At 37.5% G+C, this 67,852-nt stretch overlaps 5 protein-coding genes and 1 pseudogene across 11 annotated transcripts in view; 3 read left to right on the plus strand and 3 right to left on the minus strand.

Annotated features, from left to right (window-relative positions):
- The window catches only part of LOC122081999 (callose synthase 10-like), a 107,927-nt gene extending 100,168 nt beyond the window's left edge, over window positions 1-7,759 (minus strand). Inside the window, exons 1-6 of one of the 2 annotated variants that reach the window (XM_042649466.1) lie at window positions 7,217-7,759; window positions 2,666-2,763; window positions 2,338-2,501; window positions 1,344-1,467; window positions 498-602; window positions 165-290 (exon numbers count right to left, since the gene is read on the minus strand). In XM_042649466.1, coding sequence (XP_042505400.1) covers window positions 165-290; window positions 498-602; window positions 1,344-1,467; window positions 2,338-2,501; window positions 2,666-2,763; window positions 7,217-7,424 — 825 coding nt within the window. In that variant the 5' untranslated portion in view covers window positions 7,425-7,759. The remainder of the gene's footprint in view (window positions 1-164; window positions 291-497; window positions 603-1,343; window positions 1,468-2,337; window positions 2,502-2,665; window positions 2,764-7,216) is intronic. The other variant, XM_042649464.1, reaches the window with a different exon arrangement.
- Window positions 7,760-13,061: 5,302 nt separating this feature from the next.
- On the plus strand, window positions 13,062-17,472 carry LOC122081271 (annotated as a pseudogene).
- Window positions 17,473-23,116: 5,644 nt separating this feature from the next.
- LOC122081166 (putative leucine-rich repeat-containing protein DDB_G0290503) lies at window positions 23,117-40,212 on the minus strand. Of its 3 annotated transcripts, none has more exons than XM_042648164.1 (9): window positions 40,126-40,212; window positions 39,425-39,841; window positions 38,904-39,263; window positions 35,458-38,832; window positions 33,886-34,735; window positions 33,133-33,785; window positions 27,754-27,901; window positions 27,594-27,675; window positions 23,117-23,597 (listed from the first exon to the last, which is right to left on the minus strand). In XM_042648164.1, the coding sequence occupies exons 2-9, from the start codon at window positions 39,818-39,820 to the stop codon at window positions 23,495-23,497; spliced, it is 5,967 nt and encodes a 1,988-aa protein (XP_042504098.1). In that variant the 5' UTR covers window positions 39,821-39,841; window positions 40,126-40,212; the 3' UTR covers window positions 23,117-23,494. The 3 variants fall into 3 exon arrangements, with proteins under 3 accessions (XP_042504098.1, XP_042504099.1, XP_042504097.1); XM_042648165.1 differs by having other exon boundaries at window positions 39,425-39,846; window positions 40,126-40,203; XM_042648163.1 differs by having other exon boundaries at window positions 39,425-40,175.
- Window positions 40,213-42,909: 2,697 nt separating this feature from the next.
- LOC122081041 (cystinosin homolog) lies at window positions 42,910-49,372 on the plus strand. 4 transcript variants are annotated; one of them, XM_042647984.1, is made up of 11 exons: window positions 42,910-43,125; window positions 43,222-43,354; window positions 44,306-44,395; window positions 44,500-44,624; window positions 45,110-45,152; window positions 45,902-46,019; window positions 46,110-46,159; window positions 46,617-47,114; window positions 47,580-47,766; window positions 48,918-48,960; window positions 49,048-49,372. In XM_042647984.1, exons 1-8 carry the CDS (start codon window positions 42,995-42,997, stop codon window positions 46,761-46,763), a joined length of 837 nt encoding a protein of 278 aa, XP_042503918.1. In that variant the 5' UTR covers window positions 42,910-42,994; the 3' UTR covers window positions 46,764-47,114; window positions 47,580-47,766; window positions 48,918-48,960; window positions 49,048-49,372. The 4 variants fall into 4 exon arrangements, with proteins under 4 accessions (XP_042503918.1, XP_042503916.1, XP_042503917.1 ...); XM_042647982.1 differs by having other exon boundaries at window positions 47,580-47,759; XM_042647983.1 differs by having other exon boundaries at window positions 48,918-49,372.
- A 7,602-nt stretch (window positions 49,373-56,974) lies between these two features.
- On the plus strand, window positions 56,975-59,487 carry LOC122081905 (GDSL esterase/lipase At3g48460). Its single transcript, XM_042649305.1, has 2 exons — window positions 56,975-57,688; window positions 58,812-59,487. Exons 1-2 carry the CDS (start codon window positions 57,035-57,037, stop codon window positions 59,319-59,321), a joined length of 1,164 nt encoding a protein of 387 aa, XP_042505239.1. The 5' UTR covers window positions 56,975-57,034; the 3' UTR covers window positions 59,322-59,487.
- Window positions 59,488-63,106: 3,619 nt separating this feature from the next.
- Window positions 63,107-65,713, minus strand: LOC122081906 (E3 ubiquitin-protein ligase AIRP2-like). Its single transcript, XM_042649306.1, has 5 exons — window positions 65,129-65,713; window positions 64,223-64,385; window positions 63,975-64,041; window positions 63,647-63,863; window positions 63,107-63,532 (listed from the first exon to the last, which is right to left on the minus strand). Exons 1-5 carry the CDS (start codon window positions 65,254-65,256, stop codon window positions 63,322-63,324), a joined length of 786 nt encoding a protein of 261 aa, XP_042505240.1. The 5' UTR covers window positions 65,257-65,713; the 3' UTR covers window positions 63,107-63,321.
- Between the last annotated feature and the right edge of the window lie 2,139 nt (window positions 65,714-67,852).

Here is a 67,852-nt window from a genome sequence, read left to right on the forward strand (position 1 = left end):
AAAAAGAAGATAGTAAAGTACAAATAGCCTTAATATATCAGCAGACCAAAATTATTGATAAGGCAGTTGCATCAGCCAATTTTTATATTCATGACTTCATGGTGTGTGAGACAAAAACCAAACCAATGACAGATTAGGCAGTCAAATGGAATATCAACATATACCTGGAAACCAAAAGCATACTCCAGGAGATCAAGCATATCTGGATCTCTATGTCCTGAAACCTTAAAATCAGCAGGAAGCTTGGGCAACTGTTCTGTATATCTTATGGAAGATATTGCAGCTCTAACCTGGAGTTCAATACAAGCAGATATTGCTTTTATATAGGTATAAACATTCTGGAGAGGGCAAACAAAACGTAGCATTGAAACTACAAGCTCAGGCAGGGTACAGAATATTATATAGACATGAGAATGCCCATGCAGAAGTATAATAGGATTGGCCCAAAAGGGCACTAAATTAAAATATAAAGAACATTAAATGGAGCTCCAACTTACTTCAGGGAATACTCCAATAGCATTGGTTAAGGATGGTACACCTAGAGGTACGATATTGTATGGCTCTCCCGTCAAAGCTGCATCTGATCTCTTCATTCTTCCTAACTGAAATATACCATCAGAAAATGGTTGTTGCAAATCAATCATCAAACAAAAAAAAAAAACACCATAACATAATCATCCAATGACCAGTTTTCCCTACTGACAACTAATAGTGTCCTAAGACATGGCATCAAAATGTTAGAGATGAGACTTCTCAGTGAATTTAGGAATACAATTGCCCCTCCCTCTCAGCCCACTCCCGGCCCTCTCACACAAGCAACAGGGCCTCATTTTCAACCATGTGAATCAGTTTTGTTCTCTTTTGTTTTGGGGAGAGGGGAGATCAGAGAACTTTCTGACATGTTGATGCTTTTGGAAAGGGAGAACCAAAATATTCTTCGACAATAAGTGGACCTTTTTAACAACCCACTGATCCATAAGGAAGGAGTTGTGGCCTGTGGGAATGGAGATTAACATTAGTACTCTATGGGGACTTATTCCAGCTTTTCTAGCCTTCTTCAATTTTTTATGTACAATCACTTGTATATGGGATCTGCACTTCGTGGAGCTTACCATTGAAACATCTCTTTACACCAGTGCAAAAACAAATAGACTAAAATTACAGGTCTCAGATCAAAAAAAATCAAAAAACAAAGGTGAATCCCAAAGTTCACATATGGAAGGATATTGACTTCTTGCACGAAGTAAGTTAAACCCAATCCCCATTTCAAAACAAGTAATGGCATAATATGAATAAAGTGTATCCTCAAGCCCCAACTCCAAAGAGAAGAACAAGAATACTACCTCCTCCGTAATAAGCCTTCCCACCCCATCAGGAGGTGCGTCTTTGCTAAGAGCTTCCATCACCTCAACTAAAGCCCTCAAGGTAGCAAAAACCTTCTTCATTTCCATAGCTCTTAGCTCCAACCTAAAGCATGTTCACAAAGATCATGGAAAATGGATGACTGAGTAACAACAGTTTGAATATTTAAGTTGTATACCTCACCAATCTTATCAATGGCATGGTTCAAAATTTTCAGTTGGTCAAAATTTCACAAAATATTTCGGTTTCGACCGAAGTCGAAACGAAATGACTATCAAAATTGCAGTATCGAAATGGATCAAAATTTCACTGAAATATTTTGGTTTTGACAGAAATCAAAATAGAGTTGAAATCTGAAATTTCAGACCTTGATAAATGGAAGAGCTTTAAAACAATTTTTTGAAGACAGAGAAAGCTAGAAAGAAGGGGGACGAAATTCCATGTAGCACAGCACATTGGTGAGAAAAGCTAAAGCAAGGATGCATGGAAGCTAAATTTATTTGAATTTAAGGTCAAAAACACACAAGACCTGTAACCAATAGAAAACGGTCTATCAACTCTTTCTAGCACCTGTTTTTGCTTAGTGTCCACCTAAAACCTAGACAGAGCCCGATAGTTGAGCGAAAAAACTAAAAACACATGAAATGCAACACAGACATAGAGGAAGAAAGAACTTTCTTAAAGTGAACAATGACAAGACCAAAACATAAGACAATCAACCTAACCCCTAAAAAACACCCCAAGTAACGGAAAGCACTGAAGTTTTTTTTTTTTTTTTTTCTCTCTTTTTTGAATGAATAAAGCACTGAAATATTGAACCACCAACCATAAGAAATCCAATAAGCAAACACACCTCCCTGATGAACAAAGACAATCCTTCCTTCAAAGACCATACTATGACAGAAAATCTGTTGCATACTAGCATAAGGCCACAAACTTGATTTAAGGAAACTAACTATATGAAGCTGAACATACTCTCCCAACTTGGCACTGAATGTTCCAGATTCCCTCCATTTCTGCTCCTCCCTTTGAATATCATCAACTCTATGTCGTCTCTTATACAGTTGGTAGAAATCCCACAAGCGCTCAATATCCCTATTACGGTCAACTCTTGTTCCATCCTTCTGAGAGAGTTTTTGCTGCACAATATTCACAACTAGTTTAGCCCCATAGCTAACCCGTCCAACACATGAAATGAAAAGTGCATCCAGAAGAAGAGACATAGTATCGGTTTGGATAATACTATGTATCAACTAACACACAAGTTGAATGTGCCAGCTGGAGGTCAAACTTGTCATAGTACCTTAATTACAGACATTAGACCAGTCTTGAACTGGAGCACACCTCTTCCATCACTGTTGGGGTCCAGGTCGTGCGCCATTGAATATGCTTGCTCACACACTAAACACCAAACAAAAGAACTCATTTGAAATATATCCATGCAGCATCTATAAACCTACAACTAGAATCATTTGATCATTTCACATTAGGGGTAAATTTTGTTTGGCACATTACATCAAGGCAAAACAAAGAAAGTCACAGGTTATTGGCAAACTAGTCCATTCCAAATAACAATAATGAATAAACTTAACTTGTCACCGGTATTCCTAGAAACTTGAGGAACAGTCTTCATTGATAACAAGTGTGCGTTCAACCTACTCATCCTTTAAGACATAAATCATACCAACACTAATATAACAGCCGTAAACTCCATTCCATTTGGTTGTATTCAAGTTTATGGCATTGGGACTCCCAAGAGTTAGCACACCAAATTAACAAATCACGAGTACATTGTTTCTTCGGCAAATTACACTGATAGTTTGAATAGGACGAGGCAAACCCTGCTATGACTATGACTTTAAACTCCACAGGTTTATGGAGTTCAGTAATAAATCTTGTGGTAGTGGGAGTTGAGCAGATCCAATAAAGCAAGTTATTCCCATGATGGCATGATATGAAAAAAACCATCTGATCCATTGTAAATCATTTGCTACATGGTAGTTTGGACTCTAAAGATCCAAGGACAGGCTTACTAGTGACTAGGAAAAAAAAAATCTTTTTTGAAGTAAAAAACCTAAGTGAATTGGAATTGTAATCAGACGCCTTTAACATTTTTGAGAACCATTTGAATCGCTACTTGATTCAAATGGTTCTCAGAAATGTAGACAGTTTCATTATAAACGTTCTTCCTATGTATTGGATTCATCAGATCCTTTCTTCAATTAGATGTTAATATAACAAGGGATCTGTAGGTTTTTGTGTGAATGTGAGAGGGAGGAAATCCCGACCATACAAGAAAACAGCAACAAGCAAGTTGCCTACAGAAGTTGTTGGCCCACTCACTCATGTCCTTAGAGGCATCTGAGCACCACTGTTTTGAAAATATGGACTGGCTCCCTGAGTTTTGAAACCTTTTTCTAGGCACACTGTGTCTCAACAAGGAGTTGGCCAAGTCTTCATGATCAAGGAAATAGATAAGGTCCAACTCTTTTGTCATAAAAGAGACAACTTCAAAATTACTTCTATTGTCCCCTATCTCCAAATGTATACCATTAAAGAGACAACTTTACAGTACTTCTATTGCCCCTATCTCCAAAGGTATACCATTGTGGGTCTTTCAGCCATACAATTAAAGATCCCAAGCTTTAAATAATTGAGAAGAAACACAAACCACAATGAATCCATATTATATCCCTATTCTAGCATGGTTGTCCACAACTTATTGCGTAATCGTGTTTATGTCAGTTCACTTCCTGCTGCCCTGCACTTGCAATATGGTGAAAGAATTCATGTTTTTATCCTCAATTAACACACAAACACACACACACACACACATCCATCCATCCATCTAAGAAAAGCTATACAGATCAATCTTATAAGCCATGGTATAAAACTTAAAGAGGGAAGTTCAGAACATCTAGGAAAGGATCCTAAAATACCCACAACAAAGAAAAAGATTTGGAAAAATGCTACAGAAAAAATAATTAGATCTACTCTCTTATTTAAGCACCTGATTGAAAAGCGTCTATAGATAAGAAACAAGACTTTGGTGGTATTTATCGAATTGTAGAGAGCATGTGGTAAGGTACCTACAGAAATCATCTGACGGACCTTGAAAATATAATGATCCAAGGAGATGTACTGACCTAAAGATTGGAATACTGAACAGTGACAACAGAATGAACAACTGAGAGAGACATGGAATTCAGGTATCCATTTAAAAAGAATGATGCATGTCTTCGCATTAACTATGGGTATCAGATAAATTGAGACAAGGCATATAGGGATATGTCCCAGGATTTGCAGTCATATTAATGTTAAATCTAGTTGACTATCTTCAATATTAATGCCCCTTTGTTGATGATATATGGAGGCACCATGTTATGTTAAACAGCAGTTATCTGGGTTCAGCTAAGGGACTTATTCTCCTAATTCAGAATTTGACAGGTTTAGAGTATGCAAGCTGAAGAAAAAAGATTACAGATCCTAATTCAAGTTTGAAAAGCCAAAAATATAAGGGCCTTTAAACAATTATGCAGCCCCATCCTGCATAATCATAAATAGAACCAGAAATGAAGTTTTATTGGGCTTCCATTCCTAAATAATTTAGAGCCTTGGACATCCCGGATATTCAGATTCGATGGAATCATGGAATCCTTTTGAACAGAAGTCAGCTGATGTCTTTCTTATCTTTCTTTTGTAAGACTTTTCATAACCAGGCCGTTGCAGCATACATGATATATAAATTATTTTTTATTTATTGACAAAAAAAAGTTTATACTTCACTCAAATAAAATTTATTGTTGAGGAAGAATAGATTTAATGTTGCCAAAGCAACCAGGTGGATCAGGTGGTCCAACATGAAACTCTTTGTGAACACCGATTTCCTTCCAAATCACAGCAACAAAGAACCTCTCTTCCGAAGGGTTACACAGACTTCTTCAAGCCATTGCACCACCTTGATTGTTCACATCAAAAATGCCTGGAGTTAAGATCAATGAGAGGCTAAAAGAAACAATAGTATCAACTGAAGGGGTGAAGCCTTTGGCCAATTTTCAGTTTCTGAGGGATTAGATTGGGTTTATTAAGATCTCAGTAGCCCATCAACTTGCAGAACAGAGCAGTTTTTGTATACCAAACAAAGTACAACTGTTACAGATATGCAGAAACAAATTGGTTTCAATCGCCCTTGAAGAATAGGCCTTTCAGAGTTGGTGGCTAAGAGCTAAAAAACAGTGCTAGATTGATAAATAAGAGACATGTGGATTTGTTTAAAACCCTAAGGACAAGAGGATATTTCAGCCTTTCAGGCCTCAATGGAACTCTACAGAGGATTAATCAAGATTAATCTGAATTTGTTCAGCCTCACAGATATATGTTATGATCCAATCAGGTTGTGTCAGTGGGGTTATTTCCGGATTTCACACCTGGTGAATGTCCTTGACTGAAGGACTCTGCTCCTCACAGAGGTTCAGGTAGAAGACCGTACTGAGTTAGGAATCAGACCTTAAAATCCACAAGATAGGTTTGTTCTAATGGATCCGAGTACTTAAACAGAAACATTTGTTTCCGTACAATCCAATCCTGGTGATCTGATGCCACTGAAGGTAATGCAGGCACCAGATAGACCACATTGTGGAAATGATCAAATTAAGACAGTGTGAATAGATTGACACGCATTAACAAAACAGAAGGCAGAGCTCACATGGCTATTAATGTAAGTTTATAAATTCAAATGGGGAATTAAAGAGAGACAGAAGACAGAAGGATACACTCCAGATTGATTTCAAGTGGCCCAACCAGACCATTATGGTAACAGGACAAACTACAAATTCTTTGCCAATCTATTTTAAGGGTTCAAAGTCAAAGACTGAATGACAGGAGGTTTCTCCATGCCAATATGAAAAAGATAACTATGTCATGCCTGAGTTACCATCAAGGTTCTTGAATCAAGACAGGGCAACTAGGATGCAATCTCTGGCAATGCACAATATATTACCATCTATCCAGTCTCTCGAGAGGACAAGGTGAATCAAAGCAACATCATTCCTTCTCAGGATTACAAAAAAAAAAAATGAGAAACCAAGGTAAAAGAAGACAAGGAGATCAACCAAACCATCCAATAATCAGCTAAGTAAGTTTCATGGGGTGTCTTTCGAAATGAGACGATGTGAACTTTCTAGTACCTGCACCATTAGGAAAATGGAGACACGAAAAAAAAGTTAAGACTAAAGCCAATATTACTTCGGGATGTTCATGGCATGCATTGGGTGGGTGGATTTCCTTTGCCCCCCCCCCCTTTTTTGGTGGGGAGGGGTTGGGGGAGGATTGCCATGTTATGATGTTAATCTGTGATCTTCCCAAACACAAAGCTGGTCGCTAACCCATGAAAATAAACCTCCAAAACAAACTGGCCAAATGCTCTTTACCGATGAGAAGGTACTAACATTTAAATCAAAGCACTGTAACTATTGACAGTCTGGAATACTTGAGTTATGACTATAGTGTAGACTAGTTCCAAATGCAGATATCATACAGATTAACTTCGTTTTATTTATGGGTTCGGAATAGAATATAGCCTACACATTGAACTACTTTCTTGAAACGTAGATACATTATGTAGTATACTTTACAATCATCATAACACCACTGACACTAATGTTAATTATTCTTGGGGAAAAAAATTTCTCGTGAAGAAACTCTGGATTTTACTAAACTTATAACTGACATGTTGAAGTTGAACGACTGGCTCTACTAAAGAGGGCGATAATTCAACGTCCATAAAGGGGAAAAATTAACTAGTATAGCCACAACTCATTATTCATTGACGAAAATAGAGAAAATAAAAACTCACGGATCCGGGCAACATTGGGATCCTCATCTTCAATCTCATCGGCAGCTTGTAAGATCGCGTCAATGTTCGTGGTCCTGCGGAGCGATGGAGGAACATCACCAGAAAGCCCACCGGAGACTCTGTCCTGCCCTTTACCTGCGTTACGAAGCTGCTCTCTCCGTAAGGTGGCACGAACCAGTCGATCCCAATTATCGTAAATTCTTGCCATTCTTGAAGAACCTCGGACCACTAAAATTTCAACGAAGATGGAATTACGGGCGAGTATAAACCCGAAACATGAAAAAAGTAGAAACCCCAGAACCCCTGATTCGCCTGGAATTGGGGCTCTGAAGCTGCTCCGGAAACAGATCTGAGCCGAAGATGAGCGTTTCTGTTCTTTTGAGAAGGTTTAAATGATATCGAAATGTGAAAACAGTTCGAGATGAACAAGTCCACGGCTACTCTCAGAGAAGCGTCGCAGAAATTTAGCAGAAGCACACGGCGAGAGAAGATCGCGGAGAAAGGGAAAGGAGGAGCAACCGACCGATGGAAAGAGAAACAAGAAACCGACCTTCTCTCTAGATTTTATATCGTCTAAGCTGAGTCATACGGGACTCCATTGGAGAGCATCTTTTTTAAAATTGTTTTGGCATGACCACTTGGAGGATGAAAAAGCCATCCTTCCGTTTATTTAAATAATAGATTTTCTTTATTTTATTTTATTTTTTAATATGACGATGGTTCTTGAGCCGCGAGGGCCCCAATGCCCTCTCAGTATCTCAAATGAAATTGCTTTTTTTTTTTTTTAGGAACAAATATAATTAAAACAAAAATTATGTCAGAGAGTGTAGGGTACCCCTGCTTAGATAATATTTTTCTAATAAATAATCGATGGTTTCACTTGTTTAGTTTAGGCTCTGTTGGGTAGCCAAGTGAAGAAAATAAAATAAAAAATAAAATAGAAGAAAATAAAAGAAATGAAATGAAATGGTGAGAAAATAAAAATATTATGTATGTTTGTTTACTGAGATAACAAAATTTTAAAATTTAAAAAAAAAATAATAATAATTTTAGGAGAGAGATAGACAAATAGGAAATCATCGTGTAATCATTCATCTTTTGTCTTATTATGTTTTCATATTTTCTCATGTTTTCTTATGTTTTTCGTAATAATCTTTTTTTTTTAGCAAAATAAAATTTCACAATTCCCAATAATAATTTTGAATTTTAAAAACTGAATTTTCTTTTGGGTACATACCAAGTGTAAAGAGAAATTCTTCACCCAATAAAAAAAGTATAAAAAGTGTACTTTTTTCTTTTCTTTTATTTTCTTCTCTTCTCTTGGCTATCAAACACAGCCTTAGGGTGTCTTGTTTGAAATAAGACGTTTTATTTAATATATATATATATATATATATATTAGTTACCCCTTGTCTTCTTCTAAAATTATTCCAGTTAAGGATTATAAAAAGATTTTTCAAAATAATTTGAAGATAGATTTTTCACTTTCCATTATGTTGTTCTCAAGAAGTTTCGATATCTTATACAATTTTTAAATACATATAAATTATATAAATTTATTTCCATTGAAACAATAAACATGTAATGCTAATAGGGCAAAAAAATAAATTGAGTGCTTGATATACCCGTATTTCAAATATCTTGTACATTTTCCGAATGTTGCATATTTGGACATGTTATTTTTATGGATACAAATAATTATCAAGGGGTGCAAGGTTTAATGAATAGGATTGAAAGAAAATTAGCTGATTGAAAACTTTCTATGCTCTCTCAAACTGGTAGATCTGTTCTTATTAAGTCAATATTGAGTTATATTCCAACATATTGGATTTTTTGCTTCTTAATTCCTAATATATTATGTTCCAAACTTGATTCGATTAACTGAAGGTTTTGAAAAGGTGTCAAAAGATCATAAGCAAAGATGGTGTCATGTTAATTGGTCTAAAGCTTGCAAACCCTAATCCTCTTAATGGTTAGGGTTTACACTTCTTCCTGTCCATAATAAGATATTATTATTTAAATTAAATGGCAAATTTTGGCCCAACATAATCATCATTGGGTAAATGTACTTAAAAATAAACACTTTAAACATACTCCTTTTTTAATCAGACTGTGGAGTTTAAGAAAGGATTAATGATGTGGAATATTATTACCAAGATTTTAACTTTTAAAAAATTTTGATTTGAAGAAAAATAGGAAAAAATTAACTATTAAATGGTTAACTCTTCAGTGTCACCAAACATATAGTGGATGATCTTTAAGTAGTTCTGGACTATTATTTAGCATCTAGAGATTTATCTCAATTTTTTTGCTTTTATATGAAAAGTATTAGTAGGTGTTTTAGTTCTCAAGAGTATGTTGGTGTCATTCAGGAATGTTTGAAAACTAGTGTTGTTTTTAGAAAAAATAAAAAAGAAGAACAAGAACAGATTGTATGGCATCTTTTTCCTCTAGTATGGCTATTACAAAGGGTTTCATGTTTAATCGTCTGTAAAGGTAGTTTCAATCCAAATGCTGATGTTGCAAGATGGCCTCTATTTTGATACCTAATACACAGTTTTTCGGTCGCTCACATCAACAATGGTTTTGTTGTAAATTAACTATCAACAATCAAATTTGCAGGCTTGTAGTAGGCTTTGTAGGAAGCGTAAAGACAAGGGTGGACACATATAGAGATTTAAAACTCTAAATGGATCCATAAGAGGTGGTGGATCATTTGATGCAATGAAGTGATGAACTACCAAAGGATGGCTTTGAGTTAGCTATAACTTATTTTTTGATAATTTCAAACTCATGAATACCTATGTATGTACGTACAAGAAGAAATACATGAAGATACTAGCAATATCATACAGATGAACTAGGCAAGATAGGCTTGATTGATTTTAATGTGTGATTAGGAGCGAGGCGAAAACATTTTGTTTAGTTAAGTTATTTGTTTCCTCATAATAAAAAAATAAAAAAAAATAGAGGTATATTACAATTCCTTTTGGAGAGAGACTTTGTGCACAACCATGCATACAACCATTTGATGGGGGAAAGGAGGGTGCACCATACTACCATAGATCCTCATATCCTGTGCAAAAGTTGTGTACATGGCCGTATATGATGCATGTCTCTGCACAAGACCTTTTGCCATTTATTTTTAACCAACTTTGATTAAAACATTGTTTTTCATTTAGTATTTATTGTACATGCTACAAGAGTAATGCAATACCCCCTTCCTCACATTGAAGAAGACATTTTATGAATTGTTTTAACAAAGCCTGTATGAAAAAACACCTTTTTCCATTTTATTAAAAGATATACATATTTTTTTAATCCTCACTATTGAGCAATTCAAAATTTGACAATTTATAAGATTATAATAAAAAATAGGGGACAGTTCTCCTTAATGCCCATAAAGAGAAGCATTAATAATCCTAGGCGAGTATACACCATGTTGTTGGAAAACTCTCTCCTAAAAAATTAACTAAAAATTATGGCTTTTGTACAAAAATATTTTTATATTATTATTGTAACAACAAAATTATGCAGCTTCACGTCATAGATTTAATGTGCAAATCAACCATGTTTTTGCCATGCAACATGCCAATTGGATGAATTTAAATAAAAAAATAAATGTATTTATTATATTTTAGTTTGAGATCTTAACTTAATCGAATGGTTCAAAATGTATTGCTAAATTTTCCCAATATTTTTAATACAATAGATTGGTTGAAATTTGTTATTTGTTATTTTATTTTTTATTTTTGGGTTAGATTCATTGCAATGTTAGGACTTAGGACTGTAATGTTCCTTGTATAAAGCATCATGCTTAAAATCAATTTTTTTTTTATGAACAGTATCCTTTTCCTTTGAATGAATAATTCGTACCTATATCTTCTTTAAAAAAAAATTACAAAATTTAAAAAAAAATTTAAAAAATTAAAATTTGTTACCTATATCCACCTCTACCAGGGCCAATAGATATAGCCGCATCCTCCACCGCCACCATCTTTGAAAACTTCGACCAAGACTCGCATCACATACACGATTGTTTATCTTCAAGCCACACTATAAATAAAAAGAAAAAAAAAAAAAAAAAAAAAAAAGCCAAGCCGCATGGATCGGGATTGGAACAGCGTATCTTATTCGTAGATACCGATCCACCGACCCTCTATCCCGATTTATCGGTCCATGGCCCAACTTACATAGAGAAGTGATAACCGCCAGAACAGGCAAAAGATACAAGACTCTCTCTAGCCGCTGAGGCGCCCAATATGGATCCGATGGTTAAGGGGATCTTGAGGTGTGCGTCTATGTTAGGGAGGTTGTAATCCTCTTCAATGCTAGAGGAGAGCACAATCATATTCACCAATTAGGAGCACTTTTAATTACTGGGGCTTCCAACCGCGAGATACATGTTGGGTTCCCTCCAACGTCATAGAAGATTTAAGTCCATTTTTTGGGGTGTATACAGTGTACCCAATACCCAAATCCTCTTCTCTGCACCAGCCCCCCAACACACATCGAATGGCTGCTAGCACTAGGGGCATGCACCCCAAGTGCCTCCCATCCATCCGATGTGTGATGGGAGGAGTGATACTCTTTAGAGGATCTTGTTCCTTGAGTCCGGATCTTCTTTGCCGTCAAATGCATATTAGGCATACAATGCGGTTGGCAAGGATTCGAATTTACAAATATACAAAGTCAATACGTACAACTACGGATAATGATATGTCCATTGGAGTCCGGATCCTCAAAGTAAACGATGAGTGACAGTGAATAGATGCCTCAGTGCCGTTCATCGCAGATGATATCAACACGGGTCAGTGTGACATTTTTCATCATTCTTCCGTAAATGACAAGGATCTAACTGAGTGATGCGCGAGCTGACCACGTTCCCAAGTGAACCAAGGGTGTATAATTTGCCACGTTAGCAACCTCACAACAATATAAGAGCGGTGAACATACAGTAGCAAATGGAACCAACGGAACCAAAAATTGGCATCTCATTGCATCTTCGCTACCGATAATGCCCTCACAAATTTTAGCACACAGTTATTGAACCCCTCGCCTTCCCCAGTAAAGGGGTTAATTTAAAGTTCGAACCGAAATCCTAAACCAAAAGTAAACCCAACTGAATTGAACCGACAAATTAGGTTAGGTTTTGAAAAATAAAATTGATTCGCTTTGTTTTAAATTTTAGATAAAAAATCATTGGTTTGAGTCAAACATTATCCGAATAAAAATAAATCGAACCGATCTAAATTATATTAAACTCTATACTCATGTGTTTTCTATTTAGTCGTCTGAAACTATAAACTACGGGTTTCTCCATTGAGTTGTGTGAAAAAGCTTCAAAGACTATATTTGATATTGTGGGACTCTATCTTTATGGTATTGAAATATATTTCTCAACTTTATTTATTTTAGTATGTTATTTTCATTTAAACTGAATCACAAAGGTTTTGTACAGATCAAATAGGAGCCAAATAAAGCTGAATTGATTCAATTTAGTTTCAATTTTAATGTTAATGAAAATTATTCAATATATAAAGGGATTGCTGCTAGACTGCTATAGCATAGGGCCAATGGGAATGTACATGATAAACAAAAAAAAAAAAAAAAAAAAATCAAACCTAATATCAAACTGACAACAAATCGAAAGTAAAAAACGAATAATCAAAATGAACAGAACCAAACCAAAGCAAACCGACTGAATTCTTTATTAGGGTAGAACCGAACCGTCTGCTTACTTTTATTGTTGGGTGAAAGGAACCGATTAATCTTACCAAAAAAAAAAAAGAAAGGAACCGATTAATAAAATACAAGGTTGATTTTGTCATTTCACAAAACCTGAAATGCAGACAGCCTCCTCCATTATCTATTTCTTTCCCGTCAGTAACGCCGCTGACATCTCCGAATCTCTTCACCAATCTTCCTCTTCTAAGTACTCTCCCTTTCTCTCTCTTGCTCTTTATTTCTCCTCCTTCCGTTGTGTGTGATTTTGCAGAGGCAGCAGCCATGGCGACCGGTCTGTTCCGCAGAGCGGTTTCAAGAGTTTCAGCTCCGGCCTCGACGCTGTTACGCGCTCGAGCTCACGCCACCGAAGCTGAAGCCCAGCATGTTAAGGCCAAGGTACAAGACACCTCTAAGCTCAAGACATTCTCCATCTATCGATGGAACCCTGAAAATCCTTCCAAGCCTGAACTCAAAGATTACTAGATTGATCTCAAGGACTGCGGTCCCATGGTCCTCGACGCTCTCATCAAGATCAAGAACGAAATCGATCCATCCCTCGATTTCCGCCGATCTTGCCGTGAAGGCATTTGTGGTTCCTGCGCCATGAATACCGATGGATGTAATGGCCTCGCCTGCCTCACTAAGATCGCCACTGAGTCTACTAGCACTGTCACCCCGCTGCCTCATATGTTCGTTATCAAGGATCTCGTCGTCGACATGACAAACTTCTACAATCAGTATAAGAGCATCGAGCCCTGGCTGAAGAGGAAAACCTCGCCGCCGGTGCTGGGGAAGGAGATTCCGCAGAGCAAAAAGGATCGGTCGAAGCTTGATGGGATGTACGAATGTATATTGTGCGCTTGTTGCAGTACATCCTGCCCCAGTTATTGGTGGAACCCTGAATCCTATCTCGGCCCCGCCGCTCTTCTTCACGCCCATCGGTAACTAACTCTCTCTCTCTCTCTTAAAGCGAATTAAGTCTAATTTTGAATGAAAACCTTAAATGTCATTTCTAGGAACTTTTGGCATTAATTAAGTAATCCTCGTCGTTTCAAAATATTTAATGTTTTGGTTGAGAATGATATTGTGGTTCCATGTTATAATTGTTTTGGTATCCTCGAAATGTGACACTCGAGGGGATTTGCCTTCTTTCGGACACTGTTGTGATTGTTTCATCTGATACGGTTGATGTTGTTGTTTGCGTTATACTTCTTTGAGGTGTGGGAGTAGTGTGTTTGGTGGAACATATGGTTTTATTGGGTTTCATCCTACATTATCTTTATGGTATCTTTTTATTATTTTATGCATTGACCTGTGTTGTGTAGTTGGTATTCAAGCAAGTAGCTTGCCAAGGCAAGGCTTAGAGGACATTGAATTAACATTAGTTTTGCTGTCCAAACAAACTACACAGAAAGCTCTATAGAGGCAATACTATAAAGCTAAGCTAGATCATCCTGGGTCTGCTTTTTTCAGGAGGACGTGCCTGAGGAAATTTGAAAAGGAGAAAGAATGAATGAATGAATTCAAGTGAAAAAATCATTTGAAATATTGCTTTTACCAAGAAAGAGAACCAAAATTTTGTTTTACTAGCTGACAATCATATTGGTTTTCCTTTGAAGTTAATGGCAGGATATATTATATCATCTCCTACCACACCTAAACCAAATGCTGCATATAGATAATGAAATGGTCAAGTGTCACCTTTGCTTGGATACTTCCTCTTTCCATTCCACATCAGCCCTCACTTACTCTTGGTGTGACTGGTTTCTTTACCCCTTACTATGTTATATAAATTTTGTTTCTCCATTGCATATTTATCTTCCACCCAAGACATTCTTGACATTCAGAAACTTTTCTCTTCTTGTTGATTGGTGAGGAAGCATATATTTCGGAGACACTAAATTGAATTAAGCGTAAGAATCTGACAGGTGTGGGGAGAGGGAGGAGTAGGGACGGAATGCTTACCACTTGCTAGGTGTGATGGTGTATATTAGCAAACAAGGGCAGCTGTTTATTATTTTCTTTCCTTTTCCCTCTTTCATCAATGTGAACAAAGTCTGTATTTAACTCTTGACTGAATCTATTTTCATGTTATTTCTCCCTTCTCCATCAAATGGTAAAAAAAGAAAAGGAAGAGGAGTTTCCTTTCCTCCCGGAAGGTCCCATGGGTTTCATTAGGTTATCGGCCATCAGACATTTTGGCTGTTGGAAAAGCTGAGTAACCATATTATAGAGTAACATATTTGATGAAACATTTTACCTTTTTCTATTTTGTTTCTTGCCAGTGGTGCCCCAAGCTAGCTCAAGTCTGGAGTTGTTTATATTGTTATGGTGCTTCCTCAGTCTGCCCTTTGTGCCACCCAGACTTGCCTGAGTGCCTCTGTGCTGCAAATTTGTCACTGCAATCGATTAGGGATCATAATGCATCCTGGGGTAGAGTCCCTAGATTTAGCTAACTGAGATGGGTATCATGAATGGATCAAACAAGATACGTAGGCAGAGGGCTTTCCAGTTATTTCCATTTTAAGTTCCTTTTTGATCTTCCTTTGTACCAAACAAAAGCTTAATCTGTACATTGTGCTAGAAATAAGGATGGTAGATAGCAGTCCATAAGGGGGGGCTAGGACCTAGGAATAAGAAGACTAAGAAAGAGGACTAATGTTGTGACTTTGTGAACAGTAACCTTAGAAAAAGAAGGAAAGTACATAGAAGGAGGAAGTAAGAGAGAGAGAGAGAGGGGGGGATGTAGGTAGGCACAGCCTGGGGAATCAGCTAATGGCATATACATTATATGCTCAAATGTTTAAGCAAGTTCAATTACATGAACAGATGTCTTCCTCTTTACATAATCTTCACTGCACATGATTCAATTAGTGCCTTCAATTTGAAATATAGCTGACACTAGAAAACCGAAAACCTCTGTTTAATGACATATGTTGATCAAACATATAATTTCTGAATTAGGTTAACTCTGGAAGGATGTCAATAGTAACTCTCATCAACGTTGGTGGTGAAAAGACATTTAATACCTACTTTCGAAGCAGGTCATTGTATGGAGCGGCATTATTAGCTTTACCATATAAAATCTCTATATTCACACTAACTGTAAATTCAAATTTGTGGTGCATGTGTTTTTGATAACTTTTCACCTCTGCAAAGTTCCCTGGACTACTTATCCAATGTCCAAAGCCAATTAAATTCTCAACAGTCGAGTTTAAAGGAAGTTATGGACTGGGTTTTTGTTCTGCTTTTCGACTTAGGCTATGTTTTTTTCTAGATTTGATCATTGATTATGTGACTTGGGCTGGAATGCAGGCTCATCTTATTGTCATCCACTCTGGAACTTTTAAGACTTCTTTGTATGTCGGTTCCAAATTTGTCAGTATCTGCTTTTACTCCTTGGTCTGAGGGAGCATCAATATTTGGTGTTTTCCCCACCATGCAAGTGTCTTGGATCAGTGTCATTGGTACTAGGTTGGAAAACACATTTGTGATCGTTGCATCATATTGCTTGTGTTTTGAACTTCTAAATTTGTGTATTCTATTAGAAGTAGGTTAGTAGTCTTGCAGAAAAAAAGAAATTATTGCATCATATTGTTTGTGTTTTGAACTTCAAGAATGAGATAATACGCATGTATTACTTTGGCTGCTCTCCAGCTATGGTTCTTCTATTCTAAAAAAAATCATCATTTGAACCATTCTTGGTTTCATTGTGTTCTCTTAATGGGCTGGGCTATTTTTCTTGCTTTCCTTTATTTATTATTTTTTGTGCTAATGCTGGGTTATCTGTTTGTGGAAAATTTTACATTTCTTCTCAACCATTTCTGTGATGACATCTTCATTAACAGAAATCACTTTGGAAACAACCTATAGTCATTTGTTCAATGTTCCTGGGAATGACCATTAGAAATGAAATTTTACCATGTTTTTTATATATCACCTGCTTTTGCTGGGAGTGACTATAAGAAATATTTGCATCATATTGGTGCTTGTAGGCGGATACAAGATAGCCGTGATGACTACACAAAAGAGCGCTTGGAATGAATATGTGATGAGTTCAAGCTGTATCGCTGCCATACGATAATGAACTGTGCACGGGCCTGCCTCAAGGGATTAAATCCTGCACAGCAGATTACTAGCATCAAGCAGCTCCAGCTCTCCAATGGGATTTAAGGTTTCCAAGGCAAGTCCATGTTGAAAGTAATGCTTGAGCAGGGGTGATTTTGAGCATTCATGTGACTGAAGAAGTGAAAATATTAATTGGAGTTAAATAACGTTGGCACTGGGTCTGTCCAATTTCACAAGTTATTGTTTTTCTGATATGTACTGGATTGTAAACCTCTTTGTTTCCCAAATGTGTATAGAACTGTTCCTGGTCTGGAAGTTTGTTGTCATTTTAATAACATTAATTGGCACTGGGTCATTTTTTCCCAATTTAACATATTATTGTACTTTTGATATGGGCTGGAAGCTGGATTCTCCGCCTCTTTGATTTTTCATAATAAATGTCCCTAGAATTGTTCTTGGTCTGGGAGTTATTTAATGAATGTATATATTAGTGCAAAGTATTTTGCATTATAGCCCCAATGCCTTGGATGGATGCCTTTCTTAGGCTGGCGAGTCTTTCAGCTGAGTAGCCCTCCTTCGCATTAAAAATAATAAATAAAAGAGTAGGCCTCTTAGTTACAAGCGATGTTTTTTATTTAGTAGTGCTCCAGTCCACCAATATGACATTTGGTGGTTCTAGCATCTGTGACACTCTAGAAACTTGCATTTAATTTGGTGCAACCATAACTTATATTTGGATGGAGTGAAGTCTTGCATTTGGTGCAACAATAACCCATATTTAGTTAGAGTGAAATCTTCTAAGATGGATTTTCAACTTCTGCACTTTTGGCATGATTTGTAATGCTATCTACTTACATGTTAACTCCAAACTTGATTTTGATATTAGCTTCAAATTTGGCTGCCTAAGTCATCGTCTCGTCTGTTATTCTCTGAGGAACAAGTTCCTTCTTGTTTCCTTGGGATCTTTCCCCTCCATTATCCCCTCCTTCCCTTGATGTCCTCCTTTCGTTTTTTATGTTAACCCCATTATCATAGGATATAACGAAAGTATTTTTTTGGCTGAAGCGGATCCTTTTGCCGATTCTGCTTTACTTGAACATGGGTGGGATTGAACACCCACACGGCCCCACCTCCCACCCAACTACTTGAGAGTAGCAACTGCGATGTCAAGGATTTGAAACTGAATTTCTTATTTGTCAATCTCCATGCCCAGTGAATTAAAGCCTCCCCAACATTAAAAACGAGGGTGGAATGCAAGTTTCTGAGACAGAAAAGCTCTGTGCAGAAAGCTCCGTATTAATCCAGAAATTCTAAAAGAGAGAAAGGACCAAAAATGAAGAACGGGGAAGGTGGTAGTAGATGGTTGGTGCAGAAACCAAAAAAGTTATATTTAACGCCGTTGCCGGGGATCGAACCCGGGTCACCCCCGGGTGACAGGCGGGAATACTTACCACTATATACTACAATGACCGAGTTGTTGATGGTTACTTTGTGAATAATTAAGAAGTTAATTTTTAATTATGCTAATCCATTGGGACCTGCTGGTCAAGGGTTCGAATTAGGAATTTTTCTGCAAAGCTAGAGTAAGGATATGTGCCTCGTGCATTAAATACATCAGTCAAAATTACTACATCATCCCTCCACAGGACACAATAAGTAGGCGAGCCAACCAAGAAGGAATCATGGTTAATCATCAAGGAAATTCTTTACCTTAAATTATATTTCACTCAAAAGAAATATATATATATATATATATATCCAAAAGGTCTCCATCTTCTTCTCCTCTCTGATCCTTCAACCTAAAACTCTCCAACTACGGCCATAAACCATATAAGCACAATTTGAATTTTATTCTATCAAATGTTTAAGGTAACATCACCATTGTGAGTTAGATGGGTTTGTAATAGTTCCTTATTTTGTTAAGATCAAATTATTAACACTACTCTAGATATAAATGTGGGAGGTTTAAGATCCCTTATTGCCAGTGACCCACTTGTTGGGACTTTGTGATTATAGATTTCTACTATAATTGCCTAAGTATTCTCCCATGAAGAAGTTGTGTACAGTTCTTATATCACCTCCTTTACTAGATTTGGTGTTCTAAGCATTAAAGAAGCTCACTCATATGAGTTAGGTTCTACTCGTTCCACTTGTTGGGACATTGTGAATATAGATTTCTACTGTAATTTCCAAAGACTATTCCCTCATGAAGAAGTTGTGTACAGTTCTTATATCACCTCCTTTACTGGATTTGGTGTTCTAAGAATTAAAGAAGCTCAATCATGAGTTAGGTTCTACTCTTTCCACTTGTTGGGACATTGTGAATATAGATTTCTACTGTGATTGCCAAAGACTATCTCTCATGAAGAAGTTGTGTACAGTTCTTATTTAGATTTGGTGTTCTAAGTATTAAAGAAGCTCAATCATATGAGTTAGGTAACTCTACTCTTTTCTGCTAAGCTCAAACTGTAGAGAAGCCTATATAAATAGATGGGTAAGGAGTTAAATTCCAACCAGAAAGAAGCAACACCACATTGGCTTATGCTGTTACAGAGCCATGGCTAAGTTGTTGGCCTTGGTTTGTACATTGCTTTTCTTGGGTTTTATCCAGGCCAGAACCAATGTAGTCGAAGCTGGCATTCGGCGTCCGTTTCTTATCGACCCCCGAATCATTGAACCATCTCAATATATAACTGTGACAGGTGATGAAACCAAACTCCCTTCTTCCCTTCCCAAGCTCTGTTAATTTGCCTTAAAACTTTTGCTAGTTTCAGTTGTATACTAGGGTTGTATTTGGTATGCATTCTCCGAATAGATTATGGGTTTAAAATGCATTCTGGTGAGTGATAAAACAAACCTTCCTTCAGTCCCCAAGTTTTCTGTTTCTCATCAACCCACAAAACCTTGAACTATCCCAATATATAACTGTGACAGGTGATACATGAAACCAAACTCCCTCCTTCACTTCCCAAGCTTTCTGTTAATTCTCCTAACAGCTTTTGCTAGTTTCACAGTTGTAGACTAGGGTTGTATTGGTAATGCATTATTGGAATAGATTATGCCTAGGTCAGCTAGTTTCAGTTGTAACTAGAGCTGTGTTTGGCATGCATTCTTGGAATAGATTCTAAGTTGTTTCGAACACATTCTGACTAGCTAGAACAAAATTATCAAAGAATCAATATTCAAAATGTGTTCTAAACCCAACATCTATTATGAGAATGCATACCAAACACCCCCTGATTCCAATACTTGGACCTTAGTACTAGAGTACCAATGAGAACACATGTGGAAGCATCGATAGTGGTGGGATTTCTGTTTTTAATTTTTTAATTTTTAATTTTTTGTATGGGGGTAGGGCGGTCATTTCACTCCTTCTTGTATGTGGGTGTAGAAGCCACACTGTCTTCTAGGCTTCTTTTTCCTATTTTTTAATATGATATTATACTTCCTCCCATTAAAGTTTTAAAAATTGAAATCGGATTGATCAAAATCGGTCAATTCATATTGAAACTGACATTAACCGATCCAGCCGATTCTAACCGATTCAAATCAAGGCATTACCGATTCTGAATTTTGAAACCCTAATTATAGTCCTTTTTGAGAAAGCTATTGAAGAGTAATGATGAATTTCATTGTTGTAGGGTGTACAAGCCACTGTGAGTACGCTTGTTGCTACTGTGACATCGAGAAACAGCCACCCATTTGCCTGAAATGCTGTTTGGAGATGCCTTAACTAAACAATAAAATAGAACAAACCACTGTGAAGAAATTTTTTAAAGAAGTTAGAGAGAGAAAGAAAGGAACATAATTTTCGTTCAAATTGTTTCTTTCTTGCGTTATCTTTGCTGGTTGATTCATGCAGCTTTCAAAATTTACAAACCGCATAGAAAATGGGACCTGATCGTGCGCTTTGGCTTACAACTGGCTTTGAAATTTTGTAATAAACCAGAGGGAAAAAGTTCCCCATGATGTGTTTTTTTAAGAAAGTTCTTATTGAACATCTTTCATATGTGTGTGTATATATATATATTTTGGATTTTTTTTTCCCAATCTTAACCTGTGGGTTTCATGTGGCTTATATTATTTTTTATACTATCATTGGTATAGCGTGAGAGATTAATTTTATCATGATTTTAAAAAGTGGGATCGGATCGATTCTGATTTTGATTCTTACCAATCTGGCTCATCCAATCCTTAGGTACAAAAATCCAAAAAACTATTCAAACATTGATTGCAGTGTCGATATAAACCGATTCCAAAACTAATCCTTTCAGATTCTATTAGTCCAATCATCAGGACAACCCACTACAAGTAGCTACCCTTTATCTGAAGTCACATCCTAAGTAGTAGCACTTATGGTTGACTTTAAAAAAAATATGAGGCATAAATAAATGGGATTAATTTTCCTTCAACCATGGACAACGGAGAACAAGGCCTTCGAATGATGTTAAGAGGGTATTATGTAAGAATTGCAGTTTATGGGTAAAGAAAAACTTTCACCTATATACTATTTTGTTAAAAGGAACTGATTATCTTCAGCAAGGCTAGTAACAATTGCAGTTTCACAAATCGCCCATTAACAAGCACTTAGTGGACATTTGGATGGGACAATGTTCTAAAATACCACTTTGATCACATTAGCGAATTTTTAATCCAGAATGAGCATATTACACTGGTCAAAATTGCGTCCATGCAATTGTTAACTGTCACCAACTTATCAATAAACCTGGGAACCGGAATACTTTAAGTGTTCAACACAAATACATAATAAATAAAAAGGAAAAAAATTCTATGTTCCTTCCTCAACATTGTTGGACCCTCTCCCTCTCCCTAATTATAAATAATATTTTCATCTGAGATCCTTAAATTTAGTTTTTGTTCGGTTCTAAATCCACCTACTGTAACCCACTATGGCTGTTGTATTCACTTTACGAGACTGGTCATCCATCAGGTCACCCAACCTTATGGAGTAACGAGATTGGGTGGGTGATCTTAAGTAAGGTCCTTTTGTGGGACGCAACTGTTCTCCGCTTGCACTAATGTTCTTGGCTGCTTCAATGTTCAAAATCTTATATTGGACTTTGAGAACCAGGGATCAAGTATTGGTACTTCAAAGACCTAAAAAAAAAAAAAAAAAAACTGTTCTCTGCTTGCTGAATCTCCCAATGGAACTCTTCACAATTGAAAATTTGGAAAATTCAACACTTTCCAATAAGGCAAACATAGGCAAAATGGACAGATATTCCAATTAGACCCCACAGATGGTGAGTTGTCTGTAACATTACCCTCTACTGATCTGTTCTTTAAGATACCATTGAATACTTCTACCTCTCTCCTTTCCTGATCTGCAGCCCAAAGTTCAGACACCAAAAAGTATTGAGTCAACCCATGGTTCACGTAAGTGAAATCGGCGATGGAATTGGCTTCAATGGATTCAAACTTTGATTCAATCAAAAAAGGATAGATCGACCTGAACCCTAAAAATCAAGTACAAATTGGCCGGATATTTCAATCTGACTCAGCCGGAATCGACAATCTGAATCTGATTCCTCAAGCCAAGGTGCATGCAGCAACAACAACAGACATTAGCCTTTCTTGGCTCGGTTTCTTTTCCATTACCCCCTCCACCCCAATGCCCAAAGAGAAATAAACCTCTTGGCCGATAGCCTCATCATTGTTCATGAGTAGAAAGGCAATTGGGTAGCAGATATAAAATCAAACCATTACAATGGAACTGTTCAGAATGAATCAATCATCAGTTCAAAGGAAGTTTTCACAGATTTAGTATCCATTACTAAAGGCAGTCTGGAACGGGAATGTTTAATATTGCAACACAGCCTGAAACTGTCTAATGATCGCAGCAGCTATGCACTATGCACCTACAGGAAGGTCCAGAGTCCAGACCATTAGAATCATAATTTGTATTCAAAATCATCAAAGAAGGAATTAGTTCGAAAGAAAATTTCTGAACCAAATTATACCACTTTTTAGTGACAGCTAGAATAATTCAATCAGGCATCTTTTGCTATCCATGACTAAAAATCATATACCTTGTTATGAAACATTGGAGTACGTATGTTGATGAGAAATAACAACCTGACAAAATTACTCATCAAACCTGAGATTGATTAAAAGGAATAGTACTATTCTGTCTTGGCTGATGGCTCAGAGCTATAAAAGAATCAAATCTCCAGTAGTACAGATATCTTCATGTATCACATAAATTCCCTCTTATCTTTATATTTCATGGGGGAAATTAAACAAATGTGATACAGTACTCTCCACTTGCATGGGTGGCTTGATTCCTCCGAATCCCTAAAAATGTGGTTGCGGAGAAATGGAGAATCAAGAAACAAGGACATGTATAAGGATACATCATCTAGAACAAGTAGCAAATATAAGAATGACTAAACCAACATCAACTACAATACACAGCTTGCCAAATGGATGGCGTGAGGCAGGGAACCTGGATCAGAGACATTGTTACAAAATGGTACCCAAAAACCATATCTGCAATAAAATCCAATAAGCTATGAGCCCTAGCCTTGCTCTAGGCCGGCTCATTAGAACCCGACCGCCAGAAACCCTGCAATACAAAACCAACAAATTAGTTCTTAATGAGTATTGGATCAATAATTATAGTCAAACCTTGAACCTAAATCTAGATTCTGCATAGAAGCTTCTACTATTATTAGGAAATAAAGGGGTAATCTGGAATCATTTGTTTAACAAGAAGCTTCTATAGAAGGTGTTCCAGGTTGTTGGTGGGTAAACTAGCACAATGCACATTCTACAAGTAATACCACAGTGGGTTTCCAGAAGGGACAGACAGAATAACTCTACCCATCTTACCAACTTTCTCCCCCCTCTGCAACCATCAAAGGATTCAAATAAAAAGAAGGCCCAAAGAACAAGTTAAGGTGTGAGTGATTGGAAGAAACTAAAAGGAAAAAAGAGGTTCCGGAAGTGAAGTTTGCGGCACAAAAACTTATGAGAGTTTTGACTGGAAAAAAATACAATTCATCAGTCAGGAGACTAAAAGCCTATCAGGAACATAAGCGGGGAAAACTAATCAAGGAGGGAACAGGAATGAGAGGAAGGACAGCAGAAGGAACGCAGGGAAAAGGTACTGACAGCTCAAGTCATAAATCACTTGCACAATGATATAAGGCACCACAAGACCATGAGCAGGTCTACTGAAGGTGACCTGAATAAATCAGCATGGCCCAAAATGGGAAAATGGGGCATTTGGAGCCATTGATGGGTCAGGATTTGAACATATGGCTTCAAATCATCATTCTGGATTGTATATTGAAACATTGTGTCATGGCCTTGTATTCCTGAATCTAGACAGACACCCAAGCTTTCTTAACTTGTTCCCCTTGTTCAACAATCAAAACTGCATCCACTATGCATATATAAGGGTAGCTATTGACTCAGTCGATGAAGATAATATACATCTAATTGTGATGAATCTTGAGGCAGACTGACAAGTGCTGCATCTGCATGGCAATTAAGGTCCTTGGGCCTGACTAGGAGAGAACACCCCGGTATTGAGATCCAGCAAGCAGGGATGCATGCACGAAAGCAGACATAAAAGTTAAAAAAAGCAGGCTCAATCTTTAGAATACGACAACCCAAAGTGCATCTGACATTCTGTCATTGAGCACAAAATTTGGCACAACATCATCCTTTCTACCTACCTCCCTCCGCTAAAACACTAAGTATGAGGATCGTGTCTTCTCTCAGGAAAGATTTTCTTTCATTCCCTTATATTTTTTCTAAACCATGCAGGATTTTCAAATCTTAGCTAACAAAAATAACCCAGACAGTCTTTAGATTCCTGTGATTTAACCTCTCCAAACAACTGTCACAATTCCAGCAGATCCAGATCCACACAAAAAGAGAGCATTTGGTACAGATGAAGCCTTGTTTTATTGAGCAGCTCAAAACGGAACCTATTTGGGATCTGCTCATCATGGTTTTAACAGATTTGTACCTAAAAGGACAGCCGAGACAACAGATGACAACATGTGGGTGAAATTTGCCAACTTCAAACTTCATTGGCTTCACTTAGCCGGTTGATTTGTTTGTTTGTTTGTTTGTTTGCTTTTTATTTTTTATTTTATTTACAAGGTTTCAAAGAGGGAGGCCTGCAAAAAGGGGGCGTATTTTCATGTCAGGCATCCATAACTGTATGCACAATTGCGCATTAATCATGCATGGTACCAGTGCCCAAAAAAAAACAAATGGGTTCTCTTTCTTACATATGGTGAAGGAAGAGTTCCAGCACCCTCTTATCAAAAGAAGATTCTATACCTCATTGATCACTCCCAGGTCCCAGGTTCTATGAAAAAACACCACTAATAAAAAGCACGATGGACTTCTTCACATTCACACCTTCCTATCTATAGCTTAAAAATCCTATTAAACCCATAATCCCATAAAAAGAATCAGTATTTAAGTAATTTTATATCCTTCTTTATAATTAGTTACCTGTCTACATAAAGTCTCAACACCATTGATACTTCAGAAAGAACCAAAATGAATTCATTAGGTAGTGTAGTAACTGTAGACCAACATAAGAGAGACATGAAATACTAGAAGAGAGATAACCCTTATTAATAGGGGTGGTCACAAACTTACAATTGAACTTGGGTGGGCTATGGACCATGGAGTATCCAACAAATATCTCTCAAGATGGGAGATTCCCCTAGGTTAATATTTATTTATTTTTCCCAATGGGTTGTTCCCAAGTGGCCATTAGTTAAATTATATCTATTTTTATTTTTCTTGATTTAAATATATATTTTTTATTAGTTCATTATTTTTTAAAAGAAATAAATCCAAATTATCTTCTAATTAGGATTCGGACTAATAATTTGTGAATAACTCTTTTGAGTTCAAAAGTTGCAATCTTATCCGAACCTTTGGGAAAAATTCGTATTCGGGCTGAATAATTCACATATTAATAGGAGGATTAAACAGCTAATACAGCATGGAAATACTGTAAGATCATGGAGATGACAGAGATATAAAAGAAGTTAACTGAAAAGACCACAGTGGCTAAAAGAACAAGGGTCAGAAAAGATCTGGATGGCTTTGGGTTAAAAACAATTATGACTTTATCCAATGGAGAAACAGGATTCATGTACCCAACCATTGAGTCGGGAATTGGGATAAGGCTTTGTAGAGTTGAGATTGAAATACAATAAAAATGAGAGCAATTTTAGATAAAACTTCTTGAAATGATAGGGTAAGCACCACAACTAGAAGAAATAGCATCATGCATCTATTTATGTCAACACCAAATGGGTAGTGATATACACTGCTTTGCATTTCTGAATCAATAAGTTCACACTGTAGAAAGATTATAAATCTACAGCCATAATCGTCATATGGCAAAAATTTCTGATGAAAAATAAATTAAGGGGTAGATAAAATGGTCATATTAGCTTTTTCCATATTTTTACACGATGGTTACCCTTTAATATACTATAAATTGAGTAAAAAAACCATGATATGGTGAGAGATATGACAAAACATTGCAGGAAAAAAAATTTAGAGACCAATTTGTGGGTTTCTAATGTTCTGGAGGGCATTTGCCACTATGTCGGTTAAAAATGCCCATGTCTGACCAAACCCAAGGACTAATATGCACTTAGTTGAAAAGGTGCTAGAAATGAAAATAACTAATAAGTTATATAGAACACAGTAAAACAGTAGAGTCACTTAAAACTACAAATACTATCTAACCAGAAGAGACTCAATGACACCATATGGACCAAATGTGGACCCACTTGCCAGTTGCTACAAACAATTTAAAATTTACACCTGTCATCATCCTGAAATTTTTGGTGCCCACATCATGTAGCCGTATTGATTAGCACAAGGTTTTTAAAATAAGACACGGGATGGAGTGTCAAGGAGTTCAGTTCTTGTCCGGCCCAGTGAACAAAACACATAAAAATATTTAAAATAATAAAATAAAAAAACAGAAACTAGCCAACAAACTATTTGGCAATGACAACTGTGAAAACGGTTTGTTGTATGCCTATGTTACTTCCTTAAAGTTTCATCTCTTGAAGAATTTCAACCCACCAAAAAGGTTCTTATGAAACAGAAATACAATTTGTAATTAAGCGAAAAGCATGTACTGTAAAACAAAAGGTATTATATACTTTCTTCCAAAGCTCATTGTCAAAAAAAAAAAAATTAAATAAATAAATAAATAAATAAAACATAATCTTTTAGGCCTAATTTTATGTCTTCTTATTTACACTAGATTTGACGACTAATTCTACTTAATTTCAATAAATAAAAATATTTGTAATAAAATTTAATACCCACGGTAAAGAGGAAGTGCCACTAGTAGTTTTGGGATATAAAAATCTAGCCACAAGGTAAATAAAACTCACTCTTTCAGACTATATCACTATATATTAAACAGAACAAATTATCAACTGCTAAATATAATTTTTGTACTCTTTTCTTGACAAAGTCTAATGTGCAACACACATGCAATTCAACTAGTAACTAAAATATACAAAGCAGGAAAAATGCAGCCAGTTTAATATTTTACCAGATACCATCGATTCGATCTGCAATAATCTTTCCTTGTTTTGGAATGAGACCTGAAGTGTTAAGAGACTTGAATACATGACCTGCAAAAGAGAAGCTCCAAGTTAACAACTACAGTTTCGAATTTGAACTGCTATGGGAAACTTGAAGGTCATCTAAACCTTTGTCATCATCAGGCTCCAGGTGGTTGACTAAATGATCAGACTCCGAATCAATATTGAGGGCTAGGTGGTCACTTGATCCCTTACGCATTGTTCTCACATGAGTAGCAGAGGAAACAGGAGAGATTGATTTCTTTCCAAGAGACCCCTGTCCAAGCATTAGCAATTAACATATTAAGGTTGATGCAACTTCTCTATCATGAATAATTTATAGATGAATTAATAATTATGAAGGAAGCAAACATACTGAGGCCTGATAAGCCCACAATCTCAACTCTCAGCCAAGAAATTCTCATTCTAACTCATTGCAGACTAGAGAAATCATGTTTCTCAATTTCACTCTATCTAGCTAAGGCCATATTCAGACCTTTAGCAAAATTGCGCTAGAATGAAACAAGACAGGTTCAAGTTTAAATATGCATGCTGCCAAGCTGAAGCAGCGATCCATTTATCCATTATTATTGATTTAGACTTTAATTATACATATCCAAACTTTACATTAATTAGCTTATTTCATGTGCAATATCAAATGGATGGAGGCAATGGTTGCTTTTTACAATTGCAGATACGCAAAGGAAATATGTTTCCTCAGGGAGCAACACAGAAAAACAAGTGGACAATTATTGATTGCAGGTGATGAGTCAATGATTGATTCTCCAATTATTAGAGTAGACTTGGAGCTCATGATCAGGAAATGAGTCCAGGCTGCTCACTTGCATGATCATTATATGTGAGATTCAGCAGTTAGCTTTTTCAAGTGAGAAGTGTTTAAGTTAAAAAAGATTACTTCACATCCACATTGATCAGTACTGCAACTAAGCTGAAATTTCAACGAGTATTAGCTTATGGAAGCCCTGAGACAGTATTTTGTAGAATTATATAATCTTTTAGAAGAATAATTTTTTACAAGTTGGCCCATTAACTTAAGAATTCACAGCGTCATTGAAATGGATAGATCCAATGCCTGACTGATAAAAAAGAAATGCATCCAGAGTTATATACGAATTAATTGAATATTGATTTCCACTCCTCGTTTCTCTGTTTTAGTCAATGGTAGTCCTGCTGGCTACTTTCCCTCAATGAGGGGTATCCGTCAAGGCTGCCCTCTCTCCCCGTTCCTTTTCTCTCTTTCCCTCGAGGTTCTTTCCCGCTCCATTCAATCTGCCTCGGATCTCCATCTCATCTCCCCTATCCCCAAGTGTAAGTCCCTCCGTCTCACCCATCTTGCTTTTGTAGATGACGTCATAATCTCCTCTAAAGCAGACTCCCTCTCCATCTCTTCCATCATGGATGCTCTTCACCCCTTCGAATCCCTCTCTGGTCTCTCCATCAACCTCCTCAAGTCCAACCTCTTCCTCTCTGGTGTCTCTTCTGAGACCCAATCCCTTCTTCTTGGTATCACTGGTTTCTCTCTGGGCTCCTTACCAGTCAAATACTTGGGTCTCCCCCTCATCTCTTCTAGGCTCTCTGCCCACCTTTGTTCCCCTATTCTCGATCTTATTAGGAAGAGGCTCCAGCTCTGGAAAGGTAAGCTCCTCTCCTATGTTGGTCGACTGATTCTTATCAGATCTGTCCTCCAATCTCTTTACCTCTTCTGGTCTGGGATCTTTGTCCTCCCTTCTTCTTCTGTTAACTCCATTGAAAGGCTCTTCTGTTCCTTCCTCTGGAAAGGTTCCGACTCCTCCAAGTTCATCCATCCCCTTTCGTGGGAAAAGTCTGTCTTCCTAAATCTGAAGGGGGACTCGGTATCAGAAGAATCAAGGAGGTCAACTCGGTGGGCATCCTGAAGCTTATTTGGAAGCTTGTCTCCAAGCAGAAAAGCATCTGGGTTGACTGGGTTCACTCTTACCTGCTCACCCAAAATTCCCTTTGGACTTGCCCAATCCCCTCTAATGCCTCTTGGATCTGGCTGAAAATCCTCTACCTCAGGCCCCTTGCCATCATTGCCTGTTCCACTGTTATTGGCAATGGGCAGACAACTTCCCTTTGGATGGACCCCTGGCACCCTTTGGCATTCTCTCCTCCCTTGTCACCCTTAGGATCATCTATTCCTTTGGTCTTCCAAAAACCGCTCGTCTCCTCCATTCTCTCCCCTCTGGGTTGGGCCCCTCCTGCCTCTCCTCCCCCCTTGCGGATTTGTGGTCCTCCCTCCCTCCCATTCCCCCTGGGCACCGAGGTAGGGAGGACAGAAGTGTCTAGTCCCCTCATCCAATGGGTTGTTCTCCTCTGCCTTTGCTTGGTCCTTTGTCAGATCCTCTAGCCCGGTTGTTCCATGGCGTAATCTCGTCGGTTCAAAGGCCATATTCCCCGTCATAGCTTCACCACCTGGAGATGCCTCTCTAACTGCCTCCCCAAGCAGTCCTTCCTTATTCACCGTCACATCTAGGTCAACCCCTCCTGTTGCCTCTGCCCCTTCGGTCAAGAAGATATCCCCCACCTCTTCTTCTCCTATCCTCTCTCCTCCCTGGTATGGAAGACTGTTCTTGCTCGTTACTGGCCTTCTCCCAGAGCCATTCTCCCATTTGAGAGGGAATATATTTGGGTTGACATGACATTTTCCGGCTCCTCCATTTGCGACACCATTGGTAAGTTAGCTTTCTCTGTTACTATATCTCATCTTTGGATGGAGCGTAACATCCGCAGATGGTCTTCCAATTCCCATTCTCCGGAAAGGCTTTGGAAAGCTATTTACTTTGATGTTACCTCTAAAATCCAATCCCTCCATTCCATTCGATCTCAGCCGATCCCCCACTCCTCTGGAAATGATCACATAATCTCCTCCTGGTGCCTTACCCCAGCCCCTCCCCCCACCACTTGACCTCCTTTCCCCCCTCCTCCTCTTGGCCTTCTCCCTCTCCTCCTTTGATGTGGCTTTGGTTGCTGGTTCGGTTCTCTTGCCCTTATTGCTGGTTGCTGATTTGGTTTTTGCTATAATTTTTTTGTTTGTTGCCTTTTGCTTTGTTCCCCCTGGGGTTGGCTCTTCCTTGTTGGCTTAGGCCTCCCCCTGCCCCCCTTTCTTCCCCTTGTGTTTTCTTTTCGCTTTGGGTATAAATTTATTTATTCATCCAAAAAAAAATCGAATATACTAGAACAATTAGATACTTCCATATAGGAATAAAAAATAAATATTAGTCTGTCATCTGTACATTTATGAGTTTATCACAAATTGTTCAATGGAAACTCCTGTAAATGATAAATCCCAAGAAATCTTCAGAACTTTACGGCAATTGAGCTCAGCTGTGAGGATTCATGCTGACAAAACTGAGATTTTCCCAAGCTCTAGATGGACTCCCTTTATTCAAATCATGTGACCTGCCACTGAATTCAGTCTAACACAACCAGTTACAGGACAAGCAAACTCTTAATTCCATGTGTGCTTCCACCCAACCAAATGAACAACAAACCTCAAAAACCTATCTCTCCTATCAGACCCTATAGGCATATGTCACCAGCTAATCAATAAACCTCATCCAGAACTAATGAGAGCCTTTCAAGACCCAAAAGAAACCCCTTTTGTGTAAACCAGCCACTTCCAAACCCTAGAGAAAATCATACTAGCCTGACAGGCTAAACTTGAAACCCTCTAGGGTTCCTTTTAGTTTCCTCCCATAAATACCATCATCTTATCTTACTTCCCCTAGCCATACACCAGCCCCTCATAAACATGGACCCGTGCAAAAACAAATGGCATAAATGAAAGTAAAAGGAAAGAACCCAGCACTGGCAAGTCAAGAAAATCTCAGCTAAATGGGGTCAGCTACATGGATCCTTGCCCTCCAATCGGCTCTATCCGAGGTCATATTTGGGACGAGGTCTACGCTATGTCAAACTTACCATGTGGTCAAAGATCCTACATCATCCAATCATCAATTTTCCATATCTTCATCTCTCTTAGGAATCTTTAACTTCAAAAAACCTTAATCCACTTCATCAAAGCAATTATTTTTCTCTAAACTGGCATTGCCTATGTGGTTTTCATTTGACAATCACTTTAAAAAACTTCCATCTTCATTTAGGTTTCCCTTCACAGAAAATACTGGACCTTCATAGTCTCACACTAAATTAAAAACAAGTGATAATGGTAAAATGTTAGAAAATTGATAGTCAGAGTATTTTAAATGAGTGCAAGGAGGTGGGAAGATTGAAGAGGGCTTTGTTCACAGAACTACGAAGGGGTACAAAGTGGAGAGGAGCTTCTAGATGCTGTGCAATCAGGACATTCTACTAAACAGGATAGGTATATTTATAACCTACAAGACAAGTGATAATGTATGGCACATAATGTTGGGCAACAAAGAAACTGTAGATACATAAGATAAGGGTTAGCTTAGATAAGAATGTTTTGATGAGCATATGGAAGCACTAGGAAGGATAGAATTAAAAATGACTTCATTTTTGAGGATCTTAGTAGTTGAACCAATGGGTGAGAATATATCATATAGGGAGAGTTGATTGAAATTTTGTTAGCAAAAAAAATAACATTGTGTGGGTCAGGTAACTATGTAGAAGGATATTATGCATCATCCATTTCCCAGTCTAATGTTGATAATAGAAATATGCATTTTCTCGTTGAACTTAAGGAGCAAGATGGGAATTATCTGAAACCTTCCAGTCGCTTGAATTAGTAATAGTGTGATCAACAATCATGTCTGCAGATTTTGTTTTAAAGGGAGGAATAAGAAGGTTTATAAAATATTTCTCAGCTCTACGCAAGATTCCATGACTTAACTGATAGGAAAGTTCAACGTAAATATCATTATTAACATACAGCAACTTTTCCCAGTGTGCTCACTGTTCTCTACCATCTTCAGTTTGGCATGGTATCTTCCTTGACTTACCCAGACCAAGTGATCAAGATAGACCAGAACTGGACACCTCCACGGTTCGAAATCCACCCAAAACTAGATGAGGGCCAAATCTGCATCTAACCAACCAATTTTAAGTTTTTATAACCAGGTTGTTTTGTCCTTTTTTTTGTCCCCTCCAAAGATAATTTTCTCTTTGTAAATAGGTTTGACGGTCAAAAGACTCAAAACTGACTTAGACTAGGTCAGATGGAAGCAATAGTAGAAAGGTAATAATATGGGAAACAGAAAAACAGGAAAGGAAAAAAAAATCATCCTAGCAAATGTAAAATGCATAAACCTTGCCTCCATTTATGTACACATCAATGTGCCCCAACTCATATAACGTCAATTGCATGCATTGAAGCTCACAGTTTAATTCCTCCAAAGACAAGGGATAAATTATTGAAACATGTCAAATTACGAAAACGGCAAATGCATCTCTCTCTCAATCTTGGCAGTCTGAAGAAAGCGATAATAAAATAAAGCAAGGAAAAGGAAACAACAAAAAAGAACATAGAACAACAAATTTTACCACATCTTCAATTTCAGATATCTCTGATGCATTTGCTGTTGATGGTGCCTCATAGATGCTCCGTTCCTGCACCGTCTCTGGCATAGCAGGCCTCCCATGAATTGCATCTTCAAGCAATTTAACCTTGTTTGACAATTCATCTGCAACCTTTTGGCTCCCAAGCAACTTGGCACTCAGTTCCTGGGCTTTTGTCTTTGAGCTTTCAGAATCCACAATGATGGTCATAACCAGTTTTTCTAGCACTTGTAAGAGTCCCCTTGCACCAATAAGTTTCTTGTCTTCAACTAAATCATTTCCTCCCAATTTCTGAATGAATTTCTCCAAACTCAATGCTATCTCAGTCAACTCAGTCTTCAACTTCTCTGATTCTTGGTTGTTACTAAAATGATTTACAGCTTCCTTCTTCAGATTGTCATTTTCATGAACTTGTGCCTCAAGACTCGACCGCAGCTCTTCTTTTTCATGATATAATAGGTTAATCTGTTGCTGTGATTCAGCAACACCATCGATAATGCTAAAGAGTTTGTTGACATGATCTGATCCATGCAATTGAGGGTTCTCCTGTTCTGAACATTTGAAAGGGATTTCCATCCGGTTTACTTTTTCAAAGAGAGTTTTCAATTGGTCCTCTGGGAACAGATGTGCATCTGCCTCTGGAAAGCCAAAGATGAACAGAAAAGTCAATAAACTATAAAATCAAGGAGTAGAGCCTATAGTATAAATTATATGAAAGATTAAGACAAAAGAGACTACCTCCTGTCATGGTTAAAGCACAGTTCCGTGATGAGAGCTCAGATTCTTTTCCCCTCAACTCCTCCTTGGCCTTATAATCTTTGAGTTTATGCTGCATCTCGCTGCAATAATTTTGGAGGGATTCTAAATCATTCTCTAAACGAGAAGCCTTGTCATGATTTAGGTCCCTTTCTTGCATAGCGTTTTCAAAGGCTAGCGTTGTCTCCTTCAGACCCTTTTGCAAATCTTCAATGGTTTTTAGCAGAACATTCTTCATGTTCTTAAACTGTCTAGTTTGATTTTGAATTTTTCTTGCAGCCAATAACAAATTTTCCGACTCAACATATTCTGTGCCATCAACTCCTTCCTGTTGTTTGTGCACAGCATCTCCACCACCTTGTCTCGAGTCTAGGTACAAGTCATGGTACAATTTTTCTAGTTCCGGAATGGAGCTCAGATCCAGTAGATTGTTGTCAAACTGCAGTTGATTTGTAGCATCTCTGCACGTCGACAGTAGGATAGCTATTTCATTCTCTAATGTGGTAATCACACTCTCTTGTGACTCTTTATGAGCTTCTAAATCCCTCACTTTTTCATTCAATGAATCCATGCGCTCAAGCATGACAATGACATCGTCTTTTGTTGCTCGTAATGAACTTATAAGAAATGCAATAAGTTCATCCAAAGAACTAGAAAAACCTTCAAACTTGTCTTCAAGAAGTTTGTTTTTCATACTGAATCCTTCTACAGCCTTTGCCAAACATGTAGGGATATTCTCAAGGTCCACTGTTCTTGTCTCACTATTAAACAGCGTACCATTTGGCATACTGTCAAGAATTGTTGAAGAAAGCTTTGCCACATATGGATCTTTCTGGCAAAAAGAAAAAAAAAAAGAGTTGATCAGATGGGAACCTTCTAATTCATCGAATCATTAGCTAAAACCCTGTATATCATGTTAAAGTACTCAACAACAAAATATTTCCCGTTCAAAGTCAAATATGCTAATCGCAATATCCCAAAGCATTTGTCTTAAAATTTCAATAAACAGCTCCAGCTGTTAATAAACAATAATATAAAGTGAACCATTAATCACCATTTCACCATGGGTATTCAAAATTTCATACAAGTCATCAAAATCAAATGGACGGGTTCGCAAATTATTGGTTAGTCGCCTCAGATGTCGATGAATTTGGTCCTGGGCAGGGTTAGTGGCAATGTACAACTCTGATAAATGGGAACACATGAACATCCAACTATGCATGTTTCTGAGCACTTGCAGAGCTTACAAAATATGTTCTTTCAATCTCAGTAACCCATACTCGTCCACCACATCTATTATATGCAAAACTAAGGAGTAACTCCACCTCTGCTAATAGTATATAAGGTGGCACATGGCTAAGATGATGGATTCCTTCATTATCTGTCTGTGCTATTGATTTGTTAGGTCAGAAGCAGATATAGTTCTAGTCATTGGAGAAGCACAGGAGATGGCATGTGTACCATATAAAAACAGGTCAAACATGTAGTTAATACTGAAGAGTGACTTGTTTAATGTTGCTAACTACCATAGGCAAAACTTTTTTTGGTTATTACCTCATTACCAGGTGGTAGGTGCTGAAACTCTATACACTTTGCAACAAGCTGATCATGTATCTCTCCAAGAACATGGGTCATATCTTCCAGGCTCTCAAATTTTTTCTTAAAGCCTTTTGTCAGTGAGGACAATAAAGAATCGTCTTCCATAAATGCTTGAAGATTATTAACTTGATATAAGAGCTGTGAAGAACGGCTTTCTAAGCTACCATGAGTTCCAGCCAACTCTTCCATACATGCAGTTAACTTGTCATTTAGAGTCAATACCTCCTGTTCTGCAGTTTTCTTTTCATCAACAATAACAGAATAGTTGCTCTCTGCTTGTGACAAGGCATCCTGCAATGAATTTAGAGTTGTGTATGCCTCTGAGAGTTTGCTAGCCTGAGAAGCACCTTCCTTCTTAACTTTCTCTAGCTCTTTCTCCAAACAAGCTCTACCATACTCTGCACTGTCCTTTTCTTCAGCAAGGGTGGGAACATTCTTTTCCACTTCAGATAATGCATTTTCTAGTGACCTTATAGTAATGTTGGCCTCTGCTAACTTGCTCGCTTGAGATAGAGCTTCTTCTTTCACTTTCTCTAGCTCTATCTCTGCAGAAGTTTTAGCATTCTCTGTCATTGATAATGCGTCTTCCATTGAATTAATAGTTGCACATGCTTCTGCAAATTTGCTAGCCTGGTTACTGGCCTCCTCTATTGCTCTCCTCAATTCTTGTTCCATGTCAATCTTACGGGCTTCTAGGTCTTTCTTTTCTTCAGAAAGTAGAGAGACATTCTTCTCTGCCTGTGACAATGCATCTTTCAGCAATGTAATAGTTGTGTCAGCCTCTGCAAATTTACTACCCAGAGAACTGGCTTCCTCCTTGAGTTTCTCCAATTCTTGCTCCAAACAAGTCTTATCAACTTGATATTCATGGAAGTGCTTTGCAAGACATTTCACTTTTTCAACAGGCTCCTCAAAAGCTGCATCAACTGGAAGAACAACATCATCCATAGACTCAATTACCCTCTGTAACATGTTATTGCTCTCTCCCAAGAATTTTTCGAGTTGATCCCTTTGATCTTTCATAGCACCAAGATCAGATTCAAGAGCTGGAATGCACTTCAGATCACCAGACAAACTACCAATCTGATCTCTGCAGTCTCTTACTGCATATTCTTGCTGCTGCAACTCAAGCTTTAATTTCTCAATTTCTGAATCCTTTTCGTGCAGAGAATGTTTCAGGCCTTCCATCTCTTTTTCGAGTTGATCCCTTAGATCTTTCATGGCACCAAGATCAGATTCAAGTTCTGAAATATGTTCTATATCACCTGACAATATATTAATCTTATCTCTGTAATCTCTCAAAGCATTGTCTTGCTGCTGCAACTCAAGCTTTAACTTTTTAATCTCTGTATCTTTTTCTTGTACAGAATGTTTCAAGCCTTTCTGGTCTTGAACTAGCCCCTTCCCCTTTTTCACAGCAGTTGACAGCTTTTCCTTGAGTAGAGAAGTTCTCTCGTCTGATCGTTGAAGATCCTTTTGCAGTGAATCTCTTTCACCTTTCAATGCGGCAATTTCTTGAGATGCTCTTGTTATTTCATTTGACAGCTTAGTCATCTCCGATCTGTCTGGCTCTTCTTCTAGTATTTTCTCGCATAGTGTCAATTCTTGATCCCTTACATACAACAAACCTTGAATCATTTCAAACTTCCCCACCTCAACATGAGAAGATTCAAAAGAGGCATTAACTTGTTCTCTGATCTTCGCAATGCAATTTTCTATGATTAAAACCATGTCAGAGGAAGGTTCATTGGTTGTCCCATGATTGTCTATTATGATTCCAGAAGCTGATTGAATAATTCTCATCATCTGATCCTTCTCAGATGAGACCCGATACACCTTTTCAACAATCCCTTCATATTTTTGCATCAGATTGTCCAGGCCCACCTGAAGAGAATCCTTTTCCTGCTTTTCTGCTGAAAGAGATTCAGTTAGCCGGTCAATCTCATTATGTGCTTCCAACAATTCTGAGTCACGTGCAGAAATAAGACCCTGGGTTTTAGCAATCTCATCTTGCAACTTCATTATATCATCTTTAGCCTTGGAAAAGGACTCCCAAAGCCAGTTGACTTGAGATTCAAGATCAGAAGATATTGTTTCTGGGAGGTCAATTGAAGAGAAGGCATCTTTCAGTCTGTGGAATTCCATGGAAACACACTCTAATATATTCCTTCGATCCAAAAGCCATCTAATTACGTCTACACTATCCAGGGGCTGCAAACCCTCAGGCATGTCTATTTGAGACAGAGCTTCTTGAATTTCCTTAAGAAGCATTTCTCTTTGTGATAATGATTCCTCAAGGGAAGCCACCAAGTTTTGGCTTTTGACGAACTCCTCGATACTGGCTTCAGCAGCCTCTAGGGCAATTGATTTCTCTTGTAGTTGAAGTGAACAATTTTCAAGCTCACTTGTTTTCTCAGCTAGAGTTTGCTTTAATGAATCTCTCTGCTGAACCAAAGCCTTACCTTTTGTGACAGCCATGGTAAGTTTTTCTTTGGTTGTGTTGTACCTGAACTTTTCTTGCTCGAATTCTGTCTTGATTTTTATTACTTCTGCATTGAACTCTTCAAATTTTTCTTTTTCCTTGCTTATTTGCTCCAAGAAAGTCTTGTTTTCATTTTCAATCTGATTCAGTTTCTCAAGAAAATCTATTTCCTTCCTTTTAGACTCGAGCAAGGCAGCACGAGTTACACCAAAAATAGCTCCAAATTCTTTCTCTTCAGGAATTCCAACATCCAAGTTGACCTCAGCCAAACATTGCTTAAGTTGGTTGATTTCAAAAAGGAACCTGTTATTGTTCTCAATCATCACAACCATGCCCTTCTCAACACAAGATATTTTCCCATCAAGAGAGTCATCCGACAAATCATCCTCCTGAAGCACTGTGGATAGAGAAGCTACCAGCCCATTCATAACATTCTCGACATGCTGGTCCCTTTCAAGCTGAACCTCAGACTGTTGTTTTAAAGATTGAAGCCATGTATTCCGAAGCGACCCCAAATAAGAAAAAACAATGTCAAGGGATACTGAAAGCTCAGTACTTGTTGCATTAAGGTCTTCAATCTCCTGATCCTTCTTGAAAAGAATGGCTTGGAGCTCTCTCATTGTACCCTCAGTTCTTAGCCGTTCATCTAGAGCCCCTTTTAGAAACAGGATAAACTTGGAGCAGTCACCAACAATTAATTGTAATGGGGAATTTGAAACCTGAGGCATGTCCTCACTATCTCCCATGTCTGCTCGATTGTTATCATCAAGCAAAGGATGCTGACAAGTTAGACCTTCAAGCTGGTGGTGAATATTAGCAAGTTCTCGAGTGAACAACTCACGTTCGTCCTGGATAACAAGCACAGGGTCCAATAAGAATAAATTTAGCATGAAAAATAATGTAATTCATTATGAGGTACCTTATATTGTTGTTCCATGACTTCTTTCTCGCCGGCGACTTTGTCTAGCAAAGCCTGCAAACGTGCCAGTTCATCCATCAAGGGATTAACTTCTCCCAGGTCCTCAACCACCTGAAATGGAGATTCGTGGATATCAAGCTTCTTCAGAGGACTCCCCTGGGTTTCAACGGCAGTCACTGGTTCGTCCATACTCCTTGCAGAAGAAACAGTTAGCTCGTCAGACGCATCAACAAACATGTCTTCCTTCCCTGCATCTTCATTGAGGTTGCCTTCGTCCTGCGTATCTTGCATAATATCCTCCGGATTAACCAGAATCCTATTGTTGTCATCCACATCATCCACCTCCAAATGCCTGGATTCCTGTGTTTTTACATTTCTTAATGGAGGAGAAATACATTCATTATAATAAAGAGGGAAAGTATCTTTTTCGGGCAAGGAAGGTGAGGGCTTCTGAAATCGGATTCAAGAATTGTAAAAAGAAACGAAGAATTGAGAATTCCAAAGTATGATATTATCCGTACCTGATCAGCCGGAGAACCCTTGTCAACTACCGTAATTTGTTCCGTCTCAGGCGTGAATCCCTCACCCCTGGAGGATTCATCCTCCACCGGAATTTCGTTTCCATTAGCACTCGCTGTTTCACTCACACCTACCTGCTGAGTATCAGAAGCATGTTCAGTAAGAGCGCTTCGTTCTTCCTCAGGGGAAGCAGGCATTTGAGCTATGACGTTATGCTGGCTCTCAGACGATTTTACCGAATAGCCACCCGCATCAACACCCTCTGAGATCTCAACAGAACTGCTTAACCCATCGCCGGACAATAACCCTGGATCTGGAGTATCCTCAGATTCCGCAGACCGCTCTGCAGATCCAATACCTCCATCATTCCCATCAAACCCTTTGCTTCCACTTGGCATGGAGCCTGGAAATTCAAAGACCTGTTCTGAACCATAATTCTCAGAATTTTCAGACATTTCGATCTAACATAATCGGATTACACTAATTAATTAGAAAATTAACCAGATCTTCTGACGAAACCCTAGATTTTGTCGCCTGTTCTTGCTCGGATTACGAAAGCGAAAACGGTGAAGACTGATAAAGATTATCGAGGAAGAACAATGAAGTTGGTACAGATTAACAGAAACAAGGACCCGTACAGTGTAGAATAAGAGAAATGTCGGAGAGAGAGACTGAGAGAGGAGGGAATGAGTTGGGGTGTTACCTTGAAAATTGTAACCGAAAAAACCGTCGCTTTTCTTCGAGTGATCGATGAGATTCCCTTTTCATTTCTACTCGTTGTTTATGATTAGCCTCTGGTCCTGAAACGAAAGGAACGATATATCGGATCATAGACACGGTTTTAATATACATATCGGCTATCTCCAGTTGGGGTCTGCGTCTACATTTTGGTATTGAGTATTGACCATGATCGACATCAATGGTCTGGTGAAAAATAAGGATATGAATTTGAAATCGAAATCATTTATCGAAATTAAATCGAACTGTTTTGATTGATGGACCCAGATTTAATCTTTTTATCATATTTCATTGTTTTATTTCTCTACTTAACTAACGGATCTTAGTTTAATCTCGTCAAGGAAGTAGGGGTTTTTGAGATCTATTTGTCCACAAAAGTTCAGATCTATCTAATCTATCACGTGGCAAATAGATTAAAGAAACTGTCAAAACATTTTTCGATATAATGTTAAGAAAGAGTGTTTCTAAATTGCAAGGAACCCTATGACTTTTCCCATAAATAAAGAAATTCCAAGTAGGATGGGGAGAATGGATCCTGCTCATCTGTGGTAGAGCAGGGGTGACAATGCACATCCAAAGCCCTAAAGCACCCATGCATAGATCCCAACATATAGGGGCACCTCGAGGTGATGCAAATGTCAAATATGCATTGCCACCTCTATTGCGCCACAAAGGAGCTTCTGAGGTATAGAGTACACTATTGGTTTACCTTACATTTTTCATATAAAAAAAATTAAAGAGAATACTATCCATTTGCACAACTACTGCACGTAGGCCAATGGGGAGTTGTGCAAAAGCATCTTCAACCAATGGGAGGTTGTGTGAAAGCATCTTCAGCACTAGGGGGGCTTGAGGAGTGCCGTTTTTCTACGCTCATGTGTATAGATGTTAACACATGCAAGGAGGTAGAGGGCACAAGGTATGCTGGTGGTTTAGAACCCTTCCTTATAATATTATCTTTCCTAACTCCAGAAAAATACTAGAATAATTGTGTAGTGGATTATTATACTAATTCTGAGTCCTGATTGGAGATATAACCCATAGTAAAATAGCAATCATATGTCACGATTCTATTTTAATTTGTGCCCTAATCTTGGTGTATTATAAGGGATAATCTTGTTTATTTGAAGCTTGGAGGATTTTAAGTGATGCCTTGCTTATAAAGAATTCATGTATTGATATGGCATTTCCAAGTGGTTTGGTTTGGATCATAGATTTTATAATTTAATATTTATATTTATTTTTCTTTCAACTAAGAGTGATATTTTTATTTAGAAAAGCGTTTGTGTGTGTGTGTGGTTATCCATCGAATTGACCTAAGCCATTAAGTGTCATAGTGCTATGAGATCTCCCGATAAGAACCTTTCCATCGATACAAGATCAAGTAGGTCTCGATATCAGTTGTGATCGATACGACGGATCCAGATGCTATTTCCTTAACATCCCAACAACACCAAGCAAGGGGATCCCCACCATGCCTAGTACCTTCTTCAAGGAGCTTCACCCCATTTGGTTATGATAATCGTCTGTAGACGTTGCATTGGTACAGTGAGCATTGAGTGGTTAGGAACCCCTTAGGGTGCATACTCAAAAGTTATCAATCGTCCGATATTCATTGCACCTCACTGTTTGCTGCAGAATATGTGGACTCCATCATTGCAGCTAATTTTTTTTTTTTTTTTTTTTTTGGATAGGTATCACCTATTGCATTTTCTCCTGTCTTACCAACATCTCTTTAGTTGCCTATGACCCAATACTACTTTTCTCCAACAAGTCTCTTAATGGTCAATGGTATAAAACTTCCATTCAGTTGTAAGAAACTCCTTTAAAGACACGCCACATTTGCTCTTGTAAAGGTGGTTTAGATAAATCAATCATCTACTAATTTAGGTCGGTGAGAAGATCACCATACAATATATTAATTTAATTAGTTGGTAAGAACTGATCATTAGGTTGGTGGGAAAAGTTTCATAGTTTAACCAAAAAGGGTCGAGTTTCATGTTCAGTATATAGAAATTGGTATATGTGAAATCCAATTTGATTGTCCTTCGGTTTATACTTTATGTTTACAATCGGAGACATAATTGAGCATTTTGTTCACATGATTGTCACTTTTTGTGTTGCTAGTGATAGTGATCCCAAACACAAATATGGATATACATGGCTTTGTTAATATTGAACTAAAACATAAGAGAATACTTGAATGTATTATTGTTAATTTATAAGGAATAGTATTGTCATTAGTAGAATATGGTTGGTCCTCAGATCTCTCAAGTCATTTTCTCCTTTTTTTTTTTTTTTTTCACTTTTAGTTATGAGAGTGAGAATGGGGAGAGAGCGGTTTAGGGTAAGACTGATATTGGGTCCAAAACCACTTATGGTACAACGGTTTTGAGATTTCAAACTTTTATACCATAACATCCATTGGATCGTATAGAGGACACGTGTCACAATCCTAGAAGGAATTGATAGGGAATTGGAGAGGCTGGAATTGGAGATGAGCCAAATCCATGTTGAGCAAGGATCCATTCAGATAAAATAATATGCATTGAACAGGGGGATCTTGAGAATACATGAAAGTGCAAGGATATTTTCACAAATCACAAGTTCTTCTCAAAAAATAATAGTCCAAAATAGAATCTTTACTTTTTTTGTTAGTGTTTGGAAGCCAATAAAAGAAAAAAAAAAAAAAGAATGAGGTGGATAATATAATTTTTTTTTTCTTTTTCTTTTCTTGGCTAACAAACATCATACAAAACATAGATGATGGCCAGCTCTTGCTTGTGCCGTCGGAGTTCTGCAACTCTCCCAACGGTTCGGATTTGAATTACCCTATGGGGGAGGAAATGGCATCGTGGAACTCTCTTCCTCTGGAAGTCACTTACAACATTTTTGGTTGGACTGCTTTCATCTCATGGTCTGTTAGTTTCTATCCTCAGGTTATCCTGAATTTCAGGAGAAAAAGGTACAATTTTTGCTTTAGTTCTTTGCAATTTCTTCTCTTAAATAGTTAATGATCTGTTTTTATGACATGGGTACCATTTGGATTTTGTTTCTCAAGTGTTGTGGGGTTGAATTTCGATTTCTTGATCCTGAATTTTACGAAGCACTCATCGTATCTCATCTACAATGCGTCTCTATTCTTTAGCCCTGTTCTTCAGAGGCAATACCACGAGAAGTATGGCTACGGAGAGGTTCGTGATTGAATTTTGTTTATCGTTTTAGAATTGGGTCATTCGTCTCTAGTTGATTTCTGTGAGGACGATGATGACGACGACGATGTGGTTGTCTTCAGAAACCATATCGATTTGGTGATTTTATAATGTTGAAACCTAAAAATTTTGATATCAGGGCTCATATAACCTTCACTCTACCATTGTTATCTTGTTTTTGTTCGGAAATATGAGAAAGAAATGGTTAATTTGTCCAAGCAAATTACTCTTCCATTAGTGTGACCCGAATTACTCTAGCGAGATACCTAAGGTCTCTTATCAAAGTCAAAACTGAGAATCATTTGCTGGACATGTTCATAGAAGCAATTGGTGTATGAAAAGTTCTCCAAATAAAAGGAATTGTAACTTTTCTCAGGTGTTTAGATGAAGTGCTTATATGAAAGTGGGTCGGAGTACAATTGCTGGACATGTTCATAGAAGCAATTGGTGTATGAAAGAGTTCTCCAAATAAAAGGAATTGTAACTTTTCTCAGGTGTTAAGATGAAGTGCTTATTTGAAAGTGGGTCAGATTACAATTGATGCTAATTTTCAATCTGTTTTATGTTTGCGATATCCTTTTAATCAAAATAGTAATTTTGCTCTTCAGTATATGTATAGATCCTTAAAGTGTCCTTCAGGCACTGGTGGTGAATCTTTGTCTTTATTTTTCTTCCCCCACCCCCACCCCATGCCACCTCTTCTCTGCATCACTCTTCCTGTTCCTAATGTTCAATCTAAAACCCTGAATATCTGAAAATAGTTTTAAACCCAGTCTTTCTTTTTCCTATATCTGTATTGCGAGGTCTTACTGATCCAAGTTTCTGCTTTCATAAGCTTAAGAGTTTGTTTTATGGCTGTATCAAAAGTTGGTAGATTTATCCAGAAAGTTTTTCTTCGCTGATTTTTTTTGCTAATCACTTTCTTTATTGTAGATGATCCCAGTCGCTGCAAATGATGTAGCTTTCTCAGCACATGCTGTTCTTCTGACAGCAATCACTTTGTTTCAAGTTCTCATCTATGACGTAAATGATTCTGTTCTTTGAATATGAAGCTCTGGCATTTTTTTTTTCCTTTTTGAAAAGTACTATTTACACTGTACTTGGTTACCTTGATGTGTTATGTACAGCGTGGGAATCAAAAGGTCTCAAAGACTTGTATAACAATCACATCTGCCGTCTGGCTTTCTGCTGTAGTCTGCGTATTCGTTGCGTGGCCCAAACACTCTTGGCTTTGGCTAATCTCTGTCTTTAAGTGAGTTCGTCCCGGCTAAAGCACATAATTTGAATTTTTTTTTTTTAATAGAAATTTTGAGCTTTGCAGTTTAAATATTCTGTGACCAATTGGGGTAAGGTTACAAATGTGTAATTTCTGTGACATTCATTGAAGATCTCAAGCTTGCTTAAAGTGACTCTAATACAGAAAGTATCACTTTCACGTAAAAGGAAAGTGAGGCAAAAGAAAGAAAAAAAGGTTTTTTATCTTTGTTTTCCTCACTTTTACATATTTATATGCCAGAATCATATGTCTTTAAGCTTCATTTTTTATGGAAGGTTCATGTCAGGAATTGGAATATAGATGCATTTCTTCCTAAACAGCATTTTAAAATTGTGCTGAAACAGTACAGTTTAGCAGATCGAGTTCGAGTGATTGGGTAAAATAAATTATCTATTATGATGGAGATTTTGTGGCATCATGGTGGATTGAGTTTAATCTTTGAAATTGCATTCTTGTTGCAGCACAATACAAGTCATCATGACAACCATCAAATACATTCCCCAGGTTAGACTTTAGAGTTACTTTATAATTTGTTTGGAATACCTTAAGGAAATTCCCCCCCCCCCTTTTTCCAGGTTATCTTTTCCATATGTCACGTATTTGGTCTTCCTTTAATTTTTTTTTGGCATACATATGACCATGTGAATCAGCATAATTACAACCTCCATGGGCCAGAAGCTTGGCCTAAATACGAGTCTCTTCGTGGACCACTTTATTGGCTAATAGTTGGATTGGCATGAACAGGTTCATTGCCAATGCATCTTATGAGAGCACTTTTTGCTGTCATATTTCGCACATGGATTGTGGAATCCAGAATATTGTCCACAGTTCAAAATATTTGTACATGGGTGATAGTTTTATGGCTTAAAAGGTTTATTATATTTTAGTTATGATGTTTTTGAGGATATTTTCACTCGCAAAGAGTTGTAGTGTTTAATTAACTAACTATGATGTTTTCTTATGGGATGTGTGTGTGGATCCCTTTGTAGTCTAATAATTGATATTGTTAACTATCATAGTACATGCTAATAACTTTGTTAGACTCTTAGGTTGAGATCAACAAGGACCTAGTGTGTGGATCTGAATTCTCCCAGATATGATACAAAGAAGAAATTTATGCTCTTTAGTATTGTTTTATGTTTTATATGTGACAAGATTCTTAAAATGGTTAGCCCTTATTGATAACCTGAAAAATAAAAGTTCAGAAGAATAGTCATTCACCTTGTATTAATGAACTGTATTATGAAATCCAGGCCATCATGAACTGTACTCGGAAGAGCACAGAAGGATGGAGCATTGGCAACATTTTGCTTGATTTACTTGGAGGTGTGATGAACTATGCACAGATGGCTATGCAGTCTATAGATCAGGGTGGGTTACCTCTTGTCAGCAAAGAGTTTTACTATCATAATGCAAACTCAGCTTTTTGCATGATGGTATATTTAACCCCATTTCTTGCAGGTTCTTGGGTAAACTTCTATGGGAATATAGGGAAGACCCTGCTTTCCTTGGTATGAAATGTGTTTCACTTTTCTCGTTTTACATATTATACAAGGAAAATTTATATTCCTTCTTACACAGCCATTTAGCTATGATACATTTTTGTGCTACCAATATTTGGCACCTTGCATTTTCATAAAAGAAAGGAAAAGGCCCCCGGGGGAGCTAGAAGGAAAAAAATGAAAGAGGGAAGAAAAACCCATCTAGCATCTGAAGGCATGATCTAATAATTGAAGTCATGCTAGTTTTACTGTGAATGCATAGGCAGTCATGCTGCTTTATTATGAGCTGACCTCTTGATTTATCTAACTATTTTTAACATATTCAACCTTCACAGTTGTTTTCTTCTTCTTAATATATTTGTGCAACGGTATAAACCTATAATCCATTCAAACGAATGTGCTCTCAAAATTTTTATTTCTTCCTGAGACTAAAAGGTCCAAAATTTAATTCCCTTCTGTTTTGCAGGTATCTATCTTCTTTGACCTCCTCTTCATGTTCCAACATTATATCCTATATCCTTCCAACAAAATTATTGCTTCTTCAAAGGTTGATTTGGAAAGTACAGCTCCACTTTTGAATTCCTCCAATCCCTCCCAGGCAGAAGATGCATGAAGTCTATAGGCTTATCCTGCCTTGGCATGTATTATTCTTAAAAGTCTCAATATACAAGTAAAAGTTGGAACTTGTGTATCACAATGCAACAGAGAAATTATTATTGAATTTTATTCTCTTATTTTTGCTTGATGTAAATATTCTTCATTAAATTGTATTAATAAAGACGGGTCATATTCAAGAATGCCTGTGTTATTTTTCCTATTTCACTGTACAAGTTTTACAGGAAACATGAGGATCTGAAATTTTGAATGCTAGAAAATTGTAAGAGACCTGATCAAGTTGGAGAACTTGCCCCAAAAGAATGTATCAAAGATCAAATAGTTGTGAATTTTGTAAAGGCATTGGAAAGTGAGTTATTTTTTATTTATTTAATTTTTTTTTTGGGGGGGGGGGGGTGTGGGACGGGGAATCAAAATATGATCATATTATTCGTTACAAGGTAGGACAGTTATAATTTTCAGACCTGCGCACCTCACTCATGCCTGTGTAGACTACATATCTCCCATGCAAAGAGCTGGGAGTAGTGTTACGAACAAATAGTGCTCATAACACTACATTACTACATATATGACATATAATGACTCAAAAAAGTGAGCTGATGTTGAAAGTACATATCCCTCACTGGGCTTCCCTTTGACCAGACCTGAATTGGTGTGACGTGAATCGAGTTACTCGCCCCAAAGCGGAAGATTTCTAGGGATTAAGGGTATAAACAGCGTTGGATTCATGCCAGGCTCTCCTTACACTGGCATTTGCTTTCACATACTAATTTGTGATTTCTGAGTCGTTGTTGTCGTTGTTTGATGTGGTCAGGGCTGGATCTGGACATGCCGAAGATTGTGAGCGTGAGGATAACACCACCGAAACTTGACTTCCATTCTTTCAATTAAGCAAGCCCAAGAACAATGTCAGAGCCAAATACATCAGTTGACATGGATAAGCATACTGAGAAACTCAGAAGTTCATCTCTACATCCAACTCCATTACTCCAGTGTATGTGGTAATTCAAATCTCTAACCATTTAGTATATCTATTGTTTTGCATAGCTGCTTTTCCTTTTCTTAATTCATAGAAACTAACAAGCATTGGGAATATACACTTTTTCATATCTAGTATTTGTAAAATCACATGTGTATAAAATTTTAACATACCTTTGGTTTCACTTTTTCCACCTAATGAGGTGGCTGCTGAAAATTAACACAAGTTTTTTCTGTACAATACTAGATGGGTTCCTTCAAGTTTTGTGTGCAATGAAGTCAAATATTCTATCTCCTTTTTTTGAAACAAAGGACCATGCAACAAGGAGGGAGTGGATTTCACCGAAATTGAAAAACCCGACATTTAAGTAAATAAGCAAACCATAGACTGTGAAGGCAATTAAGATCAACCCAGTGCACGAGGCTCCTGCTACTGTGAGGTCTGGGAGGGGCAAGTTGTACGCAGCCTTACCCCCTGCTTCGCAAAAGAGGCTGTTTCCAGGTTTTGAACTTGTGACCAACTGTGAAGGCAATTAAGAACCTTAATTTTTTTATTTTTTTATTATTATTTTTTTAAATTATGTACAAGTTCCAGCCCTACATTGGCAGTTGCACCCTCAGCTAGTCTCAGAAAGTCTTGGAAATAAATATTTGGAGTGATTCTTTGGAATTCATGATCATCTAATCAAAATAATGAAAATAAGCAAGTAATTGAGTTTACTAACAATCCCTAAATATTCATATGGAAATCAGAGAACTATAAGAATCTCTTTTTCCCTTCTTGATGGATAGTGAGGTGAAGGTGGGACTCAATCACAGGTCTTGGTGACCGCATACCACAGGCTTTACTAGCCAAACCAGCTATCACATTAAAACTGCAGCAAAAGTTTCTGTTGGCTCTTTGTCTCATTTAAGTCATGGGAGACAGGGAGAGTCTTCTTGTGATGAATTTGGATGGGATTCTTCTTACCTGTTGTGCTTATCGTAGAACTAAAAAGCAGATATCTATTAAAAAAAAAAAAGATTGATTTTATTTATTATAACTTCAGAGCATGCTTATATTAAAGTTTATGTTCTCCTATTTTATCTAAGGCTTCAAGATTTTTCATTTAATTACCAAAAAAAATAAAATTTAATATGGATCTTTTTCTGTTTTCCCTCTTTTTGCTTTCAGGTCACTGGTAATTTGGAAGAGATTGCATGGATGAAGATGGAAGGTTTGGAAAAATGCTTTCTTTTTTCTTGTCCTAGTCTGAAAATTGAACCTCGGACCATCCTATTATTTTGTAATGTTTTCCTCTCAGGTTTGGAAGTGATCACATTGATGGAGGATGCCTTGTGACGATTAATTACACATAGATTAGTTACTCTGTAGTTTTGCATTCAGGCAAGGTTAGTGCATCAGTTGTGTTACCCTTATTCCAGAAGAGATCTTCAAGTTCTGTCTTGTATTTCATCCATTTGATGCTCTAGGTCAGAATTCGATGACCAGAGTAATCTAGTCAGGTTTATCTGTCAAAAAATGCAGAGTGGTTCAGTGGTTCTGGTCCCTATTGGATTGCTTTCCCACTGTCAGCCTTTCTACCTAAAGACTTAATTATCTATAGCAAGTTTGTGATACTGTCTTAACTACTGTTTTCTTGCTATTGAGACATGTTGCTTCCTTTATCACATATATACGTGTATGAAATGAAGAGCAACCCAGTGCACGAGGCTTCCACTACTGCAAGATCTGGGAGGGGTAAATGTATACAACCTTACCTTTTGCTTCACAAGAGAGGCTGTTTCCAAGCAGCATATTACAATAGTGCAAAGTTTAACTTAACTGGTGCACGACAAGCTCATATGATACGATCGATACAATACCAATACCGATATTTGAAAGCATGGCAGATACTGATACTTATTACCTTCATTATCATAGAATTAGTGATATCATTATCAGAGCAACAGTAATATCATTAATGATATCTTAGTAAAATGGGATTCATGTGACCAATCCCAATTAATGGGGATACTGGGTATAGGTTTGTCACTCAACTACTCAAGTACAGCAAATCCTTGGTACAGAATATAAATGGTCGGAATGGTGGCCAATTCAAATTCAAAGAGTTGAAAAAGGTCTCCACCAGAACTTTAAGGTCAGATTCATTTTTAAGGTATCTGAAGTATCCAGATTTTTATTTCAAGGAAGTACAAATAGGGAAATAACATCATCTTATAGATCTAACCAGGGTTTTAGGAATTGGGATTTGTATCGGTATTGGTCGATACTGATCTAATCAATATATCGGAACAGTGATATGATTTGGATAGAGGGTAAAATGATCAAAATAAGGTTGATATCACTATCTAAAAGGGCAAAAACAACCGAGATAGATATATATTGATATTCATATTGGTTTTGAAAATGATCAATACCCGATCCGATACCATGAACTAAAATATGGATCTAACCATTCCATATCAAAATATTGGTTGGTATATATGCATATATGGGGTTAGGGTAATACTCATATTTTACTATGGGGAAAATGTTTTCTATCGAGGAATGTGGCCCCTTGCCTAGACACATGGGGGCAGGGAGGAGCGAAATGATCGACCCACCCCCATGAAACAGAAAATGATGCCTCTGTAAATACTTTCTTATGTATTCCCGCTGGTCCTCAAGCATGTGTAAGCGCCGCAATCTCCCATACAAAACACTTCCCCTTTTACTAATTATATAATGGGCAAAAAGTTAGTTGGGAAGCTCACCAACTGAAGGTATGTGTCTTTAAAAGGGTGGCCATGTATTTTCTCTACATCCATTTTACTTTAACTAGGCTGCTTTATTGGTGTTTAAATTTTCTCGACATGCCATCACATTATGATTTATTTTGTATAAGGTCGAGTTACACTTTCCCTACTTTCATAAAATGAAAATTGCACTTTCCCTGTGGCTCTGTTTGATTGCAATGGGAATTTAAAGGGAAGTGAAGTGAAATTTTCATACTTTAAAAGAAATATTTATAATCATTACCCATATGATTGTATAAATTATTTAATTTTTTTTAACCATATTTAGTAACGATATATTTTACATGTAATTTTTATTTTACATATCATAGCCGAGGGATTTGGATGCAAAGTAAAGTGAAATTTTGTGCCCAAATAAGGAATGATTTGAAGTTAATGTTAACGTCATATGGGTAATGATTACATATATTTCTTTTTTAAGTATTAAAATTTCACTTCCCTTCCCTTTAATTTCCCTTACAACCAAACATAGCTTGTGGTACCAGACTATTACTTCAGTCTTAAAGCGTGGCACTGTGACCCCCCTTTGCTATCTCATGAGTATGAGATGATCACTCTTAGGGGCTTGGCCCACCTAATCTTGAACAAGTACCGACCCAAAAATTTGGGTTTTGAGGGCCCAGCCCGACCCTGAAATTTCTAACCCTGAGTCAGGGTCAGGGCTTGCAAGGGTTGATGTCTTAGGCCCTCACAGCCCACCCTGAACCCGGCCTGATTTTTTTGTCCTGAGTTTAGGCCTTGGTTTTGGCCCTACCCAGACCTAGTTTTTGTCCATGATGTTGACTTTGGATTTTTTGTTTTCTTAGGATGTCTCATATTTGTTTAACATGACAAGGGTTTTGAGATCTTCTGATTTTTCTCTTATAGGATGATCTCTTTATTTAGCATGACAAATAATTGAAATTTTTTGGATTATTTGATTTCTTAGGATGATCTCCTCTTTGTTTACCATAATAGTTGGAGTTATTTATATTGTTTGAATGTTTGCTTTAGGAAGTTCTCCTCATGACAAGTAATTTGTTACTTTGTGTTTTTTATTTCCTCTTTATTATAGATAATTTTTATTTTTTAGTTATTTCATATTTTGCAAGGTTAGGGTTAGGGTCAGGGTATACTCGGCCCTTAATGGCAAACCAGGGTCAATCAGGGTCAGAGTTAGGGCCAATTAGGGTCATCCTGGCCTGACCCTGAAAAATCAAGGCCAATCAGGGCCGGTAAGGATTGGGCCTGGGTTGAAGTTTTGCGGCTCTGAGTTAGGGTCAGGGCGGGTTTGGGCCCAATTAAGGGGACTCAAGGTTGGGCTAGGGTTTTAAGAAGCCCACCTCAACCCGGCCTTGTTGCACCCCTAATCACTCTGTTCCTCTAGGGTGTGTACCTATGTTTAGGCATAGGGAAAACTCTCGAATAGAAAACATTTACCCTTTGTTATGATAAAAAAATAACTTTGTTGCTGATAATGTAGACTTAATGGATAAAACACAAAATTGATAGATCTTGGTATATTTTATGATTATAAAAGAGATTATTCTCACACTACATGTGCTCTATATCAATCAACATGAGAACCAACGAGAGGAGGGGCAGGCTGTACGCAGCCTTGCAGTGATCCTTCACCCTTTATGTTTATAGGAAAATATTGTACCACAAATTGGATTCTCTATCCTCCATTCTCCAACCCAACTTTAATTGGACAAACGGTTAACTTTTTTTTTTTTTTTGGTAACGCTCTCACCACCCCAGTTGTTGTACTTTGAGGAACACAAGCTACACTGGTGGCATGGCTATATGCACTCCGCTACATTTATTGTATCACATGTTTCCTCTCAGCCATCTCACAAAAATTTTCGAAAGGGTTTGCTCAAAAATCCATCATCATCATTACTCTCTCTATACGTTGGAGGTCCGAAAAGGATGGAACTCTTCTACGGCACAGTAGAGGTGGTCATGCATATCTAACGATTTGAAACACCTCGAGACGTGGGTTCATATGTTGGGATATGTGCCCAAATGCTCTAAGCCAATTGATATGTGCTGTCATCAAGGATTAAAGTATTGGTATCGGTCGTCGTATCGGTTGGCCAAAATTAAGATACGTATCGAAGGGTATCGTATCGTATCGGAGATACACTAAGATACGCTAAAGATACACACATAAATGGATAGGAAACATTTTTTTAAACACTTTTGCATAAAGAATTTGTTAAAAAAAACTATTGATAACATGTATTATGTATAAACACTAAATTGAGGGTATCGTACTAAGAATTCAAGGTTTGTAGTTGTCCCATAAATGTAAAATCCTTGTTCTTAACCTTGATTTTCACTTTAGTTAGAAAGAAATATGGCTGACAGCAATTTTGGAACAAAAACCCTTCAAAAAATGTGTTTTTTTGAAAAATTACCCATCTTGGCCATTATATGACCGTAGCGCACTGTATCGGTACATATCGATACTCACCGATACGTACCGATATATATCGATACTCACCGATACGTGCCGATATATACCGATACGTACCAATCGATACATACCGATACTCACCGATACGTATCAATACATACCGAAACGTACATTTTACCTCAATTTTATATTTTCCATAGAGTCGTATCGAGGCATATCGTATCGATGTGTATTGTTAGTGTATTGATGCATATCGGTATGTATTGTAGGATATATATCGATACAAAAGGATTTTAAAATTTTCATGTATCGTATCGGTGTGTATCGTATCGATCGACTAAATTTAAGATACGTATCGAAGGGTATCGTATCGGTATCGGAGATACTTAAAACCATGGCTGCCACCCTTGTCACACTGTAAAGAAGCTGGATCCATTCGAAAATGCCTTCTACTGTTCCTAAACACACATCCAAGTGCAATGATAGACACTTGTGGGAATACCTCCTTCAACCAATGTAGGTGAAGTGAAACTTAGTCTTTTCCTAATCTCTTAAATCGCTATGGTTGTTCATTTAAAAAAAAAAAAAAAAAAAAAAAGCCAATCCCATCATGGTTAGTCGGTTATTAATATTGGTATCAAGGATCTATATCGGTCTCGGTCGATATGAATATGTATTAGCCATATTTGATGGTTTTACCATCAATTTAAAATAATTATTTTTTTAACATATTTACCCTTAGGGCAAGGGAAACTTGCCAATCTTGCATTGAAAATACCAAGCACACCTGACAGTTGGGTCTTTTCACACCTAATTGTATCTGAACGTAGAAAACATAGACCAATAGAGTTCTTTTCTCAAGAACCATTCCATTGATATAGAATTGAAAAGGAATCCACATTGGTATCAGACTAGATTCTAGGCCGATACAGCCGATCCAATCTAGGCCGATACAGCCGATCCAAAACCAATATTTAATTCCATGGGTCCCCATTACACCCTAATCCCTTCCACCTAACCCTAATGTGAAACTCTGAATTTATTATTCACAACATTTACTGGGCCAACATTACCAAAAATCAAAACATTTACTGGGCCAAGAGCTTCCGGCAACTTCTTACTTATTGGGCCACCAAACCCTAACCCATAAATGAATCAATCTATGATCGTGTGTGTACGGATTACGTACGTTTACATTTAAGATAAATATAAAACTACAACAACCCAATGGCCCAACCCATGCCCAACACGTACAGTCACAGGTGAATGCATTTACTTTGAAATTTAAAACTTCCACCTTCTCTCTCTGCCTCTCCTTTACCCCTCTCAGCATCTCAAGTCTGACACCCAACCGCTCCTCTCATAAAAGTCATTAAATGAAAGGCACATTTGCTTTTAAATGTGGCCATTCTTGATTCTTCCATTTCTAGGGTGCCCTTCAGTTTTGGGTTGGTCAATCTCATCTTGGTTTGGATCTTGTTTGCGTCAAGGATATGGACAGTTTAATACCTGGTTTAGAGAGATTAATTGAGAGTAATGGGGTCTATGTGTGCCTTATGGTTGGCTAGTTATGACTTATGACATGCTTGGTTACATTTCACCAATTGCCAACCAGTCAAGTGCCATTATATTATAGCTCAGTTATAAATGGAGGGTCACATATTTATCTACAATAGTTAAATTTGAAATTTAAAATTTTTTATGAGAAAGGGTTTCATGAGCAAATAACATAGAGGAGTGCAATAATAAAGTGCGATGAAATAATTTCATATATATAAGAGAGAGAGAGAGAGAGAGAGAGAGAGAGGTATTCTTCCTTAATGACTCAAAAAACCTTTTCGTATAAGTGTTTTTTTTAGGGTGGAGAGGGAAAAAAGGTGAACATGTACCTAAGGTAATTTTCCAAGACGCTAGTTTAGATAACCTTAGTTTTACACTTATGTTCAACAATAAAGTTTCTATCATCCACTTCGCCATTGGTAATGCGCTGCTATGATAAAACTCTACGTCCATCATAAGTCTCACTCCCCATTGTTCACGTTCTGAAATACCCTTCCTTAGTCCTATTAGAATGTTAGATAGGGTGGATGAAGAGATTCTCTCTTCATCATAGGTGGATGTTTAATTTCTTCTTATCCAAGTTTTCCCATAGGTTAAGGTTGATAAATAACTGTTAGATCAAACACCAAGAAACACGAAAAATAAAGAGACAATAGATTTGCACGACACAGAGATTTAACGAGATTCACACACCAGGGTGGTGTGCTACGTCCTCGGGCGAAGAAGAAGATGTTTCACTATGCAGAAGAGAGATTACACCCAAGCAGTGGCGAGAAAACTCGCCTTAAAACCCTAGCTCGAAAAAACTCCAAAATACAATGACTTTCTCAACAAGCAACAGTACATTATATATACTCCAAATCGTGGGTTGATCCATCAGGTCGCGGTCGATCCGGTTAATCGTACCGTGGGGGTTACGCCCCCGCACCCCTATACGAGATAAGTGATGGGCTCTGGACTTGGGCCTATCGGCCCAACCCCTCTACTTTCATCACAGATCTCAGAAAATTTTTCATTCAGGTCACCATCAAAATATGTCAGATTGAGTTAATTTCAAAACAGGTCAAGAATTCGAGAGAAACTTACCAATAACAATTCATTTTGGATCGGCTTGATTTCTTTAATCAAGAAGCACAACCCTTTTGTGCCTAGTTTGGATATAACTTCGTTTATCGTACGTTATATGATATCATGCATCCTTTTTCACTTCAATTAAGGGCCTGTAATGGCAATGGATGGAATTTGTATCACCTAACCATACATGAAGGGTACACGTACACATGTGTCGTCTGACTCTGTCTGACCTTGGCCCATTGCTCCTTCATAATAATTAATGAAAGTTTCGTTGCCTGTGGAGTGTGGACCACCTACTGATCAATCAGAACCGTTCATAAGGTGGACTGTTGTCCATACCATGGAGGTCCAAGCAACAAAATCAACCATTAATAGGAATCGGAAATGTCTTTATGAATCACTTGAATACAATGATAGAAAAATCGGATCATATCCGCTGATTCGATTCCGGCTGGCCGGCCGATCTAATTGATCAGCTCTAACATCTACATTCCGGTTCTAGGGTTTTCCATATCTCAATTTGGTTGATTTCAGATCAGGGATTTAGTTATTGGGAATCAGATCGGGATTAGTCTTGGCCGATATTGATCCAGATTTGCTCCTGAATTTATTAGAAGGGAAAATGCTGGATATGCTGCCAGTAAATCCAGATCTGTCTCTCTTTCTCTCTCTCCTCCCTCCCTTTGAAAAAGTCCCCACACCCTTTCCGTTGAAGTCCAACCATTGGTTGAACCACTAACTCTAGGAAAGTCGACGGCATACCTAGTCTCTTTCCTCATTAAAAAAATCTTTTTTTTTCCCATTTTACCCTTGTACCAATTCCATCCGTACCGATTTACATACATGGGATCGGCATTGGCTGATACTGATCCAGCTGATTCCTAGGATCGATACTGACCCAGACCCCGATTCCCGATTTTCACCTTCCGTGAAGTCAGACTGACTACTAAGCATGGTTTTAAGGTATCGGTATCGGATGACCATATTAGCTGTATCATATCGGTATAGGCTGAACCTGAGACTGATCTTGATACCTGACTGATCCTAATCGGGTATCGGTATCGGAACAGGGGTAAAATAATAAAAAGCCTATTTTTTAATGAAAAAAAGGGTAAAATTGACCAATCGAAATCAGTATCATATCGGTATTGGTATCGGTATCGGTATCGGTATCGTCACCAGCACACCAAGAGGTAAATCTATGCTACCCAGCATACACCAGCTTACACCACCACTGACACAGACAACACAACTCAGAATTCCTACCCATCCATTACTGTTACTCTTATTAATTTCAAACTTTATATTTTTTCCTTTAAATTTATCAGAAAGAGTAAGGGCATAGCTGTCCATCTAATGTAAATCATATCCATAAATAACTCCTTCCACAGACTCCGTATCATATAGATCTCCAATACACACACACACACCCATTAACAAACACCCACTGGAAAACAATGGAGAGCTACTTCTACATTTGGTTTCCTTCCCAAGTTACCCTTATAACCACCATTATCACCTTCTTCTTTTGCATCTCTAGTAGGAAAACTTCTACTACTGCAACTCCAACCTTCTCCAGGATCTATGCCTTTGGTGATTCCTACACAGATACAGGGAACACCAAATCATCCACAGGTCCAACTATGTTCCAACATGTCTCCAACCTTCCCTATGGAACCACATTCTTCAACAAACCCACCAATCGTTACTCCGATGGTCGTCTTGTGATCGATTTCGTTACTGAAGCTCTTAACTTACCATACTTACCGCCTTTTCTCGACCGAGCAGATATGAATACATCTCATGGTGTTAACTTTGCAGTGGCTGGCTCGACGGCCATTGAACATGATTTCTTTGTGAGGAACAATTTGTCTATGGATAGTACTCCTGAGTCATTACAGACTGAGCTTGTTTGGTTTGATAAGTTCTTGGAGGAAAAGGGATGTGGAGAAGGATCAAATACAAATAGTGATTGTAGAGAATTGTTTGATGATACTCTGTTTTGGGTTGGAGAGATTGGAGTAAACGATTATGCATATCTCATTGGATCGCTTGTTCCTACTAACACTGTGCAACAACTTGCCATTGACAGCATTTCTAGTTTTTTACAGGTAATATCTTTCTCTTCTTTTTAATGGCAAAGGTGAAGGTGGTTCATGCATAGATGATGAAAGCCAAATTCTCTCTCTCTCTCTCTCTCTGGACCAACCAACTCTTTGGAGTCACAGGCTCACTACTTCAAGCGCCACACACACACACACACAAACACAGAGAGAGAGAGAGAGAGAGAGAGAGAGAGAGAGAGAGAGAGAGCAGTACCCAAGGGGACACTGGGCAGGTTTACCTGAATGGTTGGACGAGTCTTTGAGCCCAAAACCTGAACCCGACATGCGGCTAGATTTCTTCATTACTGAGATCTGGGTTGGGTTGGGTTGAGTTTAGGTCATGAAGATCTTCCTGCATTCATTTATGTTTATCATGTATGAATCTGGTAATAGGTGAAAGTTTTCCAACTCCCCTGGTTCTATATTGGGTGAAGTGATCCCATGATCTGGTTCTTGAATCATCATTACACTCCCACTCCTATTGACAAAGTCGAAACTACCCTCACCTTTGACAATGTACTAATAGCACTGACCCCATGGTAAAGGAGAAAGTTTTCCGTTGGATTCACCATGAATCTAAGGCTATCATTACTCCCCTTACTAATTTTAAGGTCCGAATTAACCCCACCACCACAATGATACCCATCCCACCCCATTAATGCCATCGGTGAGGAGGTGATTTTCCTGAAGTCATAGCCTGAGGAATTACCTCGCCGATGGCTAATAGGGGTGGGATGGGTATCATTTATGAGGGGAAAGGTGTTTCCAACCTTGAACTTGTAAGGTGTAAGTAATAATGGTAATCAGATGATGGGTGAATCCTTCTCCATGGGAGAAAAACTCTCTTAAGGGGTAGTTTTCCTGAAGCCATAGTGAATGGAGAAATTCCTACACTGATGGCATCAATGGGGTGCGGTATAGACATTTCGGACCTTCAACTAATAGGGGGAGTAATAATGGCCTTGCCCATCTCTACCAGTGCACCAAGTACACTAGAGAGAGGAAGGAAGAAATCTTTACATGCAACTACTGAAGTAGCTTCTGCCAGTAATTACAATTTGATATTCATGGAGTATATGCCAAATCCTATGTTCCATATGCCAAATCCTATGTTCCCATTGGTTGGCAGGATTTACTGAAGAAGGGAGCCAAGTACATGGTGGTTCAAGGTCTACCGTCGACGGGATGCCTGGCGCTATCCATGTCATATTCTCTCTTCGATGACAGAGACGACATAGGCTGTGTGGGGAGTGTAAACCTGGTGACTTACATGCACAACTCCCAGCTTCAAAACAAGCTTCAGGATCTCAGGAAACAATTCCCTCAAGCTGTCATTGCATACGCCGATTACTCCAACGCTTATCGCGAGGTGATGAAGAACACTCGCAAGTATGGATTCCAGGAGCCCTTCAAGGCTTGCTGTGGCTCTGGTGGTGGACCTTATAACCTCAACATACTTGCCACATGTGGGTCACCAGATGCCTCAAGAGCTTGTTCAAACCCTAGTCAGTTCATCAACTGGGATGGAGTCCATCTCACAGAAGCCATGTACAGGGTGGTTGCTGATATGTTCCTCCATGGTGGATATTGTCATCCTTCATTCAGTGACTTGATGAGTAGAAAAACCCTTGGGAGCTGAGAGCTGACCGTCTTATCACTAGCTTATATATCATTCTCAGTGTGTATCTGCATCTACATACTACTTATGACAGTAACACTAGTATAGCTCAGTGTACTACCCTGGTAGTCCTAGAAGATCTTCAATATGTATATTCGCTGTGCATCATTTCAGGTTCTGGTTTAAATCTGAGTTCCTGCTCAACAAGGTTAAGTCAAAACATATAAGAGTCTGATTCATCAAATCATACCCACTTAAACAAGATTTTTCTATCTGGTTGAGTTTGAACTCAATTGTTCTCCTATTCAACCATATTAAGTCAAAATGAAGACCCACAATCACATTATATGAACAATCTGATTTATCACTAGATCTTATACAAGGAAAAAGGAAGAAAAAGAGAAGTGGACAGGAACACTTCTAAAATTTTCAGGTGAAAGGGAGGAGAGAACTGAAACCCTACTCAGAACAGGTGGTTCAATCAGGCTGAAACTTCACTCCGGTTCAACACATTGATTTTTCTTCCAGAATATGGTGGTTGAGTTCCCTATGAGAATATGGAGATGCTGATAGAAGCGTCCACCATTATCACGAGATGCTCCCTGTAAATCAGAAAATCTTTAACAGGATATTTAAAGATAGCTTATTATTAAGTTTGGATTAAAAATACATGTTTCCAAGCTTCAATCCTGTGTCCAACATGTTGCAATAGTGCAACTTAACTGTTGCACCACAGGCTCACCCACTACTGTTTACCAAGCCGCCATTCCCATAAATAGGAAATCTAAGATATCACCAAAATATAAAATCCTTACGTGGGGGATTTACCTTGCGAGGGTGAACAACTGTGACCTGCTTCAGAGAAGAAGGCCATCTGGGTCACTCTCAGAGCTTGCCTCAGATGTGTGAAACAATGAGGAATCTGTTAAGTTACCTTGTTGTTCACTATGACTTCGTGAAGGAGGTATGGCACCATCTATTTGGGCTCTCTCAAATTTGCTGGACTTGTCCTTTAGACATTCTCGGGCCCCTATGTAAAAACGTGAACATCAGCACCTCTGTAAAAACTTGAACATTAGCCATCATATGAAATCCATTAGGATCTCATCACCAGGTGAGTATTTTAAACTGCCAGAAAAGCCACCTTTAGTGAAATTTTTCTCATGACGGGTGGAAACTACAGTCAAAACAAAATTAGAATTCAACAAACAATGTATTAGAATTCTGTATCGTGCGGGGGTGGTAACAAAGTCATCAAAAGATAGCATTCACTGTATTCTCATAAGTAATAACACAATCAATCCTAGTTTTATGGGAGTCCAAACTCCAGAGAACAAAATATGTATCCTCAATGGAAATGGCTAAGCAAACAGAGCTGAACTAATAGTTCATGCAAACAAAAGGGCACCAACAACATGTGCCCCGGAAAGATTGGTAAATTCAAGCAGGGGCACCTTTACTTGTATTTGCAAGAATGGAGACCCTAAGGCAGGCAAATGAAACTTTTACAGTATATTTCCACAAAAACTGAGTTCAAGTTCTATGAACACAAGAGCTCCTTTAGATGTATTTTCAAGCACGGAGACCCCAAGGAAGGCAAATGAAACTTGTCCTGTATATTTCCACAAAAACTGAAAGTTTCATAAACACAAAATGTTATCCATTTCATACATCTTGCTTTTATTTCGTTACGATCAACATTGACATTGAGATAATTCAACATTGTTTGTCCACAGCAAGACCCTAGAGTGTGCATAAACTTTAGAAAGTACTCTGTGTTACACTGAATTTAGTAACTAGATCTAAGATATCTTCAAATGAATTACACAACAAAATTTTAGAAAGTATTCTATTATACCGAATTTAGTTACTAGGTCTCAGATATCTTCAAGTTAATGACAAAACAATTTCTGAACAGAGTCAAAAGCAGACTAGTACTCTTGTACTCATTTCAGTCATTTGCATATCACGAGGAATTTAAATTTAACATTTCATAATAGGATTTAATATGTAATGTGTGCAATCCTTTATTGTCTCCAACACAGCCAAACCCCTTCTTTCTTTTCCTTTTTGACTACGTACATTCCACCAGACATAAGCACCAGAAACACAATAATAGAAATTGCATTTTGAATATTAAAAAATATGATATTTAAGCAACCATGATCAATTATAAAAAATTGAACAACATAGTTTATAATTATAGTTAATAATAATCATAATTATTATTGCCACTGCTGCTGCTGACAAAAAAATATTTTATATTACTGAAACTATTACAGAAAATTTACATTCTTATTTCTTATAAATGAAACCATATATTCTAGTTTGTTATGGTCTAATCTCTTATTCCATATAAATAAAACGATATATTTTAGTTTTGTAATGGTCCATCTTTGCTTGTTTTTGATCATCTAATGTTATGCATGCCAGAGCAAGGAGCTGATCATACTTGCAACATGAGTGACCGTAGCTAAACAAATTGTTCCCAGACTAAGAATCAAATAACCAGCTTTTTTTTTTGTTTTCCTCATTCTTTTTTTAAAGCTTTCTTTGGGCTCACTTATAGGTGAACTAGAGTTGCACCAAGCTATCCGGCCATCCCATAAAAACATATAAATAAAGGCTTAAAGAGAGTAACAAAAGCATACCTTCCACAATTCTACAGAGGAGGAATACATAAAATAGAGTAAAAGAAGTAGCATAATCAAATCTGATAGTCTACAGATAAATGCATTAGGATTTCCAGGTAAAATTTTGAACCAATTTGCTATTTTGGTGATCTGTGAAATTAATAGATACATGTTTTAGAACACATCAGATTGTGATGATCCATTGTTCTTAGTTATGATGCCATTCATAGTGAATAGGCTCCATCTAGGCAAATATAAATTATATGGATAAGTCAAACTTTCCAATAAAGGCGAACAAATTATTCTCCAGGAGATATTCTTTAAGAGCTCACCCTTTACATGTTTTGATTCCTCAATCCTCCTCAATTGTGGATAGAGTTTTGGTTTGGGAAGTTAAATCGTTTCAGGAGGTACTCAATAAAATACTTATATTTTGACTGGACCCCTACCATTCGAAACCCTGGCAGATCATTACAAAGTTACAACTTCCTTGTTTCCAATTGTGATACATATCTATACTATAAACAAAACCTCACATTCAAAATCCTGACAGTTCGCAGCAAAATTACAACCTAAGACTGATGGTAAAATTTAAGTGTTTTTAAGTACAACATGTATGCATTCTATTTGGCATGAATAGAATATCAAAGGTTTTGAAGATACAAAAGAATAATGAATAATGAGACATTCTCTTTTCAGGATAAAATTATGTTGGTAGTTGCCAAAAAAGGATTGGGATGCTCTTAGGGGATGAAAAAGAAGTTGCATAGCTATTTGTCCAGTGGATTGGATCCAAATTTGTTTCACAAAACTAGTAATAGCATACCCTGATGGAATGATGATGGAAACACAATTAGTGGTCGAAAACTATCTAATACAAAGCTATCTAAGGAACCTAGTGCGAATTCAGGTATAGAATATACCACCTAGGCCTGATACAAGTCATTGATCGGTTGCACCAGTGTAATTCAAATTCCCTCATTTCAGATGGGATTTTTCCTTTTTTTAGCAGATCATCAAGTGATTGTGGATGAGCTTCACAAAATATAATATACAAAAAAGTTTTACAGCCTCATATAACCTTTATTTGTTTCATCATGCAACTTCATCACATGAAAAGGGAAAAAGGGGGGGGGGGGACAAAGGAAAAAAGTGGAATGTGGAATCTCCAAATTTTGACATGAGAAATTCAACTTTCATTCATTTTTGGAGCCTCTTTGAGGCTTACACAGTTCTACACAAGTATAAGAGAGGATGAGATCATTTGATGTCTTAACTAGGAGATTTTTTCTCACCAGACTCTGTTTACAAGCTACGGTCGGCTTTTCTTTTTCTGTACGTCCGATTGGATACCCTTTCTGTACATTATTCTTCGGATCTCCCTTTGATCAGATTAGGTACTCATAATACACTAAGAAAAGGGTATCTGGAATATCTTTTGGCAGCTTATCAATATAGAGGTAGAACCGCAGTAGGTCTTCCTTGGCCACTGTCTCTTTGTCAACCACATCACTGTTGCTGGTGAGAACCCATAGGTCTCCTGATTTAACCCTCTTTATGCTACCCCGGCAAAATGGGCAGGATGCTGACCTTGTATTCCTATAATTTAGAAACATAGCAAAAGCAATGTCAATAGCAAGACCCTTTATTCCTGTATTAGAGAGCCTTAATCAAGAAACAATTTGAATTTAAGGAATGTGGCTTTATAGTTACCAGTCATGGTAGCAGTTAATGCACATGGTATGGCAACAGGTAGGCAAGAGCATCTTGGAGCATGGCTCCATGCAAATCCCACATTCATCTTCTCTCTCCAGATCCATATCAGAGAAGAACTTCTTTTCTTCCACTCTCTTTCTTCCAAACATGTCAATGCTGCAATCTCCCTCATGAGAATTACTATTGAGCTGTTGTAGAGAGGGCAATATGACAGCTGCAATAATTTTTTTTTTTTTGGATTTTTTAGGCATGCTTAAAAAGTGAAGAGCTGAGAACAGTGCCATTAAAATATTGGCAAATGAAGAGAAGGACAAAGTTTACATACCATAGAATTGCCCAATTGTTGCTTTCCTCCCATGCGAAGAAATGCTACGCCTCCCGTCTTGACATACCTGTTAATCCAAGAAAGGAACGAACAACCAACACATGAAAATCCCAATTATGTCAACTTCAATTCGGCACTACACATTAGAGCGTAAACAAATTATTCTTTTCCCCAAAGACAATCAGGTCTGATTGAACTCTGCTAATACACAACTGTTTAGAGTTTGACAGGATATCATGGCAGCTAACCTTGTACACCATTATGTGGAAGAGGTTTAGATATCTCTGTAGTAGGCAGGCACAAGAGAAATCCATCCACTGGAGCAGAAACAGAAACAAAGGCGTGAATTGGCTACAAACTAATTTCATTTGAACACGCGCACCACCCTTGGCTCTTGGAATTGATGCTGCCCTGCAATCACAGAAGAACACTTTAGCTTTGTTCAAGCAACATCATGTACCATAGAAATCTAATTGAACCAGCCATGCATAAAAAGAATTGGCAAGAGAAAATGGCTGGCACTCTTCACTCGTTTTCTTCTTTATCTGATGTAACCAAAATGGGCATTTCCGTTTCTAATTGTGAATGGAATTAACTGCTACATTAACAGATATAGATTCTGGCCACAACACACAAACTCTTTAGACATGCAAGCCAAAGTCCCCCAAATTGGAGTAAAAATAGTTCAAATCCCAAACAACAAGAACAAAATAATAACAATAAACAAGAGAATAGAAGCTTCAACAATGAAATTATGTTTCATTATCAGATAACTACAATCACACAGAGTTAAATACCCATTAAAATAAAACCCGGAATAACAGGAAGTCGAATTACACTAGCATGATGAACTAAATCAAAATTAGCAATAAAAAAAATAAAAACCGAATTATTCCAGTTTAAGCAACTTATGAAACAGAACCAAAACCCCTTTAGAATGACAAATTATTATCATTTCTTCATTTCTACCCTAAATTGCCACACTCGCACAATATGCGAATGCACCCAAGAAGAAGACACATAGCCCCAGGACTGGGGGTTGGGGAGAAGCAAGGGAATTAGGAAGGACATAGATAGATGTTAAAAAATAAAACCCTTCCAGGAAATCAGAAAATAAATCGCTTGGAAAGGAGAAGGGAGCAGAGGAAACTCACAAGGTATTGGCATATTGTATATCAGCTTCCAGGGCTTTAAGGGACTCCTTGTAAGAGTACTTGTCAAGCTGATTATACAGAGGCTCCATCTCTTTCCCCGACCAGGTTTCTTCTTCGGGAAAAAACATTAGATGGAGAAGAAGAAGAATCGTTTGCAGAAATTAAAGCTCAAAAATGGGTCAATTTATATACTAAATATACAGAAAAAAAGGTATCTTCGATGTTCTGTGGTTATCAAACGAGTTCAAATTCTTGAGAAACGACAAAAGTGAATGCTATGTAAGAGACACACAGGGCTTGGTTTTTTGGAGAACTTTGATCTCTTCCAAAGACAGCATAGATGTGAGAATGAAGGATAAAAAGAGGAAGCAAAACCGTTATGGGTTTATGATTTTTTGCAGCTTCGGTTCGGATTGAGCTTCTCTGCTTAGATCTTCTTTGTTTTCTCTTACCCTTTTCTATTCTTAGCGCCTCCACATCAAATACCACTTGGGTATTGCCCCTTTCCCTTCTGTGACTCGTTTCTTGGTCAGAGAAGATAACAATGATTTGATTTCCTTTTTCTCTGTTCTTTATCTTTATCTTAATGAGGCGGTTGTGTCCGTGGGTGACTGGGTGTGAGACGGCATCATTTATTGTAATTTGAGTCAGAGATGTTCCTAAATATTTTAAGAACAAATTTGATTTTTTTTCTTCTAATTCTTTTTTTTTTTTAGGTGAAACATTGAATTTTTTTTTGTTGATGCAATGGTTTGCTTAAGGTTAAGATTAAGTGATAGAAAACTCATATTGACTCGGACTTGGTTTAATTATTTCTTAAACTCGGGTGATTCTTCATGATTTTTTATTAGGTTTCATGATTTTTCATTTTATTGGATTCAAGTGATTTGTACAGTTAAACTTCGTTTTCAACTGTCTCCTACATACACACAGATCCATAAATACCACCATAGCCTAATCATTTATGGATTATATCATCTCATCAAACATTCCTACTCTTGTCCACCTCACCCTAACAACTTAATCCTTATGAACAAAAGAAGTGGATAGAAAGAATATAATAAGATTCTCTAATAATTTGTTTTGAGATATAGAAAATGATTTTTTGGTGGTTCAACAAAAACAGTTAATTTTCATTGTTTAAAAACTTGTACCACTATTAATGCACATATATGTATTGAATAATGAAAATTTTCTTATAGAATATTCTTATGGATGACTTCCAGAAGGAAAAGAAATTCTTAGTCTAAGAGAGATTATTTGTTTTTGTTTTAATTAAATATTTTTTGATATGCAAAATCCTCGGTATCATCAAAGAATGGACAGTTCAACAACAAATTTAGGAACATATCTTATCAAAAGCAATAAAAAATACATCCAAAGCAAAATTTTAATCAAAACACCTAAAGCATTCAATGTTTGAAAATGATAGTTTATCCATATCCAAAATCAGATTAATTTGATGATCTTACACATGTATGACTGATTCCAATTTCCATACATGATGCATCATTTAAACAAATAAAGCAAATTTGTATTTCAATCCAAGAAAAAAAGAATGTTTCATCTCTCCTTTTAATAGATAATTTGGTCACTCGGATGATTTTGTTCAGTTTTATGTCTTATATATTATAGTTATTCGTAGAATATTTATTGGATTTGTATATATTTGAGTGGATCAGGATTAGGGTCCATTATATGTAAAAGGGTAAAATTATAATTGTTAGGGTTCATTATATATTTGTTTTTGTGATGAAAACCCCCAACACAAGCAACAAAGATTGCATTGTGAGGTGAAGAGTATAGTAAAACGTTTTTTTGACACATTTAAATTTTATCTAATTCTCTTGGGTGGATATAGGTATTTGTACAAAACTACATGTGATTGTTTGCTTTGTTTCATTTTTATGGATAATCATATGTTCGTTCCTAACTGTTTTCTATATACGAAAATATTTCTCATTCCCATAATGTAGCATTTTACAAAGGAATATAGTTCCCCACAGTGATCACCATGGAAGAAATCGACACACTATACCAATGATTATGCCAAAAGGGTATTATCCACATGGGACCCACATTATTATAGCAAGAGAAAAAGGATGCTGAATAACTCAATGTGAGGAGCAAATAATATTATGACATTGTTGGGATTCTTTTTCCTTTTATAAAATATCAAAATTATAAATATTTAAATCCAAAAAGTATCTAGTACCCATAAAAGAAAAATGTCAGCTAAAGTCTATGTAGTTTGTTCATTTAATATAATCATGATCCTTATCATCAATAGGCTAAAATATATTGTTCTTCCAACATTTTATTTGGGCTTGTAAGGATTTGAAAGAGAATTAAAAAAATTCTCAACGGCACATTACTAGTTGAAAGGAATTGCTAGACATGAGAACAGAAATCTGGTTTAGCCAAAAAAAAAGAGAACAGAAATCTGACTAAGTCAAAGGTGTATCTCATGTTGACTTAGGATGGGTGTTGTGGGTGTTTCAACTCAGTGAGTCTTGGTTCATTAAATTTTTTTGGTAAGAAGTCTTGGTCATTAGTTGAAGACCCATTTATGCGGTTGGAATTCTTCTTGTTGTGGATTCATTTCTTCAACAATACTCCTTATTGCCTTTGAGACTAACGAAATGCACAATATCTGTTTTTCAAACCATGCTTGGAAAATGAGACAAGATAAGCCCCACCTCGCCTTCACTTTTTTTTTTTTTT

Source organism: Macadamia integrifolia, chromosome 6 (assembly GCF_013358625.1).
Source record: "Macadamia integrifolia cultivar HAES 741 chromosome 6, SCU_Mint_v3, whole genome shotgun sequence".
NCBI lineage: Eukaryota > Viridiplantae > Streptophyta > Magnoliopsida > Proteales > Proteaceae > Macadamia > Macadamia integrifolia.

Bases quoted from the DNA above. Each gene is read 5' to 3' on its own strand.
- LOC122081166 (XM_042648163.1), bottom strand. From the start codon at position 39,877: ATGTCTGAAAATTCTGAGAATTATGGTTCAGAACAGGTCTTTGAATTT. The intron at 33,786-33,885 runs GTAGTCTCTTTT...TTGGCTTTCCAG, and splicing joins TGCTTTAACCATGACAGGAG to AGGCAGATGCACATCTGTTC. The intron at 23,598-27,593 runs GTAAAATATTAA...TTTGTATTGCAG, and splicing joins GATCGAATCGATGGTATCTG to GGTTTCTGGCGGTCGGGTTC.
- LOC122081041 (XM_042647983.1), top strand. From the start codon at position 42,995: ATGGGGGAGGAAATGGCATCGTGGAACTCTCTTCCTCTGGAAGTCACT. The intron at 45,153-45,901 runs GTTAGACTTTAG...TATGAAATCCAG, and splicing joins CCATCAAATACATTCCCCAG to GCCATCATGAACTGTACTCG. The intron at 46,160-46,616 runs GTATGAAATGTG...TCTGTTTTGCAG, and splicing joins GGAAGACCCTGCTTTCCTTG to GTATCTATCTTCTTTGACCT.
- LOC122081906 (XM_042649306.1), bottom strand. From the start codon at position 65,256: ATGTTTTTTCCCGAAGAAGAAACCTGGTCGGGGAAAGAGATGGAGCCT. The intron at 64,386-65,128 runs GTGAGTTTCCTC...CTGTGATTGCAG, and splicing joins ATACAATATGCCAATACCTT to GGCAGCATCAATTCCAAGAG. The intron at 63,864-63,974 runs GTATGTAAACTT...AAATTATTGCAG, and splicing joins AACAATTGGGCAATTCTATG to CTGTCATATTGCCCTCTCTA.
- LOC122081905 (XM_042649305.1), top strand. From the start codon at position 57,035: ATGGAGAGCTACTTCTACATTTGGTTTCCTTCCCAAGTTACCCTTATA. The intron at 57,689-58,811 runs GTAATATCTTTC...ATTGGTTGGCAG, and splicing joins GCATTTCTAGTTTTTTACAG to GATTTACTGAAGAAGGGAGC.